At 33.4% G+C, this 72,089-nt stretch overlaps 2 protein-coding genes and 1 pseudogene across 2 annotated transcripts; all 3 read right to left on the bottom strand.

Moving 5' to 3' along the window:
• Positions 1 to 327: 327 nt before the first annotated feature.
• Positions 328 to 4,063, bottom strand: LOC109006436 (alpha-farnesene synthase-like). Its single transcript, XM_018985710.2, has 7 exons — positions 3,792 to 4,063; positions 3,383 to 3,665; positions 2,892 to 3,273; positions 2,162 to 2,380; positions 1,931 to 2,075; positions 1,353 to 1,607; positions 328 to 907 (listed from the first exon to the last, which is right to left on the bottom strand). The coding sequence occupies exons 1-7, from the start codon at positions 3,948 to 3,950 to the stop codon at positions 614 to 616; spliced, it is 1,737 nt and encodes a 578-aa protein (XP_018841255.2). The 5' UTR covers positions 3,951 to 4,063; the 3' UTR covers positions 328 to 613.
• Positions 4,064 to 30,379: 26,316 nt separating this feature from the next.
• LOC109011560 lies at positions 30,380 to 38,229 on the bottom strand (annotated as a pseudogene).
• A 7,483-nt stretch (positions 38,230 to 45,712) lies between these two features.
• On the bottom strand, positions 45,713 to 49,380 carry LOC109011554 (alpha-farnesene synthase-like). Its single transcript, XM_018992808.2, has 7 exons — positions 49,132 to 49,380; positions 48,726 to 49,011; positions 48,239 to 48,617; positions 47,545 to 47,763; positions 47,313 to 47,457; positions 46,722 to 46,976; positions 45,713 to 46,262 (listed from the first exon to the last, which is right to left on the bottom strand). The coding sequence occupies exons 1-7, from the start codon at positions 49,294 to 49,296 to the stop codon at positions 45,975 to 45,977; spliced, it is 1,737 nt and encodes a 578-aa protein (XP_018848353.1). The 5' UTR covers positions 49,297 to 49,380; the 3' UTR covers positions 45,713 to 45,974.
• Between the last annotated feature and the right edge of the window lie 22,709 nt (positions 49,381 to 72,089).

Genomic DNA, 72,089 nt, shown 5'->3' with positions numbered 1-72,089 from the left:
TATAAAACAAATAATAGAATTTAATTATTTTTATTCGACCAAGTTTATGTGATAAGTGGTAATTTTATATAGTACTAGATCAATAGATACTTGAATCCTTGATCAATTAGAATTCTGACTTTACACTAGTTTATTTTGTTTAGTTAAATATTCTTTGTGTTGGACATATTAAGAGAGAGGTCTCACTCACATGCAAGGAAGAGTGTTAAGACCATATAAAATAAATAATAAAATCTACATTTTTCATGAAGTTAAACATTTTAAGAAGGATAAATAGCAATTTTATAGAATCTTGTAAAAAGCAAGAAATAAAAAAGCAAGCTCGAGAAGAGTTTCCAGTATTCATATTGCCAGGGTACATCCATTTTTATTCAACAGATTATATTTGTAAACTCACAGAAAATTAACACATCAGATGGATCGGTACTTTTATCAAAGATCACAAACTACAATGACCAAATTATTTTTATTTAAATGACAGAGACAAGGGCACGCACAAAACCATGCATCTTTATTTAGATTCTAAGACTACTACTTCATGATTAATTCAAAGCGTTATAGCCAGGATGTTTGTTCCTATAAATAACGCATGCATGAGATTTCAATTCCAGTACTAGATCGAGCATGAGAGAGGATCAAGTAGCAAGGACTTGATTTTGTTCCGCTTGTCTCCATCTTGAACACCAAACCAATCTCCTTGGTGATAAAGGCCCTCCGCCACACGTGCAATATTCACAAATGTTTGCATGAGCTGCATGGGCATCTGCGTTAAGCATTCCCCGTTTAGTTTCTTCCAGCTTTCGTCTATCATGCCTTTGATATGCTTCCGAGCCATTTCCTCTGAAACATTCTTCTCTCTCATATAACATACGATTGATGATGGAGCATCTCCTCTTTCAACTTCGGCCTGTTTTAAAGTTATATATTACACTTAGCAAAATTTCAATTAATTTACAATGAGTACCATACTCATGTTAAAAATATAATACAAATAATTAATCAAATCTAGTATTTTTAGCTCCCATCAGCTTAATATTTTAGAATAGATGATAATTTCATAAAGTATCCTAAAGCAGATGATTAGGTCATGAGTTCGAACCTTGATTCTACACAATATCTCATTTAATTAAATATTTTACATATTAAACCCACTCATTGAGGATGAGTCTAGTCCACACATGAGGGAAAGTGTTAAGAATATAATAAAAATAATAAAAACTACGACTTCTAGTTCCCATCAGCTAAGTTTTTGGAAAAAGATGTGATTTCACATGCGCAACAAACCAATATTCAATCATATTTAAAGGTTTTCATTTTTTTTTTCTAGATTTAATGGATATATGAGTAGTTACCGATGAAGTTCCCAGATCATTGCAGAGTCGAACTATGACAGATATATTATACAGGAGGTCTTTGCTTTTCTCCATGAAGTTCTCGTATTCCTCAGTTTTCATGACTTTCTGCTCTAGACAGAAAAACGCATGGGCAAACAGCAATGAGCCGGATGATGAAATCCATGCGTTGCTTAGATATTCCTGTAGGGATGGAGTGTAGCCCGTGGTGTACCACTTTGCTTCCACATATAATGCGTTACAAAAATCTGTCCACTATTAAACAAAAGAAGAAAATACTTTCACCCAAAACAAAATGAGATTTGTTGTAGTTAACATTAAAAAAATATATAAATATATCTATATATTTATGGAATCATTTATGGAATCCATTATTTTTTCAATTTTCTATAAAATAAATTAAACTCATCCCAACATAATTCATATATTTAAATACATATCTCAACATATTTACATTCAAATATATTTCAATGGGACCTGCAAAATAATACTAGTCACAGATCAATTCAGATAATCTCATATCCAAACGCAGCCTTCACATATTCATCGTGATAGGAAATTAATGGATGTGTACTTACCACTTTCTTTACTTGTACTGGTAATAACTGGTCCCAACCCTTCTCTCTTTGGATTTCATTGACAAAATCATTTGTCGTATTGTAGAGTGCTAGGAAACAAATCTGCATGCACTCCGGAAGCTGTTTAGTTTCACTAACATCCCACCTGAATTTGTTTAACATGTTGATTAGAATTCTTCAGGTTCTAGGAATTAAGAAAACCTCAGGGATAGTAATTGCTGCAACACTAACATATTTACGGCAATGGTGAAGAGCTCGAGTTCTTCCAATTTGCCATAAATGTCGTAGACATCATCAATTATCAATATAAAATTAATGGCTTTTGTTAGCCATTTTCTGAAACAGCTGTGGTCAGGTTCGCACGCAAGGCCCACCGAGAAGACGAAACTTTCGACAAGTCTATCTCTTGCAAAATTCAAATTTTCTCGGAGACCCAGATTACCCCACCACCTAAAAACACACAAAAAATAAAAATAAAAAACATATCATTAATTTGATTTTTATGGTACAATATTGTATCGACTATGAGGACGTCACATGATCAGTTATCCATATCGAGTACTTTCATTTAGGTCCGTTTAGATATTCATCTCATTTTATTTCATATTATTTTATTTCCTTCTCAAATGTCATCATTAAAAATATATAGACACTTTTCAATTTCAAATATTCAATTATTTCATCTAATATTAGTACCTAATTATTATAACTTTATCCAATTTCTGAACAAAACATAAAAAATAATTCAATTTTTTTAAATTACAAAATAAAAATAATATTAGAAAAGTATATTATAATAATATTTAAACTTTATAATATTTTTGTTCAAATTTCTTCTCTCCTTTCCCAAGACTCAATAAAATATTTTAAATAAAATCATTTCACTATTATTTACAAACTATCTTACTACTATTCACAAAATTTTTATTTCATCACAACATTTAAACGAGGCCTTAGTTACCTGGATAGTTCCCTTAGGTCTTTTTGGAGCGTGGCTTGAACTATGTTAAAATTAAGTTTAGCAAGTTCAAGCAAATTAATAGCGTTCATGTCCCTGTGTTTTTCTTCGACACTGATGTGCCATTTGACGTCAAACCATTGCACCCTCTTTTGTGAGGGAAGCTCCAAAGCATGGATCACCTGCTTCGCAAGGAAACTGTCTAAATTTGCAAGGGTTTCTTCAAGAGTTGTGGTTGAGAATTCTCTAGCCGCATCCAGAAAGTTTTCACCTTCTAAGGCTAGGTGTGAGGCCTCCAAGAGCTCCAGCATTCCTTTGATAGTTTCGTGTTTGCTTTTCCTGATGAATGCTCCCGTCTTTGCATCCGTGAAGTTGCTAAACATATCTGATATGGTTTAACATATATAATTCATTGAAGTTAGATATGAGCAGGATTTGGAAATAACAATATATATTATCTTAAATAGTACTACGTTGTACTCTGAATATTATACCTTGTGAAACATCATAGCCATGCTGCCGGAGAAGCTTAAAGCACAGAGCAGTAGCGTAGAGATCATCCTCTCCATTAAGATTCCCATTTTTCTGCTTGATGGATATTGCTATGGTTGCTAGCGCCTCCTTGATTTCCACTTCAAAGTGGATGGCTAAACCCAACTTTTCCAAGCTGTCGATCAGCTCCAACTTAGCCAGGGAGTCAAGTTCTACAGCTTTTCCAAATATAACTGATCTTACATCTTCTATCAACTTCTCTGCACGTTTTTTACATTCCGGTTCCTGCAAAAACAAAAAAACATGCATCCGATCGAATATAATCTCAATATATATAGGAAACAATATATATGGAACTTTCTAATATAATTAATGAATATAATTCATGTGAGTGGGAATTAGGATTCTAACATCGTAAATGCTGTCAAGAGATTCCAGGAAATCGCATTTCCATATATTTGCTTCGTAATTGGCAGACCGTCTTTGATGTATTAAATTAAAAGCTTCAGATTTCATCTGAAATGGTAAGGTTTGCTGCCCGTCTTGTAGTACTGGTTTCTTACAGTCCATAATGATCGAGTACTTGAGAAGGGAAAAAGGCTGGTTAGCTAGCTAATGAAGAAACTAGCGAAGTTAACGTTAAGATAGCAACGCTGAGCTATATAGCGGGTGATGTTGGATGTGGAGAAAGTTGTAGTTAATGAGAGAGCTTTATATAAGGCAACGGCACACGAAATCATGACAAATTATAAACTAGCCCCGCAAGCAATTACACCGACTAACTATAAGAGAAGTTTTTTAACTACAAAGAGATTCTACTTCCGAAAATAACTTTGAATAATGCTACATGTTGTTGTAGAGTGCGTAAATATCGTGCAATAGTTTTAAAAAAGAGTAAGGTGCACTATTAAAAATTAATTTTTTTCATGTGGATTATGTATTTATTTACTTTTTTAAAAATAATTACACGACGCTTGTGCACTCACAACGACAACTATCATCTCTCAATAACTTATAAACTGACTTAGTTTGTCATGGCACATAATATTGAAAAATTATTTTTATTGTAAAATAAATCTAACATATTATATTAAACTACGTCAATTTATATGTTTACTCTTATCGAATCTTTTTAAGACTATAACAGTTCTCTAATTATTATATTTATTATATTAATTAATATATATTTCAAATTTTATATTTTAAAAAATTCTATACACCACACTATCTGCATCTCACTTACATTTCATTATGTAAAATGTAATACATTTATCATCATTGAATGATGATTTATTAGATGATTCTTTATATATATATATATATAGTTGAGGGGTTCAAATCTGGTTCTCCCATTTAGGGATCAATCTTTATGTCATCCAATTTAAAAGACATTGACTTATTGAATGATTTTTATCATTCAATGATGATAAATATATTACAACTTATATAATAAAATAAAAGTGAAATAAAAATGTGATGCATAACATATAAAAAATAAGTTATGCTAGGTATAAGTTCTGAATAGACAAATTGCACGTAGATCTTTTGTAAAAGTATAAATCCCATTAAAAATAAATAATGTGTTTTACACATTTTAATATAAAGTCTGTTTTTTTATAAAAATTTGTATGGAATTTATTTTTTAGAGTTTGTAAAAATCTTTTATCATTAATATATATATTATATATATATATATAATAGTACTTTTCTAGCATATAAAAATACGTGCCTTGCACGTAATACAGTAAGAGTAGACAAGCCCACGACCTATTAATTACGTAGTACGTACGTACTTAGTTCTCCTAAAAAATGCCTAGTTTGTTGTTACAAAAATTTTTAATTTATCTCATTTAATTATTATAATTTTTTTAAATTTTAAAATAAAAATAATATTAAAAAAATATATTCTAACGACATTTTATTTAATTTTTAATTTTTATTTCAACTTATTTTTACGCCGCAAAAATATTTTTTGCGGCGATGTTTTCAACTTTTGCGGCAATATTAACCCACCGCAAAAGCTAAAAAAATTAAAACCCACGTTTTTCCGTATTCGTTTCTTGCCCCACCTCACAATACTCTCATCTCTCTCTCTCTCTCTCTCCATGATTGTCGCGACCTCACCAACTGCGAGCCTCTCCCCCTCGCGCGACCTCACCCAATCAGCCTCCCTTCCCAAACCACCTCCGCAAGCCGCAGTCTAGTACACGTCCTCTCAAAATTCTGGAAACACGGTAAGCCTCTCTCTCTCTCTCTCTTCTCCCTTCGTCTTCTCTCTATTTTAGAAATTGTTTTTTTCTGTCTCTAAGTTTAATTCTGCGTAATTTGGTAGTGGCAATGGAAAATAGATGTTGTGAATCTGTGTAATTTGTGATGATATAATTGTGTAAAATTTCTATAATTTTCTGATTATATGGTTGTGTAAAATCTATGTAATATTTTGATGATATGGTTTTGTAAAATCTGTGTGATTTAGGGTTGATGAGTTTGTGTAAAATATGTATAATTTTGTGTAAACGAGTTTGTATAAAATATGTGTAACTAAAATAGGACGGATGTTGCAGTTGTTGAGTTTGTGTAAAATCTGTGTGTTTTAACATTGTGAGTTGCTTGAGAGCCATGGAAATTATGAATTTGAAGGCTGATAATGGTAATAGTATAGTAGGGGTTGTAGAAGTGAGTAGGTAATTAAGATAGAGAGGGATGAAGGTAGGTAGAGAAAGAAAAATGACGTGCAGGCATGGGGTTGAATCACCACTTTTTGTAACCTGGAATATTATAACCTAACTTAGAAGCTATATAAAATATATATATATATATATATATGTGTATGTGCGTGTCTATAGCTATGGGGTTGGTTTTAGTTTAGCATTGGTGTAAGGTATACCATTAATGTTCATTAATGAGAAATATTGGCGGTGTGCAACTGATGAGAGATTCTGTTTCGAGTTGATCTTGAAGGAAATTAAGTTGGTCATCTTGTGAATTATGACATGATAGTGGAAGAAGCAATATCGGTGATTAAGGGACTGTTGGTCAACCACAACGACAGGTAATGAGACTGCTGACGTGGGTAAAATGGTAAAATTGAGTGCTTTTGTTTTATGCAAGGGTAAAAGGGAGTTTTCAGACTGCTGACATGATTTCATGCTTTTCGTGCCTCTCCCATTCGTGCGTTCTAGCATTTTTCATTTTGAAAATATGCATTTCATACGACCAGAACTTATGTCATTTAGTTTAAAAAATATTGACCATTACAATCCATTTCAATTTTTAAGAATATTTCTACATTCATAAATGAATTACACAAAAGTAATTACATAAATTGATATGACTATATCTGATCCGTTAGATCTACTTTGCAATAAAAATAATTTTATAATCTGATAAATCACATAAAATCACATCAATTTGTGAGATTGTTTTAATATAATTTCATTGTGACTTGAGTATTTCTCATTTTTAAAGACCTAACGAGATATATAGGTACTTATTACAATAATAATAATAATAATAAAGAAATATATAAGTACTTTGATGATAATTTTGTATCAGAAATCAACATTATTTGAAATTTTTATTTAAACTAGATAGACACATGATATAAATTCAACAACGTATTTTTAACAATATTCTTCTCACAGAATATGATTACATATATGCTAATGAAGACGACAGGTTTGATCCATTTAATTATTGCATATCTTCTTCATGTAGTAATTATGAAATCATCCCAAAGATGCTTAATTTCAACACCTATGTGTCCTTGAGGATATATTATTTAAATTTTTTCTATTATACTATTTCCCTTTTTTTAAATATTTTTTTGCTTTATTTTTTAATTAATTTATCCTATTTAGAATTATTTGGATTTATTTTTATTTAGAATGTTTTGTAGCTTTTTACACGTGATATACTACTCCACATGTGACATCACTTCAAACGTCAACCTATTTTTTAGCTCTATTATATTTATAATAAACTCAAAATACTAATATTTTTAACATAAAGTAGTGTGTTAATATTAAACAAGCTTGTAATACTAACGTACGGGTTTATGATGGAATGAACTTTTTTTTTAATGTGCAAACAGAAGTAATAAAATTAATTACCGGACCATATATATTTTGTTTTCAAGGTAAGATCCACGCTGACGACAAAAAAAAAAAAAAAACATGGAAAATAGAATCATGATCATACAAAAAAAAAAAATCCTGAACCTACGAATGAGTGACATCAAGAAAAGCCATAAAACTATAGGTCTTCCTATTAAACAATCTCTCTTCTCTCTACCATCTCTCTGAGAAGGCAGGGGTGAAGGAAACGGTTACTCCCTATCCTTTCGGGTGAGGGCACTTGATGTCATCAGTCATTGTGGCAGGCTGCAGTGACAGGATGGATGAGCTAGGTGATAAGTGGGATAGATTGTGAATGATGGAGGAGGAGTATACATCCATCAAGGTGGACGATGGTATTTTAGAGGAGGTGAAAGTGAAGGGGGACAAGAGTTTGGTGGGGAAGAAAATTACAGACAAAAAGATCGGCCAGGAGGTTATTGGATCAACCATGACAAAGGTATGGAGAGTAAGCAAACAAGCATCATTTCAAGAAGTGAGGAGAAACACTTTTGTGATTACCTTTGCAAATAAGGAAGACAAGCAGAGAGTATGGGACGGGAAGCCTTGGTTATTCGATAACATCCTTTTAGTCCTTAACTTGTTTGATGTTTCACTCAACCACAGAAGATGAGATTTGAGCAGGAAACTTCGTAGGTACAAATGTACAACCTGCCATTAGCTTACTTGATGCGTAACTGTGGGGAACAAATCCGCAATACGATCGGAAGGGTGACAAACGTGGTGGTCCAAGAGGATGGGAATAGTTGGTGGAATTACTTAAGGGTGCAGATCATTCTGGACTTAAACCAAGCCAATTGCACGAGGAAGAACAATCACAGTGCACGAACAGAATGAGTGGGTTTCCCTCAAGTACGAAAAACTTCCTCGTATTTTTTTTACTTGTGGAAGAATAACCTATAGCTCCAAAGGTTGTATGGCCAGTAAAAAATAAATGGAGAAATAGAGAGGCGAGGTAGAGCAATTTAGGCCTTGGCTTAGAGCTGAAACAATTGTAAGGAGAATGGGAGGAGGAAGACCCAAATATAAGAGCAATACTAGCTCTCGAAATTTATCAAATGAGGATTATGGAGGTACATCAGCAATTGGAGGTTCTGGGGTTATTAGTCCAGATCTGTTACAGGGCACAATCTGAAAGAAAATTTGTGAGATGATGGGAATAAAAAACAGAAGAAGGACAAGGGATGAGAAAGGATGGACAAAATGAAAATGAGGGGGGAAGCAAAGAAGTAATAGTGGTGCCGAGGGAGAAAGTATTTGTGAATTCTACAGAGGGTATAGAGGTTGAGAGAGTAGTGGAGAGCAGACTAAAAAAATAGTGATGACTAAAGGAAAAGTACAGGGGCCTTTTTCTTTAGAATCTACTATGATCTCGAAAGAAGGTATAATAAAGAAGTCTGAGGAGAAAGGGAGAGGGCAGAAGAAGGTAGGGGCTACATGGAAAAGGAGAGCTACGGGAATGGGTAAAGCACCTAAGGAAGAATAAATGATGAAGACATGGATGATTTATAGAATGGGGAGTTGAAAAAAGGCAAAACAAATAGCAGAAAAGATGGGGACAATCTAACAAAGGAATTGGTGGTGACTGTAAATCAGCCATGCCAATCACAATGAAAATCCTATGCTGGAACTGCTGGGTGCTTGGGTAACCTTGGACAATTCGAGTCTTTTGCCTACTAGGTGTTAAAGAGGAATGTGGGGTTCAAAAATTGTGTTATGGTGGAACCAACTGGTAGGGGTGGGGGCTTAGCACTTTTTTGGAATATGGAGATGCGAGTGGAACTTATTAACTACTCACAAAACCATATAAATGTATGGATATTTGATGATGAAATAAAAAGGCAGATAGTTGTTAATGTGTTTCTATGGACAACCAGATGATATTAAAAGGAAAGAAGTCTGGGTATGATACCATCATTTAAACATGATATTCCCTATGGATGGTGTGTTTTGGGAGATTTTAATGAAATAGTAACGAACGAAGAAAATGAAGGGGGCAAGCCTAGGAAGGAATACTTAATGTCAAATTTTAGAGATGTTTTCGAGAAGGTGGAGTTACATGACATTGGCTGGAAGGGAGATAGATTTACTTGGAGTAATAGGCAAAGTAATGAAACTTTCACAAATGAACGATTAAACAGGGTTGTGGCCAACACATACTACTCTAAGACTTATAGAGAAAGAAGCCTGGAGGTCCTGATAGCTAAACGTTCAGACTATAGACCCATCCTATTAACCATGGATAAATTCAAGAAAGGAAATCTGCTTGGGAAGAAAGGCTTTAAGTATGAAGCAGGGTGAGCAGTTGAGGGAGAGTGTGAGAACATAATAGAGGAAGAATGAAATAAATGGCCAGGGGTGTTGGATCCAGTTTCAAAAGTGCAAGACATGCTCAGTCGATGCAGTGGGGCTTTAACCAAGTGGAGCAAGAATTTTGAGAAGGATAAGGAGAAAGAGATAAAAGATAAAACAACAAGCCTTCACAGTTTACAATTAGAGGAAGGGAGTCACAACATAAAGGAGATCAAAAGGATACAAAGGGAGTTGGGACAACTTGTGGAGAATGAAGACTTAAAATAGAGACAAAGGGAAAAAAAGAACTGGTATCAGCATGGAGATAGAAACACCAAATATCTCCATTCGTGTGCCAACCTGGCATTTCAACCGACGGCCCCACTGAAATCACCAGGCCCAAATGAGTTTGGGGCATGTTTCTACCAAAATCATTGGAACATTATGGGAGAGGAGGTTTGTCATACAGTACTGAGTATTCTAAATGGTGGTACCTTATCTCATTCTTTGAACTACACTTACAATTTTTTTATTCCAAAGTTAAATCTCATATATATGTTAGTGACTTTCGACCAATAAGCCTATGTAATGTTTTGTATAAGATTGTTTCAAAAGTAATTGCTAACAGGCTAAAGGTTGTGCTAGATGCCATAATATCTTTAAATCATAGTGCATTCATCCCTGAGGGGCTTATTTCAGACAACATAATCACAATGAACACTCGACAGAGTGGAAAAACAAGCTTCAACAAGATGCTCTGACAATGGCTTTAGAGCTAGATATGTCTAAAGCCTATGATCATATAGAATGGGCTTACTTTGAATCTGTTATGATGAAGATAGGCTTCAACGAGAGATGGATTGCTTTGATAATGGGGTGTGTTACCTCAGTTACTTACTCTGTATTGATCAATGAAAAACCAAGAGGAAAATTTGCACCTTCAAAAGGCTTAAGACAAGAAGACCCATTGTGTCTTTATCTGTTTCTGCTATGTGCTGAGGGTCTTAGTACAATGCTTACTAATGTTGAAAGAAGGGGGGAGATAAGAGGAGTGTCCATGGCTAGGGTTGGTATTAGAATAAATCATATGTTGTTTGCGGATGATTGTGTGCTGTTTGGAAGGACAACTGGAGATGAATGAGAGAGATTGTAGTACATTCTATATACTTATGAAAAAACTTCAGGCCAGGTTCTTAATAAAGCTAAAACCTCCATCTTTTTTAGGTCAAGCATTGGGGAAGCAGAAAGGAGATGCATGTTGAGAGCAACAAGGACAAAGCTTGTGGCAACTATAAGAGGTACCTAGGTTTACCAGCAATGGTAGGAAAATCAAAGTATAACACCTTTAGGTGTATTAAGGAAAGGGTGTGGCAAAAATAAACAACTGGAAGAATAAGTTCCTATCTCAAGCTAGGAAAGAGGTTCTCATAAAGGCAGTAGTACATGCAATCTCAACTTATACCATGAGTGTTGTCAAGCTCCTGAGAAGGATATGTAAGGAACTAAACTCAATATTTTCGAGATTCTGGTGGGGGAACAAAGATGGGGACAATAAAATAAAATAGAAAAGCTAGAAAAAATATGGGAGTATAAAAAACAAGAGAAGGGATGAGCTTTAGAGAGTTGGAGGGTTTCAATTTAGCCTTACTTGCAAAACAAGGCTAAAGGATATTGAAAACTCCAAGCTCGATTGCTGCTCAAGTCTATAGAGATAAATATTTCAAGCAACAACATATACTAAAGGCCAAGCTTGGGGGCACCATTATTGATATGGAGGAGTGTATGGAATGGGAATGGACTTCCCAAAAAAGGTCTTAAATGGAGGGTTGGGAATGGGAATAAAATTAGAATATGGAGAGATAGGTGGATCCCATCACCTATTTCTTTCTGTGTACAATCACCTAGTAAGCCCATTAATGGGGAATCTATGGTTTGTGATCTCATCAACAATCCGTCCAGAGAATGGAAAGAAGTTAGAGTTCAATAATTGTTTGTGGAGGAAGAAGCATATGTAATTTGTAGTATCCCAATTAGCATGCTAGGGGTTGGGGATAAGTTAATTTGGGGCCTTACAAAGGATGAGATGTTTTCAATAAGGGGTGCTTACTATGTGGATCTAAACAGAAAAAGGAGAGCCAAGAGAGACATCAAAGGAAACTGAGTAAAACGACAGTTGAAAATTTATATGGGGAATGAAAATTACAGGGGTGGTTAAAATGTTTTTTCTGGAAAGTAGGAAATAACATCCTACCTACAAGAAAAATCCTTTTTAACAAGAAAATTGTTGATAACTCTTGCTGCCCTATTTGTCAAACCAGGGAGGAAACTGTGATGCATGTTTTGGGGAACTTCCCAACAACAGACGATGTGTGGGTAGAGGAGCAAAGTCCAGTCCAGAAATGGTCCAATGATGAAGAAGACCTTATGAAGTTATGGGTGAAGCTGATGGGCAGGTTAAGCAAGGCTGAGATGGAGTGGGTTGCTACTACCATGCTTAGGCTATGGTTAAGAAGGAATGGGTTCATTTATGAACATGTATTCCATAGTCCAAGTAAGCTGGCTGAACTAGCAAGAATAAGTATGGAAGAGTTTCAATCAGCAAATGATAGAAGAAAGGGATTCAAAACACAACAATGACTGGGAGATTGACAAAGAACTGGTGGAAACCACCTACTGAACTTGTGAAGGCAAACTAGTATGCGACTTTATATTCAAAAATCAAGAGAATGAGGATTGGTGTCATAATCAAAGATGAAGGAGGGGAGGTTCTAGTCACGATTTGTGCTCAGACGAAGCATGTTTCGTAACCTACTCTTGCTAAAAGCTATGCACTATAGAAGGCGATAGAGGTATGCAATGAGTTAGACATAAGGAGGGCGATTATAGAAGAGGATGCTTTATATATAGAGATGTTGATGATTTATCTTGGTTTTGACATATTATAGAAGATATCAAGTTTATACAGATGGGAGGAAAGATTGGAAGGTGGTTTATACTCCTAAAGAGGGTAATATAGCGGCAGAGTTATTAGAAAAGTATGATTTAAGCTTTGAAAGGGAGGGGGACAGGATCTAGATGGAAGAAGGACCTGATGTAATCTCAAATACTATCTTGAGAGAGAAATGATGTATAGCTTGACAAACTTTTATCAATAATACAAGATTGTTTGCTTAAAAGAAAAGCCATAGAATTTCCCGCCGGTGGTACCAACATGACCAAAAGTAACATAGGGGTGTAAATTTAAACTAGAAAACTGGAAAACCAGTCCGGACCGATTTTGAATCGTTCCAGTTTGAAACCGGTTCCTATTTTATGAAAATCGGCCAGATCCGATCCGGTTTCGGTTTCTTAGTTTTCGGGATCGGACCGGTTGGAAAAATATATATATAAATTAATTTTATATATTATACAAAATATTTATATATATAATATATAATTATATATTAAATTTGTATATATAATATATATAATTATATATCATATATGAGATAATTTCATATTATAATTTATAAATTATAACATAAAATGTTAATCTTAAATATGAACATTTGTAATTTTTTTGATCATATGTTATTAATATAATTATATATAAGATAATGTTCTTATAATCTATCAAATAAACGTTTAATTTTAAAGATGAAAATTTAATTGATCATATGTTTTAAATGATCTTCCTCATACCATGTGTGAGATATATTGACACTCACAAAATAATCATCGTTACGCACTCCCAACCTAGGATTTGAGATATCCTACCAATTACATTTAAACAATCAGACCATATATCCTCCCACGTACTTTGACACTGTGATATCTTCCACAATTTCGTAGAAGTCAATATTATCATCCTCATGGCTTCCTTCGACTACGACCCCACAATTTTTAGTTTTCCAGCTATATCGTTCTTTATCAGTTGTATGAAATCTATATCTACGCACCAAACATGTTGAGTACTGGATGGCCCGCATAGACGGACCACATGCTAGAGCATACAGTTCTGGTGAGATTTTTTCTGAATTTTCTCCATATTTCAATACAACTAATATCAATAAATATTATTATATAGAAAAAAAAAAGTTAAGTTTAGTGGTATGAAATTCATATTATAAAATGGAGTTTAATAGTAATACCGTATGTTCAAACCACGAGGCAAATTCCTCTTCGAGCGTCTTTTCTACGTCAGTTACATCATTCGAGCGAAGTAGTTGTATATGTTCGCTGTGCATGTTCATGTGAATGTTTAATTTGTATGAAGTTATACTATATTATTATACATAAACTTAAACATAATATTGATTTAGATGATCATCACTAACCTCAAGTAGTGATCAATCTCTATGCAGTTATTCAAGACATACCATCGAACTCTTTCAAACTCTCGCCCACATAGATCGTAGCACCCTTGCGCGCCTATGGGATGTACGGTTTGGGAAAATACAGTAAATGTCGATGAGACTCCCATCTCTCGCCCACCTTCATAATTTCGGTCTGGTCTTGTAAATCTAGTATTAGCCCCATGAAAATACATTGAACAAAATGTATGCCACTCATTATCAATATATGACTCTGCAATCGAACCTTCTGGATGAGCTTTATTCCTAAGAGATTGCTTAAGGTTCAATAGGATACATCTATCTATACCGGGCCAGCGACTAAAGTCTCACGAGGTAGGTGTACAGCCAAATGAACCATTATATCAAAGAATGAAGGTGGGTACAAACTCTCAAATTTCCACAATATTACTGCAATGTCAGCTTCCATTTTTAACAATGCATCAACTTTCAACGTTCTACTACAAATGTCTCTGAAAAATCTCCCTAATTCTGTGAGAGTTGTGCGAACATCTCAAAAAAGCTTTCCATGCACTCCAACCGGCAACAGACACTGTAAAAATACATGACAGTCGTGACTTTCAAGACCAGTTATCTTCCAATCATGTGCTCGAACACATCTTATCGTGTTTGAAGCATAGCAATCATGTGCTAGAACACATCACAAAATTTATTTCTCTCATCATTTGAAAGTGCATAACATCCGATGGCATATAAACTAACGACTCATTATCTTAGACCATTCTCATTGGATTAGCTAAAAGCTAAATTCAATGAGAATTTAGCTATTAGGTCAATAAATTGCTCACATTGAATTAGCAATATTCCAAATATTTGAAATATAGCTACAGTAATATCCAAACTAATTTCTAAATTTGGAACACACTATTCATTCATCAAATCATTTTTATATTATTTCTTTCTCTCTCTTTTTAATATCAATTATTTCTCTCTCCATTTTAAATGACAATTGAAAAAATATAATTAGAATACAATTACTAATTAATATATAATATTATGAATAGTAAAATATGATAAAATAAAATAAATTCATAATTAAAAAAATTAAAAAAATTTCAAAATTATTAATTACTTATTACTATATAATGAATAAATGGATAATCCAATTTGGAGATTTGATGTGAATAATCAAAGTTAAATTTATCTTATATTATTTTATTATCATATAATGAAAAAATAGCTATTCCAATGTAGAAACTTATGTGAATGTAATAGCTAAATGCTAAATTCATCTTACATTCATAAAAAATGTACTTTAACTTTAGCTAATCCAATGAGAATGCTCTTACAAATGCAACTCCGGTCTTATCCCCAATTCCTTTAAGTCTTTCGAGAGCTAGCTGTATCTTTTGTCTTCCCTTCTAGTGACATCAGAGTACCCAATATATTATCACATATATTTTTCTCAATGTGCATAACATCTAAATTGTGCCACCTTATCAAGGTAGACCAATATGGAAATTCAAAAAAAAATACTTTTTTTTGTCAAATTCAACTCCATTGCTTGTCGTTTTCTCTTTCGAACCCTTGTATCTTTCTCAAATCTATTTTCTGAAACATCATCCAACTGCGCGATAATATCATTCCCAGAAAACTTTGGTGGTGATGCCCTGCGCTCAAGCCTTCCATCAAATATCGCTCTATTTTAACGCCATCTATGATCATGTGGTAAATAACGATGATGTCTCATAAAACATAATTTCCTACTATGACTCAACCACTGAGACTGTGTACCTGTATTACAAACGGGACAAGCCATTTTACCTTTTGTGCTCCACCCAGACATATTTCCATATGATGGAAAATCATTTATTGTCCACATCACTGCAGCATGCATCTTGAACTCCCCCGATGAGGCCGTATCATATGTACTGACACCCTGATCCCACAACACTTTCAATTATGCAATCAGTGGTTGCAGATATATATATATATATATATATCTAATTTTTTCCCTGGTGACCTTGGCCCTGGTATCAGTAAAGTCATTATAAAACATAGATCATTCATACACTTCCAAGGTAGCAAGTTATAGGGCATTAATATGACATACCAAGTATTATGAAAAGTGCTCATGTTGTCAATTGGATTAAAATCATCCGTTGCTAAACCAAAACGTACATTGCGATGTTCTTCAGCAAACCATGGATACTCGACATCAAATTTCTTCTATTGTAAGGAATCTGCAGGATGAGAGAGGAAGTTTTCATTTTGGACTCTTTCTGTGTGATGCCAAGACATATCTTTAGCAATCAACCAGGACGTAAACAATATTTGAAGTTGAGGAATCAACGGAAAATGTCTTAACACTTTTTGGGATACATTACGTTTATCGGATGTCCATCTTGACTCATGACACATTGGGCATGAGTCAAATTCTGCATATTGCTGCCAGTAGAGAACACAATCATTTTTACAAGTGTAGATGATATTATAATCAAATTCTAACATTCATTGCTTCGTTTCATAAAAATTACGGGGTACTACATTATCCAGAGGAATAGCCTCTTTAAATAATTCTAGCAACATGTCGATGACCTTGACAGAAATACGACAAATAGACTTAATCTGAAGCAACCTCACCGTGAAAGACAACTTGCTATGACGAGTACACCCCTCGTACAACTCTCTTTGTGTATCCTCCCACAGTCATGCAAAATTATCATTTCCTGCAAATGATTGTGCAGATGTTCCTTATCCATCTCTCATCCCAAATATTCATGCCCCTAGATCGCCTAACATCTCAGTCATATCCTCTCCATTATCATTACTATCATCAGGATCATCCACATTAATATTGTCTATGTCGATGTCGTTACCCTCCTCCATCTGATTGATCTGACTGCAAAATCTAACTCCTTTGGGAAATGGTTCACCATTTAAGACCCAATGTGAGTATTTATGATCAATTTCATTTACAAATAAATAATCCTCCACTATTACCAAATTATAAGAACTAAGATTTTTGCACTTCTTGCAAGGACATCTTATAAATCCTCGACTGTCAACACTTATGCGAGCAAACTCTATAAGAAACTTCACCCCTTGTGCATACTCCTTATAGTCTCACCCAAGTTTATCTCCCAGTAGCATCCAACTTTTATCCATTGTATTTCTCTTACTTGTCGGATGTCTATCAAGAAACATCTAATTCATGGGAGAAACACAGTAAAAAAAACATCTAACTTTTATAAGGTAGTTGATCATATCCCATTCGAGAGACTATCATCTATATCGCATATATACTCAATCATAAACTCTAATGTTAATACAAATTTCGGCAGCATTTCCCTATAATTCTCTAAGTATGCTAGTCATGATAAGTCGTCAACTCTATTAATGGGCCGAGAAACTTACAGACCACATACCCAAAGAATGTAAGAAATCGCTGAACCAAAATTTTAATTGACTAACACAAGAGTTTAAACTGAATATATCTGCCGTATAGATGATAAAATCCTAAACTGTTCACTTTGGACAATTCAAGAATTGTACCCACAACTCTCGAATGGGTCGAAGGTTTAAGTACATATAAAAATAACCCTAAAGTTCAAAACTAGCCAACTCCTAATACAATTATAAAATAAAATCACATTCCAAATCACAAATACATTACAAAATTACATTCCTAATCACAAATATTATAAATATTTTATAAGTATTATACATTAATTTAATTATGAACAATTAGCAACTATGTTATATTATATTTTAAGTTTCTAATTTAATTTTAGTGCATAATATTTTGCAATTATATTTAATTATATTTATTTTATAATTATTTTTTTTTATAAATATTAAACATTAATTTAACTATTAACAATTGTTATGTTCTATCTATATTTTAGTCAATTATATTAATTAATTATATATAGTTATTTTTTAAGATGTTACTATATTATATAATTATATTATATTATAATTTAAGCAATTACTAAGATGTTGTTCAAATAAGATTCTTATCGTACAGGATCCCATTCGAACTAACATTATAGCATTCGAACGAGACAAACCCAGATTCCAGACACAAAACAGAGACAAAAGATTTGCCACAAAACATAATTTTCACAATTATAATCTCATAAGATGTATATTGGTAGAGTGCCCATTTTAAATGGGATTGCACAAACATAAATATACTAAAAATCTTAAAATAATTAATTAAAAACTATAAATTATAAAAAATCTAAAAATTATAAATATTATCTCGAATTTAAGCAATCCAAATAAAAGTATCAATCCACAATACCTACATAAGCACAAAACACATTATGAGAAACCTAAATCATATCTAATAAACTAACATTAATGAAACTCGAAATACAAAAAAACATAGAACAAAAAAAATAATACCTTTTATAAACCTCTTGTCTCTCTCTCTCTCAAGAATCCCTTCTCTCACTAAGTGTGTTCCTCTCTCTCTCTCTCTCTCCACAATACTCTCTCAAACACAAAATCGACTGTCGTGCTCTGTCTGAAAATAAATTTTCATCAACTGTAAAAATGAACTAGAAGTTGAGGTATTTGAATCTGTGATGTCCCGTTTGAACTAGATATTTAAGCATTTGAACAAGAAAATTTTGAATAGACGGCAAATTTGCCGCGATTTATTTCACATTCAAACGTGTAATTTTGTTGTTCGAACTAACAAATCAGAATATTCCTTGGCATATTTTTAAAATGTACACAAGCTCAAAGGGTATTTTCATAATACTATTCAACCGGTGCGTTCGAATGACGAATTTTCACATTCGAATCAACAAACATTCAGAGTATTTAGCGCGAAGTTTCCCTCCAAACACATTTCACGAGATAAAAACGTTCGAACGGGACTTTATTGGGTTCGAACCAGTATTCTGAATTTTGTACCGTACCGGCCGATACAAGTACTATATCTATTTCGTACCGGCCATTTTGGCCTCAATTTCAGACATTGTTTTTTTTTTTTTTTTTTTCAAATTACAAGCTTATTTTTTAACCCACAATTTAGACTAGACTATTTATAATTTATATATTTGTATTTATATATAATTTATTTATATATAGACTATTATTTTGGAATATAATTTTTATATATAATTTATTTATATATCGACTATACCGAAATGTTATCCCGAAACGATAACGGTACCGAAATATTTCGTTCCAATGCCTTGACCGGTACGACTCCAGTACGGTATTCAAAACATTGGTTCGAACCAATCACAAAATATTTTAAGATTATATAGAATATAATAACTATATATTATAGCAACTATTTTATATTATAATTGATGATATATAATGTACTACAAGTTTAATAGTTAATATAATATTTATATTATATACTAACCATTAATATATAGTACTTATTAATATATATATATATATATATATATACACACTTTTGGTCTTCTAATTTTGCACTATATATTACATAACTTACTACCTTGTAATATAAAATATAATAAGTATAGTTATAGTAACTTATAATAGTAACTAGTAACTATGGTAACTATAGTCCATCTTTACCGAGCAGAGATAGATACCGATCTGTGAGCAGCGGCAAACTGCATATCTAGAGATGGTCTGTAACATCCTGTATTTTAGTGTATTTTTACTGAAGGATTATTTTTATTTATTCAAAAATTTATTCTCTTATTTTAAAATTGTTAGATTTTTTTAGTGGATTTATTTTATGATTTTTAACTTTGTGAAAATTATTTTGAAGTGCTTTTTTATTATTAATTATTGTTATGCGTTTAAAATCTCTTTATTATAAATTAATTACTATGAGATTTAATTATTTGAATATCACTTTACCATTACGTTTAAATTATTTTATTTAACTTGCTGTTTTAAAATCGTTTCCGTTAGATCATTTTTATGACCCAAAATATGAGGATTGGATCTCATTTCTTTCCCTACATTTTTCTTTTCCTCTTTTCTTTTCCTTTTCTTTTTCTTTTCTTCTTCTTTTCTTTTTCTTTCTTCTTCTTCCTTCCCCTCCCGCGCGACCCAGCCCCCCTCTCTCCCCGTGCGTCTTTTTCGTCCACCCAGTCCACCGCCACCGCGCCGCCGTGACCTGCACAGCCTAGCCCAGCCGCTCCCCCACCCACCGGTGACCTTCCCCCTCCGATCTCAGCCTCCCTTGCGCCGCCGTTAGCCTCCATGCGCACCACAAAGCCGGGCACCTTTTGTGCTCGCGCGCCGCCGTCGCACCACCATTGGCCGCCATTTCTTCACCACATCATCCTCGACCTCTTGGCAACCCATTGGACCCAACCCCACCTTCGATCCGTCACCGGTGAAGCACATCCAACTCCATTTCCGTTTTGGGTATTTTTGGCCTTAAACCACCCCTTGTGCTGCCACCCACGGCCAACCTTCACCACCACTAGTTTCACTGAGATCCCTAAGCCCTACCCTATCAATTTTGGGTCTTCGTTTGTCTCCGTTGAAAAGTGGGTATCTGTGTCCCACGGCTACAGTGTATTTTACACTGTTCTGTAGCTGTTTTTCCACCTCTTGCAGCTTCGTGATCCTCCAGAAATTATTATATAGCACTGTAAGTATTTTCTAAAGAATTCTTGTGAATTTATTGCATTTTTGCACTAACACATTTCATTGTATTTGAACTGTTGATTGGTTTTGCCGGACTGAGTCTGAGGACTACGGGGGTCGGATGGTTTGATGAATGAAGTTGTTTGGTTGGATTTGATTGGGTTGGTTATTGATGGTTGTTGATTAGTGTCGGTACATGTACATTTCATGATTTCATGCATGATCATGTTTGTAAAGGAAACTGGGTTTTCGTGTATTGCATTCATGTTCATGTGTTTATTGAAAATTGGGTTTTCATGTGAAATGATTTGTTGGGTGCGTGTGTATCACGAACCCTAAGCCGAGATGGGGTATTATCTCGGTGGAGCTCCTCTGGTCACTCGGGAGTGTAATATACTGAGTGACGTCCCCTAGATTGTCGCCAGGCGACAATGAGATCAGATGAGAGGGTCTCGTGCCGACTCCGTGGTCCTTCTGCTGGCAGGGACTAGAAGATGCTTGGCTACGTACGCGCTGGGTGCAGAACTGGGCATCGCTCGTTGTGTAGTGGATGTTTTCCCACGAACGTGTTGGGAGCAGAAGTGGGCATCGCTATAAAGCCAGGGTGTGCGGATGACCCATAGGGGAGATCATGATGCATACGTTAAAAATGGACTATTTCTGGAAAAATAGCGTGTGCTGGATTTTGTGTAAACTATTTTCTAGGAAAATGCTTTACGGATCATTTTTGGGCCAACTGGGATTTTGGCGTGTGTTGGAAATTACTCATTTTCGGGGAAAATGATGTTTTGAGAATAATACATATTTTATCATATGCATGCATGTTGGTTGCATTAAATGCATTTTATTTCTGAGGATTGTTTGGTTTATACTTACCTGCAGTACCGTTTTATGGTAACGCAGATTTTGATGCAGATGAAGATGAGGGTGAGCCTGAGGAGTCGGCTCCGCCCGAGGAGTGATTTGGGATCACTCATTTATATTTTAGGACATGTATTAAACTTTATTTTGGGATGACTGTATAACTTTTAAACCCTTTTACTGATATTTAGATTGTATTTAAATTCTGGTACTTAGTTGACTTATCCGCTGCGTTGTTTTTATTGTACACTGTTGCATGTACACACACATGGCACTATCGTTGGAATGCGTGACCGTGTTGTCATCATCCGGCGTCTCGATTCTTATGTTTCCTTAGATGGGGTTGGAGGCGCCACATGTGGTATCAGAGCAGTTCGGCTCTAGGTAAAACCACATGTCCCATAGGTGCAGTACCAGAAAGTTTTAAAAGTTGTAAATTGAAATTATTTTAATTTAAAATATGTGGTTTTTATTGGTTTCATTTAGTTATTGTACACTACTTGTTTGTTTATTTGTTTTATTTTATGGTAAGTTCTTTTATTGTTTTAATTATTTTATTGTGAACTACTTCATTGGTTTTATGCATTTTGTCGTATGTTATTTTATTTATGAAATTTTATTTTATTTTGTTTTGTTCGAAATTGAAAGGCGGGTTAAGGATTGTGCTATGATAGGAAGATGGTACGACTGAGAAGGCCGTTGTTAGGCTTGAACATTTGGTGTAGTAGGCCTGAACTCTTGGTGATTGGTTTGTTTTAATATCGAGGCTTGAACTTCATGGTCAGGGTGAACTCTTTAAACGAGGCCTTAGTTACCTTGATAGTTCCCTTAGGTCTTTTCGGAGCATGTCTTGAACTATGTTACAATTAAGTTTAGCAAGTTCAAGCAAAATAGCGTTCATGTCCCTATGTTTTTCTTTGACACTGATATGCCATTTGACGTCAAACCATTGCACCCTTTTTTGTGAGGGAAGCTCCAAAGCATGGACCACCTGCTTCGCAAGGAAACCGTCTAAATTTGCAAGGGTTTCTTCGAGAGAATTCTCTAGCCGCATCCAGAAAGTTTTCACCTTCTAAGGTTAGATGTGAGGCCTCTAAGAGCTCCAGCATTCCTTTGATATTATTTGGATAATGAGATAAAACAAGAATTATGTAAATAACAGTAAAACAATTTGTAAATAATAACGAAATAATTTGAGTTAGGATATTTTATTGAGTTTTGATAAATGAGAGAAAAAAAAATGAATAAAAATATTATAAAATTAAAAAAAATTACAAATATAATTTTTGTTTTAAAATTTAAAAATGTTATATTATTTTTTGCGTTTTGTTTGGAAGTTTGGAAAAGATCATATAATGATTAAATGAAAAGGTTTATAATTTGAAAATAAAAAGTGTTTTGTATTTCAAAAATGTTTAGGAAAGAAATTTGAAAAATTTTGAGATGTGATGTGATCATCATATCTCATCAAAATATCCAAACATAACCTAGTATTAATTGGGTCCGTCGGGTTAATTATTTCACACCCAAAAGAAAATAATTGAAATTCGTGATCGAGATGATCAATTATATATAACCTGCTTGATCAGCTCGAAAAATGTCAGCCCAAAGTGCACAACCATATAATAAAGTAAAGAAAAATAATATTTGCAGTCATAGAAAGCGCAAACGCCATGTATTATCTCTATTAACACACTTAGATTGAGTTTGGATGTTGAAGTGAGTTGAGTTGAGTTGAGTTGAGGTGATAAAATATTGTTAGAACATTATTTTTTAATATTATTATTATTTTAAGATTTAAAAAAGTTGAATTGTTTATTATATTTTGTGTTAGAATTTAAAAAAGTTGTAATGATGAGTTGAGAGTAGTTGATGATCCAAACGAAGCCTTAATATCTCCATGGATACTGGTTTGTTGTACAAATATATATATATATATATATATTATATAAGATTTTATGCATGTGGAGGTGAGAAAATATCTCCGGCCCATAATGGGTTCTAGGCCCATCACAAGGTGGGGCGAGTCTCTTTAGGAGGGAAGAGGAGAGAGAAGGAAGGAGGGACAAAAAATTGAAGAAGGAAATAGGTATCAAGAGGAAAAGTGAAGATGTGACATAAAGTAAAAGAAGAGCAGAGGATAAAGGGGACAACTAGGCGACTTTAAGGGGGATTTCAAGAGGACTTTGGGTTTAAACTTCAACTTTCCCATGGGTGCTTCTTCAACCTCTCGACAAGGACTCTAGCGAATTCCATTTCTACAAACAAAACTGGTTCTTGTGATGCAAAACACTGGATATATAGCCCCACTCAGGCACTACTTAGACATCCCAATATATCTCCATCGAAATCAATTTCTTGGCCTTAACATACATGTAGGCACCCCGGACCTTCGTCATCGCTGAAACATGGCTGTCCACAGGCCTTGCCAGCATCATCAAACTGTCACCACATTCCAACAAGACGATTCAGATTCGCAAATCTCACATTTGTGATTGGAAGTTGTCTACGTTAACTAGTTTGGCTTCTATAACACAATCAAGCTCCCAAACCTTTGCTCGACTTCCCTCACGCCAACGAGGGTCAACGAGGCGAGGCTAGCCTTACGACCTACTCGACCTTCGCCATGTCAACAAGGTTGGTTCAATCATATGCATAGGTGCGTACAAATAAACAGGAAAATTGGTCCGGACCGTCCCGGACTAGTGGAACCGGTACGGTTTTGAACCGGTCAGGTTTGGGACCGATTTCCTTAGTTTCAAACTAGCCGATATCAGTCCAGTTCCTGTTCTACGCTTTTTAAAACCAAACCGGACCAGTTCGATATATTATATATTTTAAATTAATTTATATATAATAATATAAATTATAATTATATATAAGATGATGTTGTTATAATTTATAAAATAAAATCTTAATTTTAAACAAGAACATTTATTTGATCATATGCTTTAAATATAAAATATTTATATCAATAACATTTTATGATCTAATAAATTTTCAATATATTCCTTTTGATAAGTACATTAGTAATACTAATATACATTAGTATATAATGTATATTAATTACAATTTATATTTTATGGCCTAATACTAATAGTCTAATACTATATTATTATTAGTAATATACTTTAAGTCTAAATATAAATCACTATAGTATTAGTTGTATTAAATAATTATATGTGAAATAATGATATACTATCACTATTAATGATGTAGTATACTATTCTTTTTTTTTTTTTTTTTTTTGTAAATTTTTCTTTTCAGTTTTTATAGCATTTAAATCAGATTTTTTTTTTTATTGCATTTTCTATAAAGCAGATTTTTTCCATTTCATTTTCTATAAAGCATATTTTTTATAGAATTTACATAACAGATTTTTCTATAAAACAGATTTTTATAAACAGTTTTTTTATAACAGATTTTTAATAAAATAGATTTTTTTAAACCAGTCTTTTTTTTCCTTATAAACAGATTTTTTTATGATAAATTGCCCCTTTATTAAAATAAAAAAAAGGGACCGAACCAGACTGGAACCAGTAAAATAGAAAGTATCGATTTAAAAGAGTAACTGGTGCGTAATCCGTTTTTGAAAATGCAAAACCGGTATATATAGGTTCGGTCCTAAATTTTGTCCAAAACCGGACTGAACCGACCCCTACTTACGCACTTCCTGACGTTACTCCTGGGATGATATCTCTACCAAAAAATGTCGGGTGTCCATACTCGTGCCATAATCGCTGCCAACAAGTTACTTTCGAAAATGAGCCTTCGGAATTAATGTGCCTACGAGCTCTACAATCGTCTCGCGCGGGTTACTTTTGGGAATGAGTCGACGAACTCAGCAACTGCCTAAGGTGGACCCAGGGGTCGACAGGCCCCCTAACTACTTTGCGTGGGTCACTACAAACGATCAACAACACTAATAGCAAAATGGAAACGCTAACAACAATTCATATTGAAAAAAAGCTGCTTGAAAGTTAACGAGGCGAGTCCAATCTTACGAACTGCTCGACCTCCCTCACATCTACGAGGGTCAACGAGGCAAGTCTAGTCTTATAAACTGCTCAACCTCCCTCACATCTACGAGGGCTAACAAGACAGGTCCATTCTTTTGGCTGTCCGACTTATCACCACTCTCATAATAAGCAAACAAGCGAGAATGGTCAAGAATTACCCGGCCTCCTAGAGGCCCTAATAGGCGGGCAAGTCACTGGACTACCCAACCACCCTCGTGATAAAGGCCAAGCTCTACGCTCGCACCTTACGTTGTCGAGTACATCTCCCCTGAAGTCGAGTTCTGCGCTCACACCTTATGCGGTCAAGTACATCTCTCACCATAGCCTAGCTCCGTGCTCGTACCTTACGCAGTAGAGGACCTTTCCCGATAAGGTCAAGCTACATGCTCGCACCTTACGTGGTCAAGTACATCTCTCACCACGGCCGAGCTCCGCGCTCGCACATTACGCGATCAAGTACATCTCCCGCCATAGCTGAGTTTTGTGCTCGCACCATACGCAGTCGAGTACATCTCCTGCCAAAACCAAGTTCCACGCTTCCACCTTAAGCGGTCGAGTATATCTCCCGCCATATCCAAGCTTTGCACTCACACATTACGTGGTCGAGCTCATCTCCTAGCAAAGCCAAGCTCCGCGCTTGCACCTTACGCGGTTAAGCCTATCTCTTGCCTACTCTCGCGCTTGGAAATATTTCTCAATTAACGCAAGTAGAACGAAAAACCAAGAACCCACTTTCGAAATTTATTTTGCTACAGATTTCTACGGACTACCTCTACTGTATATTTTATCTTGAGGATTTTCAAGACCTTCTTTTGGAACAAATTGACCTTAAAAATCACGGGCAATTGGAGGGGATAAAATTACCCAAGCACATAATGGGTTCTAGGCCCAGCCTAAGGTGAAGGGTCTCTTCAGGAGTGAAGAGAGAGAGAAGGAAGGGGCAGAAGGCTCAGGAAGGAAAAAGGGTGTCGGGAGGAAAAGTGAAGATGTGACAAAAAACAAGGGAGGAGCAGAGAATAAAAGGGACAACCAGATGACTTCAGGGGGGGTTTCCAGAGGTCTTTGGGACCAGACTTCAACTTTCCCAATGGAGCTTCTTCAACCTCTTGGCAAGGACTCCAACGAAAACATCTCCCCCAGAAGATATATCTTCGATCTCCATTTATAGTGAGGACGAGAGACTATATGAGTGTAAAATACTTATATTATAGTGGATTCACTTTCTGAAATGACCCATTGATGGAGGTCCAATATCGAACCACGTAAATCTATGTGTCTTCTACTTTTTTATTTTTCCAGCATTTATTTTCCTTTCACCGCCTTAGATGTACAAATCGACTTTGTACAGCCGCAACAGACTATCGTCAGGGACTCCAAACCACACCGATTGAGGCCTGAATCGTCTAAATAGGTCGGGAATGACTTTTTTTCCCTTTCGGCCTGTTGTACAATTTTTAGGCATTGACTACATGCATTAGCTTAAATTTCTCACTATATTTTGTTTAATTTTTATTATTAATTAAATGCGGCATATGTGACTTGATCATCTATGAGAAATTCACAGCTTGCACCCTCCAAACTTATAATTATCAAAACCTCATTCTGAAGGCTTCAGAGCTAGATAAAAACGTCTTTCTCCAAGCACAACATCTATTCACGAAATTAAATTAAAAATCATTTTTATCTTTCGAATCCTATTCTCAAGTACTCACGGTGGTCCCATTTAATTAATTTCTATAAACGCCCCTCATCCTTTTTTTTACTCAAGGACCAAGTGGTTAATACGGGGCCCGAAAATGGTGCCCCTCGTTTTGATTTATACAGAGTTTTTTTTTTTTTTTTAAGCTTAAGAAAGAAACTATCATGAATTGATATTTTTTTAAACTTTTTAAAAATATTTAAAGATTTTAAAAAATAATTTAAAAAACAAAAAGTGAATTTGCACTATCGGTATAATGCAGGGTCATCATTCTTTGTCCCTAGCATTATCCTTAGGCCTAGTTTGAATATTAAAGTTCTACCAATTCATGTCATCTCATTTTATCTCAATATCCAAATATCATAAATATAAACACTTTTTAATTTTAAATTTTTAAATTTTTTATCTAATCATTACTAGTCATTATAATTTTCTCAAATTTTTAAATAAAATATAATTTAATTTTTTCAAATGTAGAATCAATTCAAGTATTAGAGCATGAGAGAGGCTCAAGTAGCAAGGACTTGATTTTGTTCCGCTTGCCTCCATCTTGAACACCAAACCCATCTCCTTGGTGATAAAGGCCCTCCACCACACGTGCAATATTCACAAATGTTTGCATGAGCTGCATGGGCACCTGCGTTAAGCATTCCCCGTTTAGTTTCTTCCAGCTTCGTCTATCATGCCTTTGATATACTTCCGAGCCATTTCCTCTGAAACATTCTTCTCTCTCATATAACATACGATTGATGATGGAGCAACTCCACTTTCAACTTTGGCCTGTTTTAAAATAGTTATATATTGCACGTAGTAAAAGTACTTCAATTAATTTACAATGAGTATCGATATAATACAAATAATTAATTAAATCTATCATTTTTAGTTTCCATAACTTAAGTTTTTAAGATAAATACTGATGATTTTACAAAGTATCAAAATAGATCAGGTCATGAATTCGAACTTTAACTCTAATATATCGCGAGCGACTGATCCGGCCAAACTCCATGCTCAGTATCCAATTTATTACATCTCTACCCAATGGTAGGGACCCATTCGTTTGAAAAATTTCACAACTCAAACAGTCCCAAATCAGAAAAAAGATAAATAGAAAAAAAATTAAAGTTCTAAACTTCTTACCAGATTCGATGTTGAAATGTGGATAGTAGGCGAGAATGGCGTGGATTGTTGTAACTGATCAACAGCGGTGGAGCTACATCATTCTGAGACTGCTATGATAACAGCGGGAGAGAAAGGAAATCAAGTGAGAAACGAAGCCAAGAGAGAAATAAAACTCTGGAGGGTTTTCCTTTTTTCTTCTTCCTTCCGACTTCATTTTTTTTTTTTAAATAAATGTAACAGTGTTGCTCGACACCTGGTCCTCTTCTTGTCGGCCTCAAAATGATCTTTAATTTATTATTTATATTATGTATATATGATGTGTCTACTCTATGCTTAGATTTCCTTTAAATAATGGTCAATCTTGGACTTGGAGCTCCAAGATTTTATGCGTATCAGCACGTATTAATCAAATATGTTGTTTATTACTCTACCATTTAGTCACCAAGCGTCACATCAAGCTCCTAAATCAAGCTCCTAAATCAAACCATCCAACTAATTAATTAAGTCCTAAATCAAACCATCCAACTAATTACATTGATTACTCGCCCACCATTTCCTCAAGATTTTAGATATATAAAAAAAATGATATCTATACTTATAAAATTTATATATATTATATAATTTTTTTAAAAAATAATTAATAAATATAAAATTTACATAAAAATTTAAAAAAAATTATATTTATAATTATAGAATAGGTAAATGTCGTGCATTCTTTTTTAAAATAGTGAACATAAATGAGATTAACATAAAAAAAATTAATATTTTTTAATAGTGCATTTCACTCATTTTTAAAAAGAGGGTGTAACGCTTGCATAACTTATTATTGTATCTATTATTCAAAAATTAATTTTTGATAGTAAATTTTATTTTTTGAAAAAAAGATTACGTGTTATTTGTGTATTGCATGATTATTTTATATTTAAATAATATTTAAGAAAGAAATTACGAAAAATTTAGGAAAGAAATTCACAGCTTGCAGCCTCAGACTTATAATTATCAAAACCTCATTATAAAGGCTTCAGAGGCTCAGAGCTAGTAGTGGATAAAAACGTCTTTCTCCAAGCACATGCAGCAAGATTCTTTCATAAAATAAAAATAAAAATCATTTTGATCTTTCGAGTCCAATTATCAAGTAGTACTTGGGGTGGTCCCATTTAATTAATTTCTACAATGCCCATCGTCCCTTGTTTTTTCAAGGACCAAGCTGTATTAATTAATAGGGGGACCATCTGAGGAAAAAAGAATAATAATAAGGGACCAAGAATGGTGCCTCTCATTTTGATTTTGACTGATACTATGTTTTTATTTAATTTAATTGGGAAGAAATAAACTATTAATAAATTTCTAATTTTTAAAATTTTTTAAAAGTATTTAAAAAATATATATATTTATACTATCGATAAGGGTACATTCTAAGTATCAAGTTATACCGTTTGTCATTCTGAGAGTCAGACTCATGGTTAAACATATATAAAATAAATAATAGAATTTAATTATTTTTAATCGTTGAAATTTTTGTGATAAATGATAATTTTATATGTTATTAGAATAGAGACTTGAATTCTTGATCAATTCGAATTCCGATTTTACACTAATTAATTTATTCCATTTAATTAAATATCCTTTATGTTGGACTTATTAAAAGAGATTAGGTCTCACTCACATGTAAGGGAGAGGGTTAAGTCCATATAAAATAAATAACAAAATCTATATTTTTTCATTAATTTAAACTTTTAGAATGGATAAATAGCGAATTTATAGAATCTTGTAAAAAACAAGAAATAAAAAGCAAGCTCGCGAAGAGTTTCCAGTATTCATATTGCCAGGGTACATCCATTTTTATACAACAGATTATATTTGTAAACTCACAGAAAACTAACGCATGAGATGGATCGGTACTTTTATCAAAGATCACAAACTACAATGACCATAATTATTTTTATTTAAATGACAGAGACAAGGGCACGCACAAAACCATGCATCTTTATTTAGATTCTTATATAAGACTACTACTTCATGATTAATCCAAAGCGTTATAGCCAGGATGTTTGTTCCTATATATAACATGCATGAGATTTCAATTCAAGTACCAGATCGAGCTAGCATGAGAGAGGCTCAAGCAGCAAGGACTTGATTTTGTTCCGCTTGTCACCATCTTGAACGCCAAACCCATCTCCTTGGTGATAAAGGCCCTCCACCACACGTGCAATATTCACAAATGTTTGCTTGAGCTGCATGGGCATCTGCGTTAAGCATTCCCCGTTTAGTTTCTTCCAGCTTTCGTCTATCATGCCTTTGATATACTTCCGAGCCATTTCCTCTGAAACATTCTTCTCTCTCATATAACATACGATTGATGATGGAGCATCTCCTCTTTCAACTTCGGCCAGTTTTAAAGTTATATATTGCACTTAGCAAAAGTTCAATTAATTTACAATTATGAGTATCGGACTTATGTTAAGAATATAATACAAATAATTAATTAACTCTAGCATCTTCAGTTCCCATCAACTTAAGTTTTTAGGATAAATGATAATTTCATAAGGTATCAAAACAGATCAGGTCATGATTTCGAATCTTGATTTACACTGTATCTCATTTAATTAAATATTTCACATATTAAATCCACTCATTGAGAATGAGTCTAGTCCACACTTAAGGAAGAGTGTTAAGAATTAATATAATTAAAATAATTAAAACTACGACTTCTAGTTACCATCAGCTTAAGTTTTGGGAAAAAGTACTTGTGATTTCACATGGACAACAAACCAATATTCAATCATGTTTAAAGGTTTTCATTGTTTTTTTTTTTTTCTAGATTTAATGGACATATGAGTAGTTACCGATGAAGTTCCCAGATCATTGCAGAGTCGAACTATGACAGATATATTATACAGGAGGTCGTTGCTTTTCTCCATGCAATTCTCGTATTCCTCAGCTTTCATGACTTTCTGCTCTAGACAGAAAAAAGCATGGGCGAACAGCACAGAGCCGGATGATGAAATCCATGCATTGCTTAGATATTCCTCTAGGGATGGAGTGTAGCCCGTGGCGTACCACTTTGCTTCCACATATAATGCGTTACAAAAATCTGTCCACTATTAAACAAAAGAAGAAAATACTTTCACCCAAAACAACATAACAAAAAATCTAACAACGATATTGATCTTTAGCTATGTTTGGAATACAAACTTACCTCAACCTATTTCAAACTAATTATTTATAGAATCTACTATTTTTTCAACTTTTTATAAAAAAAAAAAATTAAATTCATCTCAACATAGTTCGTACATTTAAATATACATCTCAACTTTTTATAAAAAAAAAAAAAATTAAATTCATCTCAACATAGTTCGTACATTTAAATATACATCTCAACTTATTTATATTCAAACATATCTCAATCGAACCACAAAATATTACAACTCACATATCAATTCAGATCCAAACGCAGCCTTCACATATTCATCGTGATAGGAAATTAATGGATGTGTACTTACCACTTTCTTTACATGTACTGGTAATAACTGGTCCCAACCCTTCTCTCTTTGGATTTCATTGACGAAATCATCTGTCGTATTGTAGAGTGCTAGGAAACAAATCTGCATGCACTCCGGAAGCATTTTAGTTTCACTGACATCCCACCTGAATTTGTTAACATGTTGATTAGAATTCTTTAGGTTCTAGGAATTAAAAAAACCTCAGGGATTGTAATATGCTGCAACACTAACATATTTACGGCAATGGTGAAGAGCTCGAGTTCTTCCAATATGCCATAAACGTCATAGACATCATCAATTATTTGTATAAAATTAATGGCTTTTGTTAGCCATTTTCTGAAACAGCTGTGCTGAGGTTCGCACGCAAGGCCCACCGAGCAGACGAAACTTTCGACAAGTCTATCTCTTGCAAAAGTCAAATTCTCTCTGAGACCCAGATTCCTCCACCACCTAAAAACACACATAAAAAATTAAAATAAAAAACATATCATTAATTTGATCTTTATGGTACAATGTATCGAGAATGAGGACGTCGCATCAGCTATTCACATTCTTTTATTTACGTTTGCTACTTCGTCTCATTTTATTTCATATCATCTTATTTTCTTTTCAATTAACATTAAAAATAAATACTTTTTAATTTTAAATATTTAATTATTTATTCTAATTATTACTTAATTATTATAATTTTTTTCAAATTTCTAAACAAAATATAAAATTTAATTTAATTTAAGTTTTTCAAATTACAAAAAAAAAAAAAAACATTAAAAAACTATATTATAACAATATTTCAACTTTATAAGATTTTTGTTCAAAATTTTTCTCTTCTTTCCCAAGTCTTAATAAAATATTTTAACTTAAACTATTTCCTCTCTATTCACAGCTATTTACAAAATTTTCATATCTCGACATTTAAAAGAGGCCTTAGCTACCTGGATAGTTCCCTTAGGTCTTTTGGTAGCGTGGCTTGAACTATGTTAAAGTTAAGTTTAGCAAGTTCAAGCAAAATAGCGTTCATGTCCCTGTGTTTTTCTTTGACACTGATGTGCCATTTGACGTCAAACCATTGCACCCTCTTTTGTGAGGGAAGCTCCAAAGCATGGATCACCTGCTTCGCAAGGAAACCGTCTAAATTTGGAAGGGTTTCTTCGAGAGTTGTGGTTGAGAATTCTCTAGCCACATCCAGAAAGTTTTCACCTTCTAAGGCTAGATGTGAGGCCTCCAAGAGCTCCACCATTCCTTTGATATTTTCGTGTTTGCATTTCCTAATGAATGCTCCCGTCACTACAAGAAAAGTCCCTTTTACCGGCGCTATATTTTCACCTCGAGAACATATTAAATCGCTGTATAATAACTATACCAACGATTTAAAATTTGCTGCCCAATCGCCGCTATTATAGCCCCACTTTTTTTTTATTATTATTATTTTTTTTTATAGAAGAGCCGAAGCCACCTGTCCATGAGTGACCCCGTCTCAAATTTTATTAATAACCCTCACTTGTGGCGGAGGAATACCGTGGTTACAGACCGACACCTAGTATTACAAACAATATTACCAGATGTCAAAATTACAAAACAAAATTACAAACCTACTAAAAACGGACAAACATTACACAAGAACAAGACACTAACGATAACGTAAAGAAGGCAAACCCAAATTATCCAAATGGATTAAACCACGAAGCACCCTAGGCACCTCCCTAACAAATCTCCACTCTGAATTAAGACCCAATGCACCACTCCGAGCCAACCAATCCGCAACTTTATTTCCCTCTCTATAAACATGACGAACAACGCACACCATAGAATCCATGAGGGACAACGTATCTTCCCAAAAATCTTCTAAATACCACACACCACACCTTCTCCTATGCCACCACGAAATCACCACTTGCGAATCTAATTCAATTTCCACAAAATTAATCCTCAACTCCTTACATGCTTTGAGCCCCTGAAGAACAGCTAACAACTCCGCTCTATTACTTGTACTGATCCCAATAGAAGAATTAAAAGCATAAACCTTAAGACCACGATCATTCCTAATGATACCGCCCACCCCTGAACAACCAGGATTACCCATACTACTCCCATCTGTATTCAATTTAAACCACCCATGAGCTGGCTTTTGCCAAGCCACTGGTTGTACATGCTTTCTAATAGGAACCAAAACAAGAATATTCAATGACTGTAAAACCTGTAAATCATGTCTGGAACAATTACTAACCTTTTTCATATCTCGAACTACAACTCCCATCCATCTACTAATAGAAAGCCGAACCGAAAAAATAGACTGGAACCTTCCCTCCATACGCGCAGCACAACGTCTAGTCCAAAGATGCCAAGTAATAATAGACGGTAAAATCCCCACTATTAATCCCAGTTGAGAATTAAAAGATGCCCTTCGAAACCAAATTTGAACCGTCTCCCTCCAAGTACGACCAATAGGAATACCAAAAATAGATCCATAGAAGTGCCATATAGCTGATGCAAATTCCCCTGTAAGTAACACATGATCTTGATCTTCATAATTACCTTCATCACAACAATCACAACGAGAAACAATCTGGATCCCAATGCGCCGAAGACGATCATCAACACTTAATGCCATGAACCACACCTTCCACATTAAAACCGAAACTTTAAGTGGAAGTAATTTATGCCATACCCAAGGATGCCACTCCATACTAGAACCTTGAACCCGAATATAATCCCAAGCGGATTTAGTCGAAAAATTCTCATTGTCATTCTTCATCCAGATCAATACATCAGATCCTCCCTTACACCTAGCCAAAGCCTCAATAATACTCTCCACCTTATCCTGACCAACTAACGTACTCAAAAACTCCACATCCCAACTATTGGACAACTTACACTCTTTAACTTGCAACATCGGATTACCCACTATCTATAACTCATCAATTAGAGGACCCTCATCTCTCCATTTATCATACCAAAATAAAATATTACCATCTCGAACTCTCCATTTAGAATTATTAAAAACACTCGGAATACTTTTGACAATCATTTTCCAAAACCTCGTACCTTTTCTCATATCAATAAGACACCAACTCGAATTTCCCACATATTTTCCTTTAAAGAAACTAGCCCACAAAGATTCTCCTTTCAAAAGATTCCAAGCAAACCTCATATGCAACGCTCTTTGAATATCCCCAAAATTCCGCAAACCAAGACCACCCTCCTCTATTGGCTTACAAATATTCTCCCAAGCCACCCACTTTTTTTTTCCTTTACCATTAATCTCACCCCAAAAAAATATGCTCAACAGTCGATTTAAAATTTTAATAATAGAATGAGGAACCTGTAAAACTGCAAAAATATGTAAAGCCATACTAGACAGCACATGACGAAGTAAAATTAAGCGCCCACCCGCAGATAATAATTTCATTTTCCAACCACTGATTTTATTCCAGACTTTGTTAATCATCTCCTCTAGATGCTCATGCTTAAGACGCCCTAAAACAATCGGAACCCCAAGATATTTAAAAGGAAACAAACCTTCAGAGAACCCTGTCAGCCTTTTAAGATCTCTCTTTCTTGCTAACGAAATTTTAGGAGAATAAAATATAGCCGTCTTTTCTTTACTAATTTGCTGACCTGTCCATTTTTCATATTTTTCAAAAACCACCAAAAGTTCCTTAACCGATTTCTTACCCCCATTCAGAAAAATAACAATATCATCAGCATACATAAGATGAGAAATATGAGGAGTACCTCTAGCTTGGGAAAATTTTCCAATCTTGTTCCCATCAAAGCTTTGTTTCAAAAGTCTAGAAAGTACTTTTTGAAGAATAATAAAAAAGTAAGGCGAGAGAGGATCCCCTTGGCGCAAACCCCGCCTCCCTTGAAAGAAACCTTTCGTCGTACCATTAAGCATCACAGAATACCACACATTCGAAATACAAGCACTAATCAGAGCACAAAAGGAAGAAGGAAAGCCAAAACACCTCAAAACCTCAAGCAAAAATTGCCACTCCACCCGATCTTATGCTTTAGCCATATCAACTTTAATCATAATATTACCACCATGTGACGTCCTCTTCAGAGAGTGAACCATTTCCTGGGTAAGACTGATATTCTCAAAAATACTTCGCCCAGGTATAAACGCACCTTGTTCAAGAGAAATCATTTTGGGAAGGAAACCTGTCATGCGATTCACAATAATTTTTGAACAAATTTTATAGAAAACTGAACAAAGGCTAATTGGCCTAAATTTATCAAACCCCGACGGCACATCTACCTTCGGGATAAGCACAATATAAGAAGCCGAATAAAATCTCGGAAGGCGTTTTGATAGAAAAAATTCTGAAATGGCTTCTAAAACATCCACTTTAACCACCTCCCAGCAACTCATAAAAAAACCCGCGCCAAAACCATCTGGACCCGGAGAACTATTAATAGGAATAGTTGATAGAGCCTCTTTCACTTCAACCAACGAAGGGATCCCACAAAGCCGGACACAATCCTCATCATTATAGCCCCACTTTAGATCTACTACAACGTAACGAAAAAATCGCCAGCAAATTTTTATTTCACGGTGAAAAAATGTCGCCACTATATACAAATAAAATCGCAGTCATAAAAGGCAGGAACCATTTTTTAATCGCTTTATGATTTCCCAGCGATTAATTTCTGTCACAAAAGGAGTCTAAATCGTCGGAAAAATTCTATACCGGCGATAGATCTAAATCACCGGTAACAAATTTACAGTTTTTAAAGAACATTTGCTACGATTAAATTTCGCAGGAATATATCTATACCAGTGACTTTTACATCGCTGTAATTGTTGCGTACTCAATCGCAGCGACCATAATATCGCTGTGAATAAGTAAACAACGGCGATTATAAAATTGCCGTGAATTAGAGTCTCGTTTTGAAAATTATTTCGCGGCGATGTTTAACTTGCTGTAATTGACTTCTTCATAGCACGACGATCTTCATATCGCCGTTACTTACCGTTCCATTTCGAAAACTATACAGCAGCGACTTTATGACCGCTGCTATTAACTCTTTCCCAGCGAGATAAAAATCGCAGCGACAAAAATGTCGCTATGTGAAACTCTTTGCATCCATGAAGTTGCTAAACATATCTGATATGGTTTAACATATAAAATAATTCATTGAAGTTAGATATGAGCAGGATTTGGAAATAACAATATTATCTTAAATAGTACTACGTTGTACTCTGAATATCATACCTTGTGAAACATCATGGCCATGCTGCCGGAGAAGCTTAAAGCACATAGCAGTAGCGTAGAGATCATCCTCTCCATTAAGATTCCCCATTTTTCTGCTTGATGGATATTGCTATGGTTGCTAGCGCCTCCTTGATTTCCACTTCAAAGTGGATGGCTAAACCCAACTTTTCCAAGCTGTCGATCAGCTCCAACGTCTTAGCCAGGGAGTCAAGTTCTACAGCTTTTCCAAATATAACTGACGTTACATCTTCTATCAACTTTTCTGCACGTTTTTTACGTTCCGGTTCCTGCAAAAATAAAAAAACATCCGATTATATTCTCAATATATAGGAAACAATAATATAGATGGAACTTTCTAATATAATTATTGTACTTAACTACCTTAATAAATATGCACAAATATGGTACTAATAAAAACTTAATCTGATTGGGGCAATATCAAATTTTTTTTTTTCAAATATTTTATTTACCTTTCTTTTTTTTTTTTTTTTTTTTTGTAGCTAGTAAATATTTTGTTATGTGGGATTTGGGTTGAAGCTTTGTGGAATCTGCAGTGAGGCATCGAAGGAATAGCTGTTCAGGAGTAACGGCTTTAACGACTAGTAAATACGGTGCATTGAGTATTAAATAAAACGTTGCATTACAAAGGGATTGAGTTTTAATGAACTGATTTGTTTGGACTTGTGATAGCTTATAGAAATAAGCTTAGACGGCGTCGTTTTGTTTTTCTTCTTTAATTGGGAAGCTTTTCCCGAGTTGTCTGTTAGTTCTGTTATAGTTTTTCTATAAAAGGGGGGGGGGGATTGTGTAATCGAGTAGATCATTTTTTTTGTAAACAGCCATTGTAAGGAGCTTGGAGATTGCTCGAAAATCTCTCATTCTGTTCTATAACAGTGTGATTCATTCTTCCATTACGAGAGTTCAATTACTTGAGTTGTGGCATTCTATTGTTCTCAGTAATTGTATGAAACTTTAGATAACAGGTTCGTGAATGCTAAGGAGGAAGAGGAAGGCACATAACAATTGGTATCAATAGTAGGCGATCCTGACATCAGAGGTTTCTGTGGCAGAAGGAACGCCTGGTGCAATTCAAGGTCAGCAGGAGGCATCTCATAAACAGTATGAAGCAGTCCAATTACAGCTTCAATATCATCAGCACTTTATCACAGGGATAACAAAAAGGTTAGATCAACTTTTCGATATGTTGAGATCTGTTGTGGAAACTGTAAATGACATATCTCGTTATGATAGGGAGGTATCTCGAGATAGAGATCAGCCTCCTAGGAATCATGAGGGAAGTGGTGGTTTTCATAAAGGAATTAGGTTGGATTTTCCTCATTTTAATGGTCTTGATCCTACGGGATGGATCTTTAAAGCTAATCAATACTTTGATTGCTTTCAAGTACCTTTTCATAAGAAGTTAATGGTGGCATCACATCATATGGAAGGTGAGGGTATGATACCAAAATGCCTTGGATTCGGGTCAATTTAACTCTTGGGAGACCTTGGTGGTGGCTATGCAAACTAGGTTTGGACCATCAGCATTTGATGATCCAATGGAGGCCTTAATGCGATTAAAACAGACTAGTTTTGTTGGTCTGTATACCACACAATTTGAGGCACTGTCTAACAGGTTAAAAGGCTTATCTGATAGACATAAAATGAGTTATTATATTAGTGGCTTGAAAGATGACATTAGAATCCCTGTTAAAATGTTTAATCCAATGAATTAAGGAGCTGCCCTTGGCTTGCCCAAGTTACAAGAAGAGTATGTGTTGTCTTCAAGGAAACCTCGGAGACCAAATCCTCATTTTGCTAAGAAATGGCCCGTTAATCAAAATGCACTTAAAGATCTTGGTGAGGAAGGCAACAAGAATGCTCTTCCCTGGAAGAAAGTGAATGCTTCTCACATGGATGAGAAGAGAAGGAAGGGTTTATGCTTTCATTGTGAAGAAAAATGGAATCTGAACCATATTTGTAAAAAGACTAAGGTTCACTTCATTCAAGCTAATGTTGATGACTTAAACCAGTCTGATAGTGAAGGGCCTTTGTGTATAGAAGATGCAGAACCTGATCCTATAGCTGCTGATACCTTAGAAGTGTCTGTTAATGCTATTTCTGGTTCTATTGGTGCTAATGCTGTAAGATTACATGGATGTGTAGGTTCTTGTGCTGTTGAAATTTTAGTAGACTCGGGGAGCACACATAATTTTGTGGATCCTTTAGTGGTCCAGGGTGCTAAAGTGAGGATACACCATGCCTCTAGTTTGCAAGTCAGAGTGGCCAATGGTGAAAAACTTTTGAGTCAAGGTTGTGGAATAGAGACATTTAAGATTCAAGAGTCAAGATTTTCTGTGTCTTTCCATGTTCTGGCATTGGGAGGATGTGATGTTGTCCTCGGGGTTCAATGGTTGAAGACCTTGGGTTCTTTTACTTGGAATTTTGTTGATATGTCAATGCAATTTGAGTGGGATGGCCAATTGGTACGCTTACAAGGGTTAAATTGTGCCATTATACAAATGATGTCTGGTATGTCAGGATTTAAGTCCCATTTTGTGAATAAACAAGGTTGGTTGTTACAGTTGATGCCTGTTGAGCAGCACAATGAGGAAGTTTGTGTAGAAGGACTCATGGCTAACTTACTCAAGGACTTCACTGATGTTTTTGCTGAACCTATTGGTTTGCCTCCAAGAAGAGCTTTTGATCATCCAATCATCCTCAAGGAGGGTGCTTCTCCTATTTCAGTTCGACCATACAGGTATCCTCATTATCAAAAATCTGAGATTGAAAAAATTATCAATGATTTGCTGCAATTTGGTGTGGTCAGGCCTAGCCAAAATCCATTTTCTTCTCCTATACTATTGGTCAAGAAAGCTGATGGAACTTGGCATATGTGCATCGACTATAAGGCCCTAAACCAGGAAACTATCAGGAAACTATCAAAGATAAGTTCCCAATTCCTGTTATAGATGAATTGTTGGATGAATTGTTTGGGGCTAGATTTTTTTCCAAGTTGGATTTAAGAGCTGGATTCCACCAGATTCGAGTGAGGGAAGGAGATATTCCAAAAATAGCTTTTAGAACTCATGAGAGTCATTATGAGTTCTTAGTGATGCCATTTGGTCTCACTAATGCCCCTGCTACATTTCAAGGTTTAATGAACCATATTTTCAAGCCTTTCTTGAGAAGGTTTGTCTTAGTTTTTTTTTATGATATTCTCATATACAGTAAGGATATGGCTGAGCATTTATTGCATGTGAAGACTGTTTTAAGTACATTAAGACAACATACTCTTTATGCCAAGATGTCTAAGTGCAAGTTTGGTGTACAAGAGGTTGAGTATTTGGGCCATATCATATATGGGAATGGGGTACAAACAGATCCAGCAAAGACTGCAGCTATGGTGAATTGGCCTGTTCCTACAACCTTGAAGTCTTTGAGAGGTTTTTTAGGATTAACAGGCTACTACAAGAAATTTATAAGAGCCTATGGGTCTATAGCAACTCTCTTAATAGATTTGTTGAAGAAAAATTCTTTTCGTTGGAATGATAAGGCTGCTGCTGCTTTCGAATTGTTAAAAACAGCTGTTAGCAACCCTCCTGTGTTGAGATTCCCTGATTTCACAAAGGTCTTCACCATTAAGTGTGATGCTTCTGGTATAGGTCTTGGGGCAGTCTTGATGCAAGAGTCTTAACCCATAGCTTTTTATAGCAAAGCTTTGAAAGGGAAAGCCTTGTTACTATCAACATATGAGAAAGAACTGTTGGCTTTAGTCTCGGCTGTTCAGAAATGGAGACCCTATCTGTTGGGCCATCCCTTTAAGATCAAGATTGACCAACAAGCTCTAAAGTTTTTGGTTGAACAAAAAATTGGTACTGAGGCACAACATAAATGGGTTTCCAAACTCATTGGTTATGATTTCACAGTGGATTATAAGAAGGGCAAGGAAAATTTGGTTGCTGATGCCCTTTCAAGGAAAGATGAGCAGGAACAAGTTGTGATGGCTATGATTTCTTTTCCCACTCCTTTGTGAATTGAAGAAGTCAAGTAGAGTTATTATTCATGTCCTAATTATGTTGATTTGGTTCCTAAATTGCAGCAAGGTCAACAAGGGCCAAAACATTTTTCTGTTCAACAAGGATTGCTACTCAGAAAAGGGAAATTGGTGGTTGTTCCCTCTTCATCTATTCTGCCCAAGATATTGCAATATATTCATGACAACCCACAAGCTGGTCATGTGGGTTATCACAAGACTCTTCAAAGGGCACGAAGGGATTTTTGGTGGCTAGGCATGAGGAAGGATGTGAGGAAATTAGTCAAGGAATGTGAAATCTGTCAAGTCAGCAAAAGTGAGAATGTGAAGTATCCTGGGTTGTTACAACCCTTACCTATTCCTGACTCTCCATGGCTTGATATCTCCATGGATTTCATTGAGGGTTTACCCCTTTCTAATGGCCTTTCTGTAGTGCTGTCTGTAGTGGATAGGTTGACTAAATTTGCTCATTTCTTTCCTCTCTCTCATCCTTACACAGCTGTTAAGTAGCTCATTTTTTTTTATGGGGTTTTTAAGTTGCATGGTCTACCTAGATCTATACTTTCTGACCGAGATGCTATTTTTACAAGCTCTTTTTGGAAGCAACCGTTTCACTTGCAAGGTGTTTCCTTGGACTTTACCTCTTCATACCATCCTCAATCTGATGGGCAAACGAAAGCATTAAATAAATGCTTGGAAGGTTATTTGAGATGTTACTGCAGTCAACAACCAAGAGTGTGGTCTTCATGGTTGGTTATGGCTGAGTGGTGTTATAACACTACTTTACACTCTTCTATTCAAATGACTCATTTCGAGGCTCTTTATGGTTATGGTCCACCTAAGCTTCTCTCTTATGTGCCTGGAATTTCCTCCAATCATGATGTTGATCAGCAGTTGAGAACAAGGGATGAACTGCTCAGTTTATTGAAGGATAATATGGCAAAGGCCCAACATAGGATGAAGTTTTTTGCTGATAAAGGGAGAACAGAAAGATCTTTTCAGGTTGGTGATTGGGTTTTCTTAAGACTGCAGCCTTATAGACAAAAGACTGTGGCTATGCGCCACAACATGAAATTAGCTCCAAGGTTTTATGGGCCATTTCAAATTCTGCAAAAGGTGGGGTCAGTAGCTTAGAAACTTGATTTACCATCATCTTCAAAAATTCACCCCGTTTTCCATGTTTCTTGTTTAAAAAAGAAAGTGGGGCAGCATGTCATTCCTTTGCCAACTTTGCCTCCAACTGATTCTAGTAGTCTTTTGCAACCTGAGCCACGAGAGATCCTTGACCGCAGACTACAGCAGAAGGGTAACAAAGCTATGACTGAAGTGTTGGTGAGTTGGGTAGGGCCTGCTCCTGAGGATTCTTCTTGGGAATGTTTGTGGAAATTGAGGCAACTGTATCCACATTTGGTGGGTACGATTTTATAAATGTTATGTGGGATTTGGGTTGAAGGCCTTATGGGCAAGTCCTTTGAGAGAGGGAGAATGTTATGTGGGATTTGGGTTGAAGCTTTGTGGAATCTGCAGTGAGGCATCGAAGGAATAGATGTTCAGGAGTAACGGCTTTAACGGCTAGTGAATACGGTGCGTTGAGTATTAAATAAAATGTTGCGTTACAAAGGGTTTGAGTTTTAATGAAACGATTCGTTTGGACTTGTGATAGCTTATAGAAATAAGCTTAGACGACGTCGTTTTGTTTTTCTTCTTTAATTGGGAAGCTTTTCCCGAGTTGTCTATTAGTTCTGTTATAGTTTTTCCATAAAAAGGGGGGATTGTGTAATCAAGTAGATCATTTTTTCTGTAAACAACCATTGTAGGAGTTTGGAGATTGCTCGAAAATCTCTCTCATTTAGTTCTATAACAGTGTGATTCATTCTTCCATTACGAGAGTTCAATTACTTGAGTTGTGGCATTCTATTGTTTTGAGTAATTGTATGAAACTTTAGATAACAAGTTCGTGAATGCTAAGGAGGAAGAGGAAGGCACATAACATATTTGGTTTCAAGTTTTAGAAGTGATTCTAATTTCGATTTTGACCAAATTTTTGATAGTATTATTTTTTAGTTATATATTTAATTTTCATGAAATAATTTAGATTTTATCATATTTTAAAATATCATCATAATTTCAAATTTTGAAGCTATTTAAGCCCAAGTATTGGATTTCGTAAAATAATCTCAAATTTTATCATAAATCAATATTTTTCAAAAAAACTTCTCTGCTTTGTATGATCTTTTTTCAATCTCAAACTCTAATTTTTGTGATTAAGTACTAACCGTCAAGATAATCTTAATCCTGTCTAGCTATTAATTTGATCTTTTATGCTACAATGTATCCTTTGTGAGGACGTCACATCAGTTATTCATGTCTCGAGTATTTTCTGTTAGTTCCTTGGATAGTTCCCTTAAAGGTTCTTTTGAAGCGTGCATGGCATGAGCTAGCCATGCATGTTAAGATTAAGTATATAGCATTCATGTGCCTATCTTTTTCTTTGATACTGATATGCCATTTGACGTCAAACCATTGCACCCTCCTTTGTGAGGGAAGCTCCAAAGCATGGACCAGTACCTGCTTCGCATGGAAACCGTCTACATTTTGGAATGGTCCTTCGAGAGTAGTGGTTACGAATTCTCTAGCCGCATCCAGAATGTTTAATTTCACCTTCTTATAAGGACTCCAAGAGCTCCAGAATTCCTTTGATATTTTCGTCTTTGCTTTTCCTGAAGAATGCTCTATGCCGACGTCTTTTCATCCATGAGTTAAAGTTGCTAAACAAATTTTATATGGGTGAAACTGATGGCACATTATAAGAAATTTGGCTTTTTCCGATGATAAAAAAGTAGCTGCGAAACACCTATAAATCGTCGAGATAACTTATTTCTGGAAAAAATTTGCTCGCCAGATAGTAGCCGCAATTGTCTAGCGCAAAAAAGAATTTTCCGACTGAACTTTGTGAACTAGTTGAAAAAGTTTTTTTCCAACAATTTTTTATCGCTAGTTAAGGTTGTTAAAAAGCGCCATTAAAGATGGTTTAAACCAGGATTAAATGTTGTCAGCTGTCTTTTTCGGCAAAAATACTTTTTACCGGCATTAATAACACGCCAAAAATAATCTAACATGTCCAATAAAGTCATTTCTGACAGTTCAAAGTCGCCACAAATAATCTTCTATGGAAAAAAAAAATAAAAATCCGGCATTAATTGCATGCATAAGCTTAAATTTCTCACCATATATTGTTTAATTTTTATTAGAAATTAAATGATGCATATGTGACTTGATCTTCTACGAGAAATTCACAGCTTGCACCCTCCAAAATTATAATTATCAAAACCTCATTCTGAAGGCCTCAGAGCTAGTAGTGGATAAAAACGTCTTTCTCCAAGCACATGCAGCAAGATTCTTTCATAAAATAAAAATAAAAATCATTTTGATCTTTCGAGTCCAATTCTCAAGTAGTACTTGTGGTGGTCCCATTTAATTAATTTCTACAAACGCCCATCGTCCCTTGTTTTTTCAAGGACCAGGCTGTATTAATTAATAGGGGACCATCTGAGAAAAAACAAATTAATAGGGGACCAAGAAAGGTGCCTCTCATTTTGATTTTGATTTTGATTGATACTATGTTTTTATTTAATTTAATAGTTAAGAAATAAATTATTAATAAATTTCTAATTTTTAAAATTTTTTAAAAGTATTTAAAAATATTTGGAAAAAAAATATATTTTTTTTTTTATAAAATAGATGTTACCCATCATTAAGAGAAGACTGACAAAGTTGACTTGAAAAACAAGTCAATTACAAATGTTAGTATCTTTCCAGTACACTTTCGTGACTGACATAGTCTAGTCCAGACAATAAATCTCTAAAGACCTAAATTTTAGAGAAAATACCACCTCCGTCCACGACAGAGGTTACAAAACTCTATATCCCGACTAAGCAGGGTAGGGTATACCAAACCCCGTCAACGCGGAGGGGGGACTACTACTCCATTCAGACCAAAGTCTAAAAAAACTATTTTTTTTAGATTTTTATTTACCTAGAAACTACATCACACAAAAAAAAAAAAAAAAGTTACAAAAAAAAAAACACTGCACAAAAAATGGAAAAAAAAAATACATTTATACTATCGATAAGGGTACCATTCTAGGTATCAAGTTATACCGTTTGTCATTCCGAGAGTTAGACTCGCTGTTAAACATATATAAAATAAATAATAGATTTTAATTATTTTTATTCGTTGAAGTTTTTGTGATAAATGATAATTTTATATGTTATTAGAATAGAGACTTGAATCCTTTATTAATTCGAATTCTGGCTTTACATTAATTTATTCCATTTAGTTAAATATTCTTGTGTTGGACTTATTAAGAGAGAGGTCTCACTCACATGTAAGGGAGAGGGTTAAGACCATATAAAATAAATAACAAATTAAATCTATATTTTTTCATTAATTTAAACTTTTAGAATGGATAAATAGCGAATTTATAGAATCTTGTAAAAAGAAAGAAATAAAAAAGCAAGCTCACGAAGAGTTTCCACTCATATTGCCAGAGTACATCTATTTTTAAACAACAGATTATATTTGTAAATTCACAGAAAACTAACACAGATGGATCGGTACTTTTATCAAAGATCACAAACTAAAATGACCCTAATTATCTTTATTTAAATGATAGAGACAAGGGCACGCTCAAAACCATGCATCTTTATTTAGATTCTTATATAAGACTACTACTTCATGATTAATCCAAAGCGTTATAGCCAGGATGTTTGTTCCTATATATAACATGCATGAGATTTCAATTCAAGTACCAGATCGAGCTAGCATGAGAGAGGCTCAAGCAGCAAGGACTTGATTTTGTTCCGCTTGTCACCATCTTGAACGCCAAACCCATCTCCTTGGTGATAAAGGCCCTCCACCACACGTGCAATATTCACAAATGTTTGCTTGAGCTGCATGGGCATCTGCGTTAAGCATTCCCCGTTTAGTTTCTTCCAGCTTTCGTCTATCATGCCTTTGATATACTTCCGAGCCATTTCCTCTGAAACATTCTTCTCTCTCATATAACATACGATTGATGATGGAGCATCTCCTCTTTCAACTTCGGCCTGTTTTAAAGTCATATATTGCACTTAGCAAAAGTTCAATTAATTTACAATTATGAGTATCGGACTTATGTTAAAAATATAATACAAATAATTAATTAACTCTAGCATTTTCAGTTCTCATCAACTTAAGCTTTTAGGATAAATGATAATTTCGTAAAGTATCAAACCAGATCAGATCATGAGTTCGAATCTTGATTTTATATTCTATCTCATTTAATTAAATATTTCACATATTAAATTCACTCATTGAGAATGAGTCTAGTCCACACTTAAGGAAGAGTGTTAAGAATTAATATAATTAAAATAATTAAAACTACGACTTCTAGTTACCATCAGCTTAAGTTTTGGGAAAAAGTACTTGTGATTTCACATGGACAACAAACCAATATTCAATCATGTTTAAAGGTTTTCATTGTTTTTTTTTTTTTTTCTAGATTTAATGGACATATGAGTAGTTACCGATGAAGTTCCCAGATCATTGCAGAGTCGAACTATGACAGATATATTATACAGGAGGTCCTTGCTTTTTTCCATAAAATTCTCGTATTCCTCAGCTTTCATGACTTTCTGCTCTAGACAGAAAAAAGCATGGGCGAAGAGCACAGAGCCGGATGATGAAATCCATGCGTTGCTTAGATATTCCTCTAGGGATGGAGTGTAGCCCGTGGCGTACCACTTTGCTTCCACATATAATGCGTTACAAAAATCTGTCCACTATTAAACAAAAGAAGAAAATACTTTCACCCAAAACAACATAACAAAAAATCTAACAACGATATTGATCTTTAGCTATGTTTGGAACACAAACTTACCTCAACCTATTTCAAACCAATTATTTATAGAATCTACTATTTTTTCAACTTTTTATAAAAAAAAAAAAAATTAAATTCATCTCAACATAGTTCGTACATTTAAATATACATATCAACTTATTTATATTCAAATATATCTCAATGGAACCACAAAATATTACAACTCACATATCAATTCAGATCCAAACGCAGCCTTCACATATTCATCGTGATAGGAAATTAATGGATGTGTACTTACCACTTTCTTTACATGTACTGGTAATAACTGGTCCCAACCCTTCTCTCTTTGGATTTCATTGACGAAATCATCTGTCGTATTGTAGAGTGCTAGGAAACAAATCTGCATGCACTCCGGAAGCATTTTAGTTTCACTGACATCCCACCTGAATTTGTTTAACATGTTGATTAGAATTCTTTAGGTTCTAGGAATTAAAAAAACCTCAGGGATTGTAATATGCTGCAACACTAACATATTTACGGCAATGGTGAAGAGCTCGAGTTCTTCCAATATGCCATAAACGTCATAGACATCATCAATTATCAGTATAAAATTAATGGCTTTTGTTAGCCATTTTCTGAAACAGCTGTGCTGAGGTTCGCACGCAAGGCCCACCGAGCAGACGAAACTTTCGACAAGTCTATCTCTTGCGAAAGTCAAATTCTCTCTGAGACCCAGATTCCTCCACCACCTAAAAACACACATAAAAAATTAAAATAAAAAACATATCATTAATTTGATCTTTATGGTACAATGTATCGAGAATGAGGACGTCGCATCAGCTATTCACATTCTTTCATTTACGTTTGCTACTTCATCTAATTTTATTTCATATCATTTTCTTTTCTTGTCAATCAGCATTAAAAATAAACACTTTTCAATTTTAAATATTTAATTATTTATTCTAATTATTATCTAATTATTATAATTTTTTCAAATTTTTGAACAAAATATAAAATTTAATTTAATTTTTTCAAATTACAAAAAAAAAAATAACATTAAAAAACTATATTATAACAATATTTCAACTTTATAAGATTTTTGTTCAAAATTTTTCTCTTCTTTCCCAAGTCTTAATAAAATATTTTAACTTAAACTATTTCCTCTCTACTCACAACTATTTACAAAATTTTCATATTTCGACATTTAAAAGAGGCCTTAGCTACCTGGATAGTTCCCTTAGGTCTTTCTGTAGCGTGGCTTGAACTATGTTAAAGTTAAGTTTAGCAAGTTCAAGCAAAATAGCGTTCATGTCCCTGTGTTTTTCTTTGACACTGATGTGCCATTTGACGTCAAACCATTGCACCCTCTTTTGTGAGGGAAGCTCCAAAGCATGGATCACCAGCTTCGCAAGGAAACCGTCTAAATTTGGAAGGGTTTCTTCGAGGGTTGTGGTTGAGAATTCTCTAGCCACATCCAGAAAGTTTTCACCTTCTAAGGCTAGATGTGAGGCCTCCAAGAGCTCCAGCATTCCTTTGATATTTTCGTGTTTGCATTTCCTGATGAATGCTCCCTTCTTTGCATCCATGAAGTTGCTAAACATATCTGATATGGTTTAACATATAATATAATTCATTGAAGTTAGATATGAGCAGGATTTGGAAATAACAATATTATCTTAAATAGTACTACGTTGTACTCTGAATATCATACCTTGTGAAACATCATAGCCATGCTGCCGGAGAAGCTTAAAGCACAGAGCAGTAGCGTAGAGATCATCCTCTCCATTAAGATTCCCATTTTTCTGCTTGATGGATATTGCTATGGTTGCTAGCGCCTCCTTGATTTCCACTTCAAAGTGGATGGCTAAACCCAACTTTTCCAAGCTGTCGATCAGCTCCAACGTCTTAGCCAGGGAGTCAAGTTCTACAGCTTTTCCAAATATAATTGACCTTACATCTTCTATCAACTTTTCTGCACGTTTTTTACATTCCGGTTCCTGCAAAAACAAAAAACATCCGATTATATTCTCAATATATATAGGAAACAATAATATAGATGGAACTTTCTAATATAATTAATGAATATAATGCATGTGCGTGGGAATTAGGATTCTAACATCGTAAATGCTGTCAAGAGATTCCAGGAAATCGCATTTCCATATATTTGGTTCGTAATTGGCAGACCGTCTCTGGTGTATTATATTAAAAGCTTCAGATTTCATCTGATCAAATGGCAAGGTTTGCTGCTCGTCTTGCAGTACTACTGGTTTCTTACAGTCCATAATGATCGAGTACTACTTGAGAAGGAAAAAAGGCTGGCTAGCTAGCTAGCTAATGAAGAAACTAGCGAAGTTTATGTTGGATGTGGAGAAATTTGTAGTTTATATGAGAGCTTTATATAAGGCAACGGGACACAAAATGACAAATTATAAACTAGCCCCGCAAGTCTACGTACGTCCGTCCGTCATCTTCATATTGATTGTTTAATGTTTTGAAACATTAATTAAAAATAATATTATTTTTTCATTTATAATAAAATTATTATTATTATTATACATGTCTAATATGTCTCGTGACGAATAAAGCAATAATGCATGTCCTATTAAAATTTTTATATAATGAGTTGTAACTATTTAAATACAATTATAATATAAATGTTTTAGTTATAAAGAGATTTCACGAATGTAAATCTATAAACTAATTACATGTTTTAATGTAGTACGTTATATTATAAAATTATTTTTATTATAAATTAAATTTAATGTATCACATAAATTGATTAATTTATTTTTATGAATCTGTTTGCATGTGAACATAACACTTCTTTAATTATAATCATGATAATTATTTTATATTTATCATATTTATTGTTCTATTAATATCATATTTAATATATCAAAAGACAGTAATTATACATTTGTAACAGAAAAAATGTACCTTGCAGTATCTACGTAGACCAGGACGTGTGTGTATATATATAGAAATGATATTTGCAAACATATAAATAGAGTCTTACGAGAAACTCTCCAACATATTAATTTTATGGAAAATGCTAAATGAACCCATGAGTTTGCCATCTCAATCTTATCGTTCATGCATTTTATTATTTTTTACTTAATAATTAAGAAAGTAATTTTTAGTGAAATTATATTTTTATTTTTATTTTTTCTAGTACGTACATGGTATTATTATTATTATTATTATTACTATAATTATATTTTAAATGAGAGATATTTTTGTAAAATATCTTATAAAAATAACATCATTTTATAAAAATATCCTCATTTTATAACATTGTTGTACAATATATTGGGCAATGTATTGTGTGTATATAATTACTCTATTATTATTATTATTATTATTATAACAAATGGGGCAATGAATGCCTTACATATTATGATTTCAATGCACTGAGTTTTAAATATTTTAAATATAAGTACTATAAGAGAAATGTTTTAACTATAAAAAGATTCTACGAAAATAACTTATAAACTGACGTGGTTTGTTATAGTATGTAATATTGAACATCTAATTTTATTATAAAATAGATCTAACATATTATATTAAACTACGTCAATTTCTAGGTTTACTCTTATAGAATCATTTTTAGACTATTATAACACTTCTCTAATTATTATATTTATTATTTTAATTAATATGTATTTTAAATTTTAAAAAATTCTATACACTACACTACCATTCTATTTTCATTCTACTATGTAAGATATAACACATTTATTACTATTGAATGATTATTTATTAGACGATTCTTTTTTTATATATATAGGGTTGGGGGGTTCAAACTCGGTTCTCTTATTTGGAGACCAGTTCTTATGTCATCTAGTCTAAAAGACCTTGTCACATTGGCTTATTGAATGATTTTTTTCTCATCCAAGGATAATAAATGTATTACAACTTATATAATAAAATAAAAGTAAAATAAAAAAGTGATGTATAACATATAAAAAATAAATAATGTTAGATATATGTTTTATGTGACTTGGTCCTTCATAAAAATGTGAATCCATTCAAAATGAATGATTGTTTTCGCATTTTTTTAATATAAAATTTATTTTTTTATAAAGATTTGTGTGAAATTTATTTTTTTAAAATATATAAAAATTATTTATCATAAATATATATAATAATAATTTATTAAAATACGTGCCTTGCACGTAAGTTACTTCTCACCCTGGACAGGGAAAATGCTTGGTGACCAATGAATTGGACCCCAAATTGATTACATAGTACTTACTCGGGTCAACATTCAAAAAAAAAAACATACTAGGGTCCCCTCAAAAACTCCGCATTGTAGTTGCTCAAGGCATCGTTGTCGTCGTTCGGGCGTGTTACACGTTGGCAACTATTCTTAACTTACGTTTGAGCAGTGATGTGATTTTAAATATTTTATGAATAATAATAAAAAAATTAATTATAAAATATTGAATAATAATAATAAATAATAATTAAATAATAATAATAAATAATAAAATATTCTGAAAATATTCTACTACCTAGATTCTAAACTAACCCCATAATTAGTGGGGGCGTGCGAATGAGAGAAATGTTTGGTCTATTAAATAATCAAGAGCTTTAAAAATAATTAATTTAACATATTTTATTAAATAATATTAATTTATAAATCTATTTATAAATATTTTTTTATAAATCTAATAAATATATAATTTGAAATTCAAAAATAAAAAATAGAAAACACCTAACTCAACCATCAACTATGTTTTGCCTACTACTTCGTACATATGTCTATTCTAAGGTTCTGTTTGAGTCTAATTTTAAGTTGAGTATAATATATATATACTTAATTCTTAAATTATTAAATTTATCTTAATTCAAAATCTCTTTACATATAAAATTTATAATTTTTTTCAAATCAACATCTCTTTACACATGACCTACAATAATTTTAATTTCTTATAATTAAATACATCTAAATTCATCTTAACATCTAAACATATCTAAACTCATCTTAGGTAGACCCTACAAAACTCACTCTACCATCTCAACTTACTACTATTCATAAAAAATTCAACTCATCTCAATTCAGTTCAACATCCAAACGAGACCCAAATTATCATTCAAAATAAATTCTCACTTTAATCCCATGACCTTCCAATTTGTTTTAGAAAAAATATAATCTAAATTCGGATAAAATTGAAAAGTATTTTAATCCCTCAAAAAGTTGAAGATTATTTTAAGAAATACAATAACTAGCGTGAAAATTCGAGTAATTTTTTTTCTCTATAAAAGTATGAAAAATATTTCTCAAATTTTCTTAAATCCAAGAGATTACTCATTTATAATCTTTCAAAATCTATAAAAGATTATATTATAAATCTAAACCAATGTAATTCTTGTAAATATATGTGTAGTGTACATAAATAAAGATTTTATTCTTCAAATTTTAAAGACAATATGTGTCTTATTCAAAACCCTTAATATTTTTTAAACTCGTGTCGTCTCTTAAGTCTCTTTAATTGATTATTTTCTTCATAAAAAACTTGGACAGTCTAGAAATATGATATGATTTTTATGACCAATTAATCACGTATGATAAATTGTTTGCTATACATTAAATGGGTATGCAATGAAATAATTAGATCTATTCTATGTTTTTTTTCTCACAATAATAAACAATAGCATATACACATATATATGTATACCTATGCACATGTAATCATCATTTTACAAATTTGACTTCACTCGAATTTCTGTCTCAACCATTAATTGTCCCTAGTAAGGACATAGATCATGAGTTTAGCTATAAACTAGATTTTCATATCAATTTAATTATATTGTGCTTAATCATTTATTAGATCGATCATATTTGTGAAAATAATAAATTCACGAATTGGTGAATAATAGAACATTAGCACAATATTTTCTTAATGCAAAATAATAAGATGCAGTATAAGTACTGTTTCTTTTAATAAGAAGGGTACATATCAACAAACTGTGGAATTATCGTAATATTTCATGATAAGTTTTGTTATATATTAGACTATTATCCCACGAATAATGCTACTCTCACCGCTCTCGATCCCGCTATATATTTTTTTAATTTTTTTAATATTTTTTTATTTAGTGATTAAGTAAGTATTTTTTAATGATATTATAATTTTTTTATTTTTTTTAAAATATTTTATAATGTTAAAAAAATATATGTATAAAAAAGTAAAATAAAAAATATTATATTTTACATTATGTGTGACTCCCAGTAGGACTAGGAGTAGGGCTGCAAACGGTCCGGTTTGGTCCGGTTCGGTGATCCGGTCCGGCAATGGATCGAAAATTTTCGATCCATCATTTTTCCGGACTGAACATCCAAAGGGACCGGACCGGTCCCGTCCCGTCCAATCGGTCCGCCCTCTTTTTTTTTAATTTTTTTAAATAATTAATAAAAAAATTTATTTAAAATACTAAATTAAATTAAGTGACTTATTAATGTGGATTATGTAACAAACTCAATAAAAAAATATTTTATATGGTCAATGATAATAAATTAGATGAAAATTATATTATTAATTTATATAATTACTATATAATTAACTAATTGATATTATATATTTATTAATTCATAGAATATTAACAAGTGTTAATAGTATATTTAAAATTTTATATTATTAATAGTGATAGGTTAGATGAATATATATATAAAATATTGTTAATTTATAGAATATTAACAAGTATTAATAATATATTTAAAAATTTATATTGTTAATTGTACAATTATTATATATAAAATATATATAATTTTTTTTTTTTAATTTGGTCCGGTCCGGTCGGAAAAAACCGTGGACCGTGGACCGGACCAAATGTTTTCGGTCCTCTAAAATATGGACCGGACCGGACCGGTCTAAATCTCGGTCCGGACCGAAACGGTCGGTCCGTTCGGTCCGACCGGACCGTTTATCACCCCTAACTAGGAGTGGTGGCTTCAGAGCCACCCTTATCACACTATCTTAATTTCCAGCCGTATTCATATTATTGGTAATTAATAATCCATCCATTAAGCACGGAAAACCAGTCACAGTTGGGTGATTGGCTGGCTAGATAAATTTTAAAATTTTAATTTTTTAAATTAAATTATATCATATAAATAGTATACATATAGTGGAAAAAATTTCAAATAACATTACTCTTTGTCAAAAATAATTTTATTTAAATGTTTTTATAATATACATCATCCACGCCTATGATATAATTTGAAAAATAAATTTTAAAATTTTAATTTTGCAAATCTAATTACATCATGTATATAATGTGGGGAAATGCTAGGGAGCCCGTTTTGGGCTCCCGTTTAATTTGTCTAATTTTTTTTTTTCTAGTTTTTTTATTTAATGATTAAGAAAATATTTTTTAATAATATTATAAATTTTTTAGTTTTTTTTAAATATTAAAAAGTATTAAAAATTTTTGTTATTTTTTTCACATCATTTTTTTATACTTTTAAATATTTTTAAAAAAATCAAAAATTTTATATTATTATTAAATAATATTTTTTTAATCACTAAATTAAAAAAAATCAATCGGATAAATCAAACGGGAGCCCATTTTATTTTTCCATAATGTGTAATGAGGTGTACATAAAGGCCTTCACGTGATTCACTACAGTACCAATAATTATTTGGGGACCGAAAGACCAAACCCGAAAGGTCCCCAACTCAACCCTCCCCCAAGTAAAGTCATGATCGACAGTGACTACGTTATACGTGTCAAAGCCTTTGCGGTGGCGGAACTGTTCGTGCTTATTAAGTTCGTAACGTCATATATAAAGTCAGGTTTGGTTGATTAACTCTTCTCAACTCATCATTACAATTTTTTTAAATTCTAAAACAAAATATAATAAATAATTTAACTTTTTCAAATCTCAAAATAATAATAATATTAAAAAATAATATTCTAACAATAATTTATCATCTCAACTCAACTCATTTCAACATCCAAACACAACCTTAGAGTTTGGTTGTCAAACTCATCTCAACTCATCTTAACTCATCATTATAATTTTTTCAAATTTTAACACAAAATATAATAAACAATTCAACTTTTTCAAATTTTAAAATAATAATAATATTAAAAAATAATATTCTAACAATATTTTATCATCTCAACTCAACTCACTTTAACATCCAAACACAACCTTAACATTTGCAAAACAAAATACTTCTCTGCTAGTTTCTATCGTGAATTTCTACGGCTATGAATTTTTTATTTTATTATTTGTTTTAGTATTTTCTATTAATATTATGAATTTTTTTTATTTTTTAATATATAATTAAATATGTTAAAAAAATACATGTAAAAAAATACACAAAAAAAAAAAAACCATCCCAAAACCACTGGCGGGAGCCCAACTGCAGCTTTCATCAGTGGGAGTAGCACCGCTCCTAACATTTAGGTTTCGTTTTTTTTAAACTCATCTCAACTCATTATTATAATTTTTTAAATTTTAATATAAAATATAATAAATAATTCAACTTTTTCAAATTCTAAAATAATGATAATATTAAAAAATAATATTATAACAATATTTTATTATCTCAACTCAACTCAACTCAACTCAGTTCAATATCCAAACGTTGCCATAGATTAATTTAGAGTTGGTTTTTTTCACAGATGAAATGAGGTAATATTAAAGTTAAAAAGTTAAAAAAAATATTGTTAGAATATATTTATTATTATTATTATTATTATTATTTTAGAATTTGAAAAATTCTATTATTTATTTTATTTTTTATTAAAAATTTAAAAAATTATAATGATTAGATGAAACATCGTCGACAATTCACATCAGATTATATAAACATATATAATATATAAAAATGTAGAATATAACTGTAAATAAATTAACACATGATTCTTCACGCGGAAAGTACACTAGTCTTTTTTTTATTATTATTTAATACGGGAATGGGATTCCAACGTGATACATGCAAAATGTACATACAACTCCGATTCCCATACATATTTATTAATTTGTGGCAGATAGAGCAGGAAGGTCGTCCCAAAATTAGTAGAAGTCCTGGAAATTCAGCGTTCATGGACCACAAACATGCTGATCCATTTTTGGCGTCTTCGAACTCGATCGATCGAGTCACACCAATGCTCCTAAAAATGCATGTTTCCAAGGTCGCCATGGCCCCGGCTTCCAGCCTAAGAGTTAAGCCGACAGAATTTATAATTTTTTTCTTTTGACCGAACAGAACTTATAATTTTTTTTTTATTTGATGAAAACAGAACTTATAATTAAGCACGCATGCAGTTAAGTACTTCATTTTCCATGCATTTTACAAAGCATATTATAGAGAGCTAGCCGTGGGAAGATACTCTCTCTCTCTCTCTCTCTATTATAGGTGTTACGTGCGGGACTCATGATTTCTATGAAGAGAAATGCTATTATGCTAGTTAGACCGAATTGTATGGAGTTTATTTATTTGAAATTTGTACAAATCATTTTTCTTTTAGAATTGATTCTATATTTCTCGTTTGATTACACAGATAAGATAATATGAAAATTAAATAAAATATTGTTAGAATATATATAACTTATTAATATTATTTTTATTTTGACATTTGAAAAAGTTGAATTACTTTTTATATTTTGTTTAGGAATTTGAAAAAATTGTAATGATTAAATGAGATGAGACGGATTCGTTTGTTTTAAAAAAACTATCTCATTTTGTCTCATCTCATCTAATCATTACAAAATTTTCAAATTTCTACACAAATACAACAAACAATTTAAATTTTTTAAATCTCAAAACAAAAATAATATTAAAAATAATATTTTAACTGTCGGGAGTCAAATCAACAACTAATAATTTAGTCCCGAGTTAAAGCCTAAAATCAAAAAGTCTAGAAATAAAGCTGAGAAGAGATAAGGTAAGTTGACTCATACTCATAAAATCAAGCCAATAAATAAGGTAACAGGCTAATAAGGTAAGTGAGACTCAATCACTTCAAAGAAATAGACATCTTTATAAAGAGGAGATCCCACAAATTTGACTGGACGATTTCTCTAAATACATACTCTACCACGCACAATGACTCCACAAGATCTCCTCAAGGAAGGCATTCTCTTCAACCTCTCGAAATCATAAATTACCCCATTGTATTGAGAGATATGTGAGGTTATGAGAGATTATAAAATCATTAATTATAGTGGATTTCCCTCCCAAACAACTTGTGGACATAGACATTTATGTCAAACCATGTAAATCTATCTGTCTTTCTTTATTTATTTTTATTTTTTTATTTGTTAATTATTTCATGGATGAATGTGAAGAGTACCGTATTGAAGTAGAAATCACCAATATGGGTTGGGGATAATTCTTTCTTCCACTTTCAGCTTATTGTGCAAATTCACGTATTAACAGTTTGCGTTAATAATATTTTATTCAACTTTTAACTTTGATCTCATCTCATCTTATATTTGTAACCAAACAAGACCTAAGCATCTGTATAACCAAACGAATGCTTATACAGATGAGATGAGATGAAAGTTGAAAATTAGATAAAATATTATTAGAATATAATTTTTATTTTGAAATTTGAAAAAGTTAAATTATTTATTATATTTTGTAGGAAAAAGATGAAGTTAGTCCATTTCGTGCACCCCTTGGGCACGAAATCCACGGGGCTGCCAACTTTTTAAACAAAACGGTGCGCAGCATGGAATGAAACGGAAATCCCTCAGACGTCTTTCCAGCTTCTCTTATCTTCGTAGTTGATCGTGCACATAAACTGAGAACAATTTCTCTTCGCAGCTCCTCTTCGAAATGGTGAGTACTCAAGTGTTCTTTTCCCTTCTCTTCGCTAAAGATAAAAACAGAAAATCCATAATGTTTTTTCTGGGTAATAAAGAAAGCACCCCAGCATATCTTTTCTGTATTGTGAGATGATTTGAATTTTTTAAATGCTGTTGGCAAAAAAAGATGTCTTCTTTGTGGAATATCTTTTGAATTCGACCCTAATATCTTTTAAAAATAGGAGAATGGAAGGGAAAAAGAAGGGGGCAACAAGAAAAGAAAATAAATAGACAATTTAAAAGAGAAATAGAAACAAGTTAATAATCCATTCATTAATAATTTCACCCTTTCTTGTTCTTTGTCTGTGAGCAAAAGGTGAATGCATAATTACCTAAAATCTTTATCCAAAAAAAAAAAACAGTCATACACAAAACTAAAATTATTAGAATCGATCAAATACTAATGAAGTAGCTAAAGTAGAAAATTTGCAACCTGCCAAAGTAGAAAAATGAAAAAAATTGGAATTGTGGCCCTATAAGAAGCTAATAACTCTAAAACCTCAGGAATCACATGGCAAGGGACCATAAAAGAGAAAAAGTCAGATTCACCAAGATTCTAATATATCTCTCTCAGTCAATCTACCAACCAACCATGGTAGTTCGCATCTTCCCAACTCATAAGTGGAAAAAAAGAAAAAAAAGACCCCTTCTCTTTTCGTTAAAGAGTGGATGCAGGAGAGAGGCAGACTACGGCTATTCAAGGTTGGTATCTTGGTTTCGTAACACTGTATTTTAGCAATGAAGGAGCAAAAAATCATTATCAGGGGTGAGAGAGACGTGTGGAGACGTGCCGTGACGGAGATGTGCCATAAAATCGTCGAAACAAGATGCTCAGAACTTGATCGTCAGAACAAGCTGGTTTCAGAGCGGGAAAGCAAACTTCAGTCCCAGACGTCTTCTCCCTCAACTTACATTTTATCTAATTTTACAAAAATGCCCTGCCATGTCAGCAGGGGTGCACAAGGTGTGCGCCAACTTGACTACTTGTAGAAGAACTGTATTTTGTATGAAAGTTTAAAAAAATTATAATAATTAAATAAGATAAGATAATTTATACTGTATAACCAAACAAAGTCGTTCGAGGCCAAGTCATCTTTAATGATACTTCTGTGGGCACGTGATAGAGATGCATGGATGCCTAGACATTCATCTCTCGTTTCGCCACAAACGTAAGATGGATGGTAGTTGGCAAAATTAAGGGAGTATCTTCAACTAGCTAGCATGTAGATAGATGTCTATGACAACCTACTGAGCCGATGAAGGGACTCCCAATTAAATGGTGTAGGCCGATATCTATCTGACGCGCATGGCCCAACCGATTAAGTGGTGTAGGATATCTATCCTGCATTATAAGTGGTGTAGGATTTCTATTTGGTCGAGATGCCTACATATTATATATAAACATTTCATACCGTTTATAGCATGCAAGAACGTGCATGAATCCGGACAAGAAATGAAGGAAAATGTGGTTGATTATTTTATCAATGCTAATCTTTCGTCATATGTTTGTGTTTTGACATGATCTAGCTCCGTTATTCTGATTGATTTGATATATATAAATAATTTTATTACTGAATGTAAATAAAGAACAATATACATTATTATAAGTTAGCTGCATAAAATCAAAATGATAGTAAAACTCACTCTTTTTATATTTTGGGGTGCATGGGAGTGGATACAGAAACTGCATGTGTTGTTTTCGATATTAAGGCATTATTTGGATAATGAGATAATATGAGAAATTTTTAAATTTGTTTTTTAAATATTATTAAAATATAAAATACATTTTAATTTTAAATTTTTAAACTTTTCATCTAATCATTAGAATTTTTACAAATTTTAAAACAAAAAAATACAATTTTTTCAAAATTCAAAATGAAAATAATATTAAAAAATAATATTCAAGTAAATTTTTAACTTTGTAATATTTTTATTCAATTTTTTCTATATATTTTTTTAAAATTTAATAAATATATTAGTTTAAATCATTTTATTACCATTCACATTGAAATAGTTGCGTTTAGATGTTAAATTAAATTGAGTTGAGTTGAGATGATAAAATATTATTTGAATATTATTTTTTAATATTATTATTATTTTAAAATTTTAAAAAATTTAATTATTTATTATATTTTATATTAAAATTTTAAAAAAATGTAATGATAAGTTGAGTTTAATGCTTCCCAAAAGTGTTTGTGTATGCCGTATTCATGTGCTCATACCGTATGTTCAAGAAATACTTGAGTATTACTATGGTCGGTTGGCTAAATATATATGCCATGCTCGCCCTTGACTGGTGAGTGTTATATGCATGGCTATAAAGACATATGGATGACAATATGATTTGTGGAACCCAATAGGCCGGTTGGCTCGTTACGGCCGAACCTAAAAATACCATGCACTTGAGTAGAAGCAAGGTATCAGAGAGAGAAACAATGGAAGATGCAAGCTGGTTGAAGAAGTGAAATAGAACGAGGGGGTTACGACGTGTAAATTATAATGATGAGATGAGATGAGATGAAATTATTTCTATATCTTAATGGGCCTTATATGGACAACAACAAAAAAAAATATTGCGCACAACACATGCATGCAGCTCGTCACCATGCTCAACATGCCTTCTTCGATCTTTCCGGGGAAAACAATGTTGAATATGTGCTTGTGATCATCTTCAACATGACCATGCAATGTTATCTTGCCGTGATCTTCGGGCTTAGACTAGGGGTGTCAATATGTCACACGACCCATTAACCCAACACGAACACGACACGATAAAAGCGGGTTAGGGTTTACTCTTAACGGGTTCGGGTCAAAACGGGTTGACCCGTTAAGACACGATAGCTTAACGGGTTGATAACGGGTCAACTCGTTATGACCCGTTATAACCTGTTATGACCCGTTAAGAAAGTTAAAATTACAATTATACCCTTATACCTAAAAAATAAAATTGTTGGGATTTTAATTTAGATATTTTTATTGTTTAGATTGTAATTTTGGACTTGTAGTTAGTTTTATATTTTGTATAGATATTGTGATTTTAACATTTATATAAAATTATGCTAAACTTAACTAGATTAAGGAGGTTAATTTTGGGTTTGTTTCAATCCATTTACATAAATAGGTCAAAACGGGTTGACACGACACGATCCGTTATGTTATTGGGTCGTGTTAGGGTTTGAGATTTTGACACGATAAGCTTAACGGGTCGGGTTAGGGTTGATCTATATAGTATAATATACATGTCTTGACACGACACGAACACGACCCGTTAACACGATTTGACACCCCTAGCTTAGACCATCCCCATCCAAGTGGCGAAGGCCAAGGGAGGGCCCCAGTTGGAAAGAAAGACATATTCATGATCTGTAGCACATGGCCGGGTTCATGCATCCAGCAAGCTAGCTAGAAAGAAGTAGAAAAAGGTTGTATAGTGCTGTCAATTCCACAGCAATAATATCGAGATCGATGTTGATGGCGGTGGCTAGATAAGAAACTCTCCTTGTAAATCCCACAATTAGCTAAAGAAAAATTCTAAACATAAGCCTCACACCCTGCACACCCACTTAAAAACATGTGATTTTATTTTTTTATTCTCATATTTCATATTGAATTTAATATAAAATATGAGGATAAAAAAGTAAAATCACATGTTTTTAAATGGGTGTACAGAATGTGAGACTTCTGTGTAGTACAACTCTTAGCTAAAATGTCAAACATCAAGCCACCTTTACTTTGCCAACCATTTGGTTCCTCCCCCTTTTTCTTCCTCACTCTCGAATATATATATCCCTTTCATTGAATTAACATGAATGCCCACTTCTTTCCCATTCAATGCGCTTATGGCCCCATTGATCATTCTCTCTATCTTTTTTAATAATCGGAGATTAAAAAAAAAAAAAAAGATACTAGAAAAATGTAAATATAGATCTCACAAATTCGATGGAATATTCATGTATCATGTTAACAATAATTAATTAAAAGAAAAAAAAATAGTTAATTTATTTACATTGGTGGTATACTCCAAGTAATATTCCACAAATTGAAATTATTGCATGGATCATATCTAGGTCTAGATCTTGATTTAAACGGAATCTTGAAATTATTCACCCGAGTGATCGTAACGTTGCAGAACATTCTACAGCTAGCTCACTCCACGCAAATCCCGTTTCTCTTTTTCCATGGAAGAACTCAATCTTCTCTAACGTCAAAGCATGAGGGAGATGACTTTTTCTTTATTTTTTTAGTCCAACACATGGGGAGAGAAAATTTGGGAAGCATTAAATTGAGCAGACAAATTACGATCATATGCATGTTTCACGCTTAAAATCATACGCTTGTCGATTTTGTTGAGAAAAGGCATGCATTTAATGCCTTAACAAAAAGAAGTGAAATACTATGCCGTCCGAAGTGCATCGCTCATCATTTTATTTTATTTTTACTTAATAATTAAGAAAACAATTTTAAGTATATTGATATATTTTTTTATTTTTTAAAAATATTTAAATATATTAAAAATATGATTAAAAAATAAAATTATAAAATTATAAAAACTGAGCGTTGTTACTTAGGCGGTAGAGTAGTACCGCTCAAAAAAGAAACATTATTACTTTTTCTATTTTCGAATAAGTAATGCTACTATATATATATATATATATATATATCATATAATTTATCAGAGCATTCTCATCCGGTTGATTAAAGCGTTATTATTCCTAAATTATAGGATTTATATTTGGAGTTTTTCTTAGGTACATGTTCAAGGGGTGGGCTCCGACTCTGACGGAGTCGGAGTTGTCGTTTCCGACCTCCGACTCCGACAAAAATCGGAGCCGAATTGCCCCTCCGACTCCGAACTGAGTCGGAGTCCGTTTTCGATCGGAGTTCGGAGCTCCGACCTCCGATTGGAACTCTGAACGGAGGTTGGAGCTCCGACATCTGATCGGAACTCCAAACGGTGGTCAGAGGGAGTTCCGAACGGAGGTCGGAGCTTCGACTCCGAATTAAATTTCCGAACTCCGTTCAGAAATAAATTTCTAGTTGTTGTTTTCTGTTCTTTTTTTTCTATTATTTAAATTTTGTTGTTCAATTTCGTTTTAGATAGTGAGCAACATATATTTTTTTTTAAAAGTGAACCATCTACAAATATTTAGTTTATTCAAGAGTTTTCAATAATTTGAATATTCATTCTGATTTTGTTATTGAATTTTGATTATATCTTTAATTTGTTTTATGTCTGCCTGAAATTTAGCATTAAAAGTGCTCATGACTCATGAGTCGAAAATTACACAAATTTAAAATTTTATAGAGAAGAATGATGGTACGAATTTGTATAATTCGATTAATTTCAGTTGAATAATAAATTATAAACGTTTGAGAGAGGATGGATAAATACTAATAGAAATTATAGAATAAAGAGTACTTATTCCACGTCTTTGCTCGAGATATAACTACATAAATATAACTATATAAATAGTTTAAAAAGTAAATAACATGTATGATGTAGCCATAAGTTATAACAATCCCATTTATAACGTAATAACAATATGACTCAACCTTGAAATATAACTACATAAAAATTAAACACGGATTTCACTCAAATACTTTTTGTTCCATTGGTCATGCCTGAAATAAAGATAAAAAGTTGCAATCAATTGATAAAAAAATTGATAATAAAAAATTGAACACGGTAAAAGAATAATTTGATTCTTACCAAAAAAGGGGGTTCTCTCAACTTCATCCCAACTCTCAAGTGGCGTCCGTTCTAGACTTTCAATCATCGGTAATTATGTTAGGGTTCATAATTAGATCTATAAAATCATAAAAAGTAGAAGTTAGAAACATTAAAAATAATTAAATCATCATTTAAAAACATATAAACTTACCCGATTCAAGCCTATATCTCTTGGCATTAACACCAACGGTATCTAGTCCAATGGGTATTTCACTTATCCAATTCTGTGTGCAAACGAGAGTATCCACGGTTGACGGTGACAATGAATTCCGATAAGCATCCAACACGCGACCTCCAGTGCTAAATGCCGACTCTGAGGCAACCGTAGTGACAGGAATGGCTACCACATCTCGGGTCACACGGGAAATGACTGGATAGTTGGTAGAATTAACTTTCCACGAAATTAATAATTGAAATACATCACTAGGTGCCTCGACAGCTTCCATAAAATATCGTTCAACCTCAGATGTACAATGCATAATATTCCTTGTTGACATGAGTTGATGATACTGCCGTATAATACGATGGCCTCGAACCCTACAGATGGGTCAATATCACATGAGAAAACTGTCGATCCTGTCGGCCTCGAATGTGAGGAGCTACCAGCTGCTGATGAAGGCTGAGCACTAGTACTGTAGTGATTATATAAGTCATCAATATCACTTTTTAGCAATCTAATAAACTTTGCAGCCTTCACTGCCCCGAGGACAGAATTTACCCAAAATTCTAGAACGACCAACTTAACTCGGGAGTCAAGGATCACAGCCACAAATAGCAATCTATTTATCTTTTCAATATTTCCCAATATTTATCATATTTGATCTTCATCGTCGTAGCCATAGCAGATAACAATCCAGCAGAGTTAGTACAACTATTTTCCAACTGGAAGTGAAGTTCCGAGAGCTCGCTGAAAAATGAGTTCGCAGTCGTATATTTGGATCCAGATAGCCGCATGGTTATCTCATAAAAAGTTCTTAAAAATTCAACAAAATAACTCACACTGGTCCAATCATGTGCATCCGGCGCACCAAGCCCCTGTCCTGTTGGCTCCAACAAAGCATACCTCAGGCCCTCATCCTCGACCTCCATCCGCTCGAATATTTTTTGGTACCTCTGTGCCATATCCAACATCATGTATGTAGAATTCTGTCGAGTCGGAACGTCCAAGCACATCATACTAGAACATTCAATCTTTAGATCTTCTGCTATTGCCTTAAACTTGGCAAGCCTTTGAGGGGAACCCCTCGCATATCGTACAATGTTGCAGACTCAGGTTATGGAATCATCAATCTCTTTTAATCCCTCAACAACTATGAGGTTAAGGATATGAGCACAGCATCGAACGTGAATAAACTCGTGGGCCCGAATGACATCATCTCTCACCGTCGTGTTCTACTTAAACCAATCAATTGTTGTTTCATTCGCACTGGCATTGTCAACTGTAATATACAGCACTTTTCGAATTCCCCAGTCCTTTAAACAATCATCCATCTTCGCCCCAATGAATGCACCTTTATGATCCACAATTTCTTTAAAACCAATAATTTTTTTATGCAAAATCCACTCACTGTCAATGTAGTGTGCTGTGATACACATGTAGCAAACGTTCTGTATGGAAGTCCATGTGTCAGTCGTAAACGACACTCTCTGGCCAGTGGTAATAAACATTTTCCTCATCTCCTCCTTGTCCTTTGCATGCCTTTTCATACAATCTCGCATCACTATATACCGTGATGGAATGGGAAATCGTGGCTCAACAAAAATTAGAAACTTTCGAAAGCCTCTTTTCTCGACTGTGGTAAATGGCATCTCATTAGTAATTATCATATTTGCAAGCATGTCCCTCAACATCTTCTCACTGTATTGAAGGATGATCAATTTCTTAGTCTGTGTACCATTAGTGGCCGTAGAAGTTTGGTAACTGAAGTTGGTTTGATCAGTGGCTTGCAATCCCTTCGCTATCTTATATCGTTGGCAACCATTTAGATGTACTATTAACACACTGGTAACTTGCTTCTTCGAATGGCATCCACAAAGTGATCCACAGTAATGACATCTTGCTACTGGGTTCGCATTATCACCAGGAATTTTGGATAAATGCTCCCATATCCACGACCTCTTTTTAGAAGGTCATGGTGGTTGATCTTGCTCAATGAGCATCTCCTCCTCTTCGTTGAACATATCCTCATCCTCTATATAAATTGGGAGTGGGAGTCGACTACTCGCACAAGATGTAGCTGCTCTAGATGTAGCTGCCCTAGATGTGGCTCTAGGGGTGGAAGTACCCACCGATGTAGGAGTTGTAGCATTGGCATCCGCCACATCCCCTTGTGGACAATCATCTCCACTATGTCTAGGATCCATATCACAATCAATGAAGCTGAAAAAATTAAATTAGAAGCAAAAAATTAGTTTAAAAATAAACTAGGCTATTGTATTATTGTATAGGACACGTATTATTGTATCATAATGTATTATTGTATCGATTTATTATTACATCGAGTTTCGGTTGACGTGCGCTTGACTCAGCGGAACCCATCCAGAGAGGTTCGCTCGACGTGCGCTTGACGTGGCGCTCGAGCAGAATCCATCCAGAGAGGTTCGCTCAACTTCCGCTCGACATGGCGCTCGAGCAGAACTCTTCCAGAGAGGTTCGCTCGACTTCCGCTCGACATATCGCTCGAGCCAATGTTCAATACAAAGTGCACTCGACTTGCGCTCGACACCTCGCTCGAGCGCAAGTGTTCAATACAATGTAAAATTTAGGATTTTGAGCACCGTGATTTTTTGGAACTAGATTCAATACAACTAATTTACAAGAATCACAACTGCTGGCTCCAATTCATAAGAGATGTGCTTGAATTAAATTGCTTAAATTAAATTTAGGGCTCATAACCTTACTCTCACTGTAGGTGGAAGCTAAACAGAGGAGCAACGAGGAACGGCATCAGGGAGGAGCAACGACAAAAGGCGGCACGCTGGCAAGAAAGACACGAGACGTGAGGCGCGAGACGTCTTCACTGGTTCAATAAGACGCGAGAGAGAAAGGAGAAGGAAGCAGAAGAAGGAAGAAGAAGGGCCGAAGGGGGGTGACGCGTTTTGGACCCCCCTTTTTAATATGAAACGACGCCGTTCCATATTAAGTCGAACGGCGTCGTTCAATTTTTTTTTTTTAAACCCAGCTGTAAAACGACGTCGTTTTACAGCTGGGTTTTATAAAAAAAATTTCAGAGTCGGAGTCGGAGCTCCTTGGAGCTCCAATTCCGACTCCGACTCCGACTCCGAATAGTTATTCGGAGCTACTCCGAATTCCGACAACTCCGTCGGCGTCAAAGCGGAAGTCGGACAGAGTCAGAATTTTCAAAATTTTGCACACCCCTAACATGTTCTATCTGATTTTCCATTTTAGGAAAAAAGTTTAGGATGTGAAGAGTGACTCCTATATTTGGAGAGCTATTGTTTATCCCCTAAATCACTTTTTATATATATTTTATTGGGAGTAGTTAAAAATGTAGAAATAATAATAAAGAAAGAATAGAAAAAGATTATCTTAATATAATAGAGAAATGATAGAGAATGAGATGTAAGAGGTTTTTTAAAAATGAATAAGATTTAGGAGAAAATTATAAAAAGTGTAATTTCTAGCTAAAATTTAGAGAAAATTATAGGAAATCGGATGAGCAGGGGCGGAACTACGTCAAAGCCTTAGAATTTGATAAAAATTAGGTTTTAGAATGTGTTTTTATAAAGTAGACTATATAAAATTAAATTAGTATTTGCCTCCCAAAATTATTTCTTAACTTCCCCCCCCCCTCCCCCCAAAACTAAATTTTCATATTAGTAAATGTGATTAAAAATTAACACATCTAAACATATTAAAAAATCACTTTAAACATATATATTGATATGATAAATATATAATCACTTTAAATATGTTATATTAGTAAATGCGATTAAAAATTAACACATCTAAAACTAACAACAGTACCATATCTATTCGAATATGACAATAACTGCCGCTTGGAACAAGGGATTTTTCCCATTTGGTTTTAGACACGTTTGGCTTCAGGTTAATTTTAACCTGATTTGGTTCTTGAATTTATACCGTCGGGGGTCATTAGATGTTAAGAATATCTGTAAATAATTGTAAAATAGTTTGTGAATAATAGAAGAATAATTTGAGTTCAGATATTTTATTAAGTTTTGGAAAATAAAGAGAGAAAAAATTGAATAAAGCCATTATAAAATTAAAAAATTATGTGAATATAATTTTTTGATATAATTTTTATTTAGAAGTTTGAAAAAGTTGTATAGGATTTTTATTTTGCTTGAGAGTTGGGAAAAGTTGTAACTATAATTAGGCAATAATTAAATAAAAAGGTATGAAGATTTAAAATTGAAAAATGTTTTGTGTTTGAGTGATGTTAATTTAGAAATGAAATATCTGAGAATACCTTGAGAATACAACAGTTGTGTTCTCAAACGGATCTTCAACTTCTTTGTGGCCGTTGAACTGTTTAGGCTATGTTGGATGCTGAGATAGGTGATCTTAGATAATCTATGTATAGTAATAAAAAAAATAGTGAATAGTAATTAAAAAATAGTTAATAATTTGTGAATAATAATAAACTATTTGAAAAATGTAATGAATAGTAGTGACAAACATAGCCCTTAATTGTCTGGTCCGCGACCATCCGATTCCTATTTTGCACATTAACATTAGAATAAATCTTCACAACATCTTTACACTTCACACTCTACATTTTTTTAATTTTTTATTATTATTTTTCTTTTATCAAATATTTATTATATGAATAATGAATAGAAAATTTGAATACTTTAAAAAGAATAAACTCAAAAAAAATTTAAAAAAATATTAAAAAATTTAAAAATTTTAAAAAATGTGGAGTATGGAATATGGTGGATCGGAGGTTGTGTAGCAAAACTCTTTGCTTTGAAGTAAGCTACATTGTTCCAGTTTCTTTAAGGCCTGATTTGAATAGTGAGTTGAGATAAGATGAGTTGAGATGATTTATGAATAGTAGTAAGATATTTGAATCGAGCTGAGATGAGATGAGTTAAAAATGGTTTGAGTTAAAATATTTTTTGGGATTTTGAAAAAAAAGTGAGAAAAATTTGAAACAAATATTATAAAGTTAAAATATTATTATAATATAATTTTTGTTTTGGAATTTGAAAATGTTGAATTATTTTTATGTCTTGTTTGAAAGTTTGAAAAAGTTGTAATAATTAGGTAATGATTAGATGAAAAAATTGAACATTTAAAATCAAATAGTGTTTGTGTTAGTGATATTTGAATATTCAGATGAGGTGAGATTGTATAAGATATAAGCATATATTTATCCAAATCAGACCTAAAGCAATTTGGGCATGGTTCTCATTTATGCTCCAACTTAAGCAGAAGAAAGGGTGCTGATAATTTTGTAAAGAGCCAAAATAGCTTCCCTTAATTTCCAAGTTCCAACCAAATGAATTTGTAAGGTCAATGCCTTTCATTTCCAACCCTCACGCCTGTGTTATGCCCGTTCTTAATTTGTAAATGGGGAACTAAAACTATTGAATATTTTCTTTGAACTTGTTTGTATAGTTAAAATATCTCAGTATATTTATAAATAGTAGTGAAATGATTTGAGTTAAGATGTTTTATTAGGTTTTAGAATAAGAGAGAGAACAGTTGAATAAAAATATTATAAAGTTAAAAAATTCTTTGAATATAATTTTTTAATATAATTTTTGTTTTGAGATTTAAAAAATAGTATTGTTTTTGTGTTTTTCTTATGAATTTGAAAAAATTATAATAATTAGATAATGATTAGATAAAAATGTTGAAGATTTGAAATTGATTGAAGTGTTTTGTGTTTGAGAAGAAAATTTATGAGATTACTTGAAAACAGTTGTGTTGCCAAATAGACCATTATTCTCCATGTTGTCTAGATATCTATAATTTGCAGACAAACTCTCCACAAAATTGTGCATGCTTCAATTGTTCTAGATGAAAATTTTCATGCCATCCAATTTCCTTTGTGAACACAACATCTTTAAGCTTGGAAAGCCACTTGCATGTTTGAGATTGTGGTGAGAAATATAACTTATAACTTTAAGGCTTTTAGTTTATAACTTAAGTAATAAGTTAAAATATTAAAACACTATGTACTTTTTGATAACCATATGTTTAAATTAACAATACTTCTATATGCAACCACCGGTACGAAACCGGCTGACGTGGCACTTCTAATATTAAAAAATAAAATAAAAAAATGGGAAACAAATGAAATGTGCAGAAAGGGAGGGAAATGGAATAGAAGAAGCCAAAGCCCCTTGCTCGAGCTGAACCCCTAAAGACCCATCCTCAAAAGGATTCTGTATGTCGTCGTTGCTGCTGTGGACTGAAGAACTGGTTGTTGCGATCGCCGTTCGTCACATATTCCAGATCTGAGTCGGCGTCGATGTGGGTCTGCTCTTGATTTCGCCGTCTGCTTCTTCCACTGCATAACAACAGAGTATTTCTTTCTCTTGTTTTAGATTTGATTTTCTGTTGTTCTTCACACATTCTCAACAAAATATATAGAAGAATTATTATTATAGCAGATTAACAACCTTTGGTTTTATGGATTCCATCTTACAAAGCTAATGTTAATATCTACTAATAAGCATTGCTATTTGTTCAACGAAATATATAGAAGAATTGAGGCGAGTTTAGAACTAGGTACTTTTTCACTTCTTGTATTTGATTTGAGTTTTTGCTTGTTATCTATAAATAAAGGATTTTTCGAAAATACTAAAAAATAAGGGAAATCCAACAAGATAAAACAAGAAGGAATCATAGCCGGAGCTGCAATATTAGTTAGTTGAATTCTAACACTCGCAGTGATTTCATACATATGAAACAAGAAATTTATTTTCAAAGGTGAAGCTATAAGACATTGAATGATAAATTCTGATGCATGATAGTATTGAAAATAAATTTCGGTGCTGTTGAAAATAAATGATAAGCAAAGCTAAATTCTATTACAATTCTTCTATATAATGGCTACTGATATATATAGAATAATTTTAATAGCAATGCTAACGAACAATGAAGTTCGTTGAACAATGACCCGAATCGTTGTTTATTTATTAGTATTACTATTATCTAGTGTAGAATATAGGAGAACCAAAAAATTTGTTCTACATGAATGTTTATTTAATGTTACACTAAATATTTGTACAATAGCAATAGCAATAAATACTGCGTCTTCCTTTGTTCAACTTGAGAAATATTTTTGTAAGAGAGAGAAATTGTTAGGCAAATGAGTTTGAAAAGAATAGCCAAATTGTTTTACAGAAGGTGGGGTGAAATCACTGCACAGATTCCATATTTAATGTAACAAGTAATTAACTAATATTTTGTTTTGGAGCAAAGTATATAGAAAATGGACTACATGTAGTTTATATCTGATGCTCACCCTTTGTTGTGTTTTCCTTGATGATATCATTAATCAGTTTTCGAGGAAAGTAGATAGATAATAATGATCCTTGCTTGACCTGCGAGTTTCAATCAAACTTGGTGTGGCTGATGCATGCTTGATCAAATAAATTGTGACCTTTTTGTAAAGCTAAAACAAGCAGACATTAGGTTCACTCCATCCATCCATCTGTTCATATTACCTTAAAAAAGCCTTATGCTTTCTGTCGGAATTGTGGATTTTGCTTTTTGAAGCCTGCTTCTAAAACTTTATTGTGCCTCTAAACTTTGCATCGCCACATGCTCATGAATGAAATAAATATTAAACATTTTATTTGAAATGAGATCCATTGTACCAATTCATAGATTTTAATGTGGTTGGAGTTATAAAATATTGCTATTGACAAAATGCATTTGTCTCCCTCTTAGCATGGAAAAAGGAAAAGAACATCCATGCATCTAGCTTAAGACCATCTGGCTCAAATCCTCTATCCGCAGTATGTTATTTTATTTGCAATATATCAATAACTTTATATTCGAGATTAGTTGATATTTATTTTCTCAACACATCAAGAATTTATCCAAACGCATTTCAGGACATACCATCAATTTCTCCAAACATCCCAATGCACGGTTATTATGGACCCCCATCCGCGTTATGTTATTTTATTTAATATATCAATAACATTAGATTCGAGATTAGTTGATATTTATTTTCTCAACACATCAATAATTTATCCAGTAACATTTCAGGACATACCATCAACTTCTCCAAACATCCCAATGCACGGTTACTATGGACCAGTGCCTGCGTGGACACCGGGTTTTCTCCCATTCCCCGCTGTCAACCAATATCCAAGCAACCAACAGGTGGTGATGTCATGTTTTTCATTTAATTTTAATAAGTTAGTTTTTTTGAAGAATTGAATTGCAGTTGATTTTTTTTAAGAGTTTAATTTCATTTTTTTTCCCTTTTTGCCAGAATGTTAGTTACACATTTCAACTAGCATGGAAGGCCAGTTGTCTCTTAGTAATACCTCCGTTACAAGCA

Source organism: Juglans regia, chromosome 4 (genome assembly GCF_001411555.2).
Source record: "Juglans regia cultivar Chandler chromosome 4, Walnut 2.0, whole genome shotgun sequence".
Classification (NCBI taxonomy): Eukaryota; Viridiplantae; Streptophyta; class Magnoliopsida; order Fagales; family Juglandaceae; genus Juglans; species Juglans regia.
Note: the sequence above shows the minus strand (reverse complement) of the source record. Positions and strands in the feature narration are given on the sequence as shown.

Coding starts and splice junctions, on each gene's coding strand:
- LOC109006436 (XM_018985710.2), bottom strand. CDS start 3,950: ATGGACTGTAAGAAACCAGTACTACAAGACGGGCAGCAAACCTTACCA. Junction 3,274..3,382: donor TGGCTATGATGTTTCACAAG/GTATAATATTCA, acceptor AAACCATATCAG/ATATGTTTAGCAACTTCACG. Junction 2,076..2,161: donor TTCACCATTGCCGTAAATAT/GTTAGTGTTGCA, acceptor AAACAAATTCAG/GTGGGATGTTAGTGAAACTA.
- LOC109011554 (XM_018992808.2), bottom strand. CDS start 49,296: ATGGACTGTAAGAAACCAGTAGTACTGCAAGACGAGCAGCAAACCTTG. Junction 49,012..49,131: donor CTCTTGACAGCATTTACGAT/GTTAGAATCCTA, acceptor TTGTTTTTGCAG/GAACCGGAATGTAAAAAACG. Junction 47,458..47,544: donor TTCACCATTGCCGTAAATAT/GTTAGTGTTGCA, acceptor AAACAAATTCAG/GTGGGATGTCAGTGAAACTA.